This window comes from Pezoporus occidentalis, unplaced genomic scaffold (genome assembly GCF_034315485.1).
Source record: "Pezoporus occidentalis ecotype Australia unplaced genomic scaffold, CSIRO_AGI_Poc_V1 ctg172, whole genome shotgun sequence".
NCBI lineage: Eukaryota > Metazoa > Chordata > Aves > Psittaciformes > Psittacidae > Pezoporus > Pezoporus occidentalis.
Window position 1 is genome coordinate 1,102,906 of NW_026913554.1, and position 63,325 is coordinate 1,166,230.

The 63,325-nt window shown below is 44.6% G+C and overlaps 3 protein-coding genes and 2 long non-coding RNA genes across 9 annotated transcripts; 3 read left to right on the forward strand and 2 right to left on the reverse strand.

Annotated features, from left to right (window-relative positions):
- The first annotated feature begins 6,306 nt into the window (after positions 1-6,306).
- On the forward strand, positions 6,307-6,709 carry LOC134161356 (uncharacterized). The gene is made up of 2 exons (XR_009963950.1): positions 6,307-6,513; positions 6,608-6,709. It is a non-coding gene; the product is annotated as an uncharacterized LOC134161356 (long non-coding RNA).
- LOC134161355 (uncharacterized) lies at positions 6,510-14,255 on the reverse strand. Of its 2 annotated transcripts, XR_009963948.1 has the most exons (4): positions 13,876-14,255; positions 12,377-12,450; positions 12,127-12,285; positions 6,510-8,075 (listed from the first exon to the last, which is right to left on the reverse strand). It is a non-coding gene; the product is annotated as an uncharacterized LOC134161355 (long non-coding RNA). The 2 variants fall into 2 exon arrangements; XR_009963949.1 differs by lacking the exon at positions 12,377-12,450.
- A 5,937-nt stretch (positions 14,256-20,192) lies between these two features.
- FOXJ2 (forkhead box J2) lies at positions 20,193-47,656 on the forward strand. 3 transcript variants are annotated; one of them, XM_062614082.1, is made up of 12 exons: positions 20,193-21,166; positions 21,646-21,766; positions 36,407-36,759; positions 37,287-37,361; positions 39,045-39,113; positions 39,475-39,615; positions 40,049-40,247; positions 41,667-41,993; positions 42,395-42,496; positions 42,955-43,155; positions 44,008-44,106; positions 45,192-47,656. In XM_062614082.1, the coding sequence occupies exons 3-12, from the start codon at positions 36,427-36,429 to the stop codon at positions 45,278-45,280; spliced, it is 1,635 nt and encodes a 544-aa protein (XP_062470066.1). In that variant the 5' UTR covers positions 20,193-21,166; positions 21,646-21,766; positions 36,407-36,426; the 3' UTR covers positions 45,281-47,656. The 3 variants fall into 3 exon arrangements, with proteins under 3 accessions (XP_062470066.1, XP_062470065.1, XP_062470067.1); XM_062614081.1 differs by having other exon boundaries at positions 20,193-21,766; XM_062614083.1 differs by having other exon boundaries at positions 20,193-21,766; positions 40,052-40,247.
- Positions 47,657-48,595: 939 nt separating this feature from the next.
- On the reverse strand, positions 48,596-56,316 carry C3AR1 (complement C3a receptor 1). 2 transcript variants are annotated; one of them, XM_062614092.1, is made up of 3 exons: positions 54,981-56,316; positions 51,680-51,744; positions 48,596-50,113 (listed from the first exon to the last, which is right to left on the reverse strand). In XM_062614092.1, exon 3 carries the CDS (start codon positions 50,104-50,106, stop codon positions 48,988-48,990), a length of 1,119 nt encoding a protein of 372 aa, XP_062470076.1. In that variant the 5' UTR covers positions 50,107-50,113; positions 51,680-51,744; positions 54,981-56,316; the 3' UTR covers positions 48,596-48,987. The 2 variants fall into 2 exon arrangements, with proteins under 2 accessions (XP_062470076.1, XP_062470075.1); XM_062614091.1 differs by having other exon boundaries at positions 51,680-56,316.
- Positions 56,317-56,509: 193 nt separating this feature from the next.
- NECAP1 (NECAP endocytosis associated 1) lies at positions 56,510-60,560 on the forward strand. The gene is made up of 8 exons (XM_062614080.1): positions 56,510-56,858; positions 58,114-58,214; positions 58,365-58,469; positions 58,866-58,947; positions 59,331-59,439; positions 59,522-59,708; positions 60,153-60,246; positions 60,367-60,560. Exons 1-8 carry the CDS (start codon positions 56,761-56,763, stop codon positions 60,413-60,415), a joined length of 825 nt encoding a protein of 274 aa, XP_062470064.1. The 5' UTR covers positions 56,510-56,760; the 3' UTR covers positions 60,416-60,560.
- Positions 60,561-63,325: the final 2,765 nt, after the last annotated feature.

Genomic DNA, 63,325 nt, shown 5'->3' on the forward strand with positions numbered 1-63,325 from the left:
TGAAGCAATTAGTGCAGCACTGAGCAATGGGGGCAGAACACATGCAGCATTCCTCCACTGCATGCAGAAGGATTGATTATCTTTTCAATGCAAAGCCCACTACTTCAGTGACTCACTAATTTTCAGGTCTTCAAAGTTTATCTTGGTCAAGAAACAACTCCTGCACTATCCCTGATGCTAAGTGCAGGCTCTGTGCAGCTCTTTGTGTCACAGAGGTGGAGAGGACCACAACCATTCAGCCAAACCTATGCCAAAAGTTCAGATTTCCCTGGGAATTTGGGATCCTGAGCCAAACCACCTTTAATGGGTTCGCAGATTTATCAGATAACACATTCTTCAACCTTTCAGAAGAATCACTGGATCAGAGACAGAGAAGACAATGCACTAGTCACATGAGAAACTAAATCCTGAACTGACCTAAAAATGCAGTGAAGCTCAAAACTCCATAAATAACAATTATCTGCAACTGATTCTTAATCAAGTGTTGATGCAAGATTTCTGGGAACACCTTACACTGTGGGGTGAAATGTAAAACACATGTCTGACCACTGCTGCCATTATCTGATGTTCAGATATGTATGAATAGATGTTCATACAGCAGACCCAAGCCTCCCTGAATCCTAACCGATTCTGTGCCAGGCTCAGTGTAGGATCTGGAATCACCTCCCCATGGCAGCCACTCCCCCAGTTCTTCCAGAATTTACCCCACAGAGCTCAGAGTACTGCAGAAACCTACAAATGAAACTACTGATGACATGATCTTCAGAGCCTGGAGCCAGCTCTCTGAATCCATATAATAATATGGATTATTAATAGGAATAATTAGTCCTCTTAAAGGGTCCATCTTAAATCAGGATGACACTGTATGTATATAAACAATAAGGGATACCCCTGTCCTGAAGATCTATCTCAAGACCTACATACATAAGGGAAAAGAATCAGTAGTAACTGTTTTGCTGATATGGGAACCAGGACATGTAGTGATTACATGGCTTGGCCCAAGAGAAAATCTGTCATGAAGCGTAAATCAAACCATAATATCCAGCAACCCAGACCAGTACTTCACCAGCTAGGCAATCCATAGTCTTCCTCTGGACTCAAAGCAGACACCATGACACAGGCAGCTGTTGGGTCTTCTAAACAGAGCCACTGCAGATGCTGTAAATTCAGTGTGGTTCATGTTCATCCTAGATTTTATGCTCCTTTACTTGAAGCCTCTGGCACCAAAGAATAATTTGCTAGGAAGCAATAAAATGTCGTTATGAATCATAAACCCTTGCTTGCCTGCTGGGAATGTGCACAGCCGATGCTATCAGGGGAACCTATACATGGCAGACTCTGTCCATCTAGCCCAGGCCAGAAACAACAAAATCACCTTTAGAGTCGCACTCCAACTTTCTGTGCTTAGATGACTGGGAAACTGATGTTCCAGCGGGACACTCTTCCTAAACTCAGGAGAAAACCAAAGGCACCCACTGGTTGGTGTTATGCACCAAAAGAAACTGGGGTACAGCCCTGGGGATATTCCGGCGCAGAACATGAAAGCATTGTCGTGGCTGCTTGTGTTAATTTTCACCAAGAGGAATAAGAGTTCCTCAATACTGTGACATTCATTGCTCCTAAGCTGTTGTAGACAGGAGACAATTTGATTAAAGAGAGGAGCACTGAAGAATACATACCAAAAACGTAACCTACCCTTTCAGCCCTATAGCCTGTTCTCCACACTGGAGTATTCAAAAGGCTAACCCAACCCATGGTGGCTTGCAGTGCAGTAAAGGACCTGCCTAGACTGCAGTCACACAGGATCCACATGGCATGGTCAAATACCACACATCTTTTCCCGTCTCTAATTTTGGCTCCCTAATCACCTCATATCTGGACACGCTGCAAACTGCTGTGGTGCAGCAGGTTTATACATGCTCAGCATGCTCTGCCAAGCAGCGGGTGCAGATGTTGAATCTGCCCAGCCCCTTCCGCTGGTCAGTTTTCAAGGTGCCCAGAAGAGAACAGGGAGGCCAGTTTGTGTTGGCTGACAAACACACCCGGCTCTCGGGCAATAAACCAAGCAGATACCAGCCTTTCCGGTTCCACTCTGCTTTCCTTCCCCTACCACAGGCTCAGCTCGTGGGCAGTCGTGTTTCAACTTCCAATGAACCAGTGAGGTTCTGAGATACCTCAGTGGGGAACTCTACAAGAAGAGTCCCTGATATGGGGACATATTCTCTTCCAAATTCCCATTTAAGGCTGGCTTGTAAGGCAGATAAGCTATTCCTGCTGCTCCACGGCAAGTTACCCTCCTCTTCTGTTGCCTCTCTACCCTTTTCTGTCATCCTTTAAGCAGAGAGGCATAACAAGAATAGGAGCAAGTGCACACATACACGGGAGTTGGGCATTTGTGGCAGTGGCAGTAGGACACATGGAGCAGATATGGATTTTATCCACGCAGGGAGGACCTTACAATTGCCCTGACTTCACTCTGGCTCTTCCGCAGCAGGAAAGATGCTGCAAATTCTGGCAACAATCAATGGCATTCATGTATCATGTTCCCCCCACTCTGTGCTCCCTGTATCCCCACCTTGCCTATAGCTTTGGAACCCCACCAGGGATGCCCCACTTTGTGACCCCCCACTGGCAATCTGTCAGCCTCCACCAATGTGAAATTAAGATGGACCCACAGCATTTTAAGTGATAATAAATCTAACTCCCTTTCAAAGAGAACTGGAGAATGTATGTCACCTATCCTACCCACTGCACGAGTCGCATGAACACAAGCTATTACAGCCTGAAAAATTGGATACAGCTTAAACACAGCAATCCAACACAGACAAGCCTGTGTATGCTCGCCCGGTATGTTAATCCCTACTTTACAACAGCTCTTCCACAAGCTTCTTTCCTTTGGGGCTCCCTCTGCCTGCAGCATCCCTCGGTTACACACCCAGGTAATCCTTGCAGAGGACTTCTGCTACCATTTGAAATCTTTGCCCTCACCCCGTGCCCTATGACACTTTCTTCAGCTGCCTCCCTAATTCTCTGACATGTAATTACCCTCCCACTTTCCTCAGGGCAACACCTCCTGCTCTGGAGACTCTGATACTGGTGTCCCCTGCAAGGCTTCCAGCCTCAGCTGACCTGGCTTGATCTCCATCCTCCACACAGCCTACCAGTCTCACCTGCCTTCACTGAGGAACACAGGCAGGTGAAAGGCAGCACAGCAAAAGGAGGAGCCACATCTGGATCAGAATGTTAGCTGTGCTGTCTGCAGGACTCTGCAACCCTCTGCTTCCAGATTTTCTTTCATTCTAAAGAACAGAGGGGCTGATGTCTTTATACTTGCCCCCTATGAAAGCCATTGGCTGCCCAGCCACAAATACCGCAATCAGACCTTCAGGGTGTCCCCTCCTTTCCCCTTTCACTTGTTCTTTACTTCCTTTACCCTCACCTATGCTCTCCTTCTTCCCCTCTCAACTCCAAAAGGCTGGAATAAAAGTGTTGCCAAGAGGATATCACTGTCACAGCAAGAGCCAGCATGCCAGCACCCACCCAGGACCAGTGATCCTGGACAGATGTGGGTTTGCAGCATCTGCAAGGTCCTTGGCTTTGTCCTTTCCTTGCACCCCACAGGGGCTGGAGGGACAAAGACACAAACTGCAGGGCCAGGCTGGCTCCATGAGCAGGCTGCAGCAGTTCCCTGGTGCCTCTGGGCTTGCCACAGGGCACAATGCAATCCCCCTCACCTCACCAGCTCATCTGTTTCTAGGAATCTTGGAAATGACACAAGGCACTTCCTCCCCTTTAAACCTTGATGGCTGTCTTCCATTCACAGGTGTCCTCACTTGCTCCATCTGGGACAAGGGTTCTGCCTTCAGGTATATAACAACTTTAGAACAACTTTAGGTGTACAGCAATTTGAAGGGCTACTCTGGCTCATGATTTTGGTAAAAGGCTGACATTTTTTCTTCTTTCAGACAAGGAGTGTCTGTGTCTGTGACCATGCTAAAACATCCTGAGCTCTCCCAGTGTTGCTTCCTTTGACTCCGTCATGGGCCACATAAGCACAGAAACTGTTTGTCATTCTTCTGCTGTGCATTGGATCATTTTAGGCTTTTTATCTGCATTTGATAAAAGTGTAGGCCACAAATGGGCAGCTTTTCAGAAGTGTAAACAAATTCATCTTGTAGTTTTTCATGTGAGTCATCTCGTCTTAGATCTGTTACAAAAAATCTCTTATCAGCCTATTTCACAAAGAACGCTTATTTTGATAGCTACATGACCCGTTTCTGGTGTGTGTTGTTTCAAAGCTCTGTGCTTCTCTTCCTGACTAAAAACGGATTTGGAAGCAGGGTTCTTATTACTGATTGAGGTAATTTTTATCTTCTATAAAAACAGATACATAGACAGCCATGGCAGAATAATGATCCCACTGAGATGAACACTGGTTTATTTCCTCTTGTAAATAAGTATGGTTACATTCAATGACAACATAAGCCATTGTAGCCAGTAAGGCCTTAGAACAAGGGAATCTTCTTGGGCATCTTAGCATCTCTCCAGACAAAGCCAGCCTTCATACATCATTAACTCTTTACTCAGGACACCATGTTAAGGACTGCACAGAGAAACTGTAACAGCAGTGGCAACTGATATTCCCAATAGTTTACAAAGATCAGAGCTATTTAACACCCATGCCCTGTGATGAGGGTCAGTCATGCCAGACCTGGAAATAGACTTCAAGCTTTCTCATTCTGTAATCCCATTATCACCTGTTCCCCACCTCCACAGCAGCAGGAATCCCTGCCCCTTCTTAGGTTCTCTCCTACATCAGCATCCCTGCTGCCAAAGCTCCGAGACAGGTAACGTGATGGGAATGTGCAACAGGATCCCCCAGCCTTCCTTTCTCACACATCTGCCCTGTACTTGCTGTCCTGCAACAAGTCCCCTTTCTCACCCAAGCTTTTGTGCTATGCTCTTTACCCAGCATTGCCCATTTCCTGCACATCCTCTCTTGCACATTACACATCCCCCTTGCCTTTGCAACACTGACCTTCTGCATCATTTCCTCTCCATCATCTGTCTTCTCTCCAGACTCATTTTTTCCAACATCTACCCCCTCCTCTCTTTTTTGGGCTTAATCAAGACTGAGTTGATGGTGTGATGTTAGCCACAAAGGATAATCTGGTCATTTAATCAATTTAATATGGACACAGCAGACTGGCTTTAAGTCATGTTAACTGGATCAAGTTAGAATCTAAGAGGTGTACACTAACTCCTAATTGAAGCCAGAAATCTGTGTTTCTTTGTGTGTCTCTCAGTTTTTATCAGTTTCTGACATGCTTTCCAGAAGTCTCTCGGGGTTTTTTCTGGCCATCATCTTTTGGAACCTGTCTCTTTTTCCTCCCTTTCTGCCCCAAAGAGGATCCTTTACACAATGTTTTCATCACCCTAAACAGGACACAAGTCTTGCTTTTCCCTTCAGACTCAACTACTCACAAGGTATTTTTTAACCCACTCTCAGGTGAATCACATGGCTTTTCTCATTTAGCTGCTTCCGCTTTGCATGTGTTTAATATGTACTTGTTTCTCACTACAAGTTTATTGTTCCTGCCTCTAATTCAAAGACAATATTTTTTTAATAGAAGAACAAAGAACTTATTTTCCATCTTAGATATGGATGAGGTGAGGCCAGGATCCAGGAGGACCGCTGCTCATCATACAGGGAAGCAGAGAGGGCACAAAGGAGAGACTAGAATACAAGGCTGGAATGAAAGCATGAAGGCAAAAGGTTACAGATAGGGCTGAATAACAGCTAACATCAGGAACAACGAGGAGGCCTGATCCCACCTTCCCAGGGGTGCCTTTGGTATCCAGGACAAGGCAAGTGGTGGCAAAATCCGGATTGCATAATGGGAGCCAACCTATTACAGCACTCCCCTCCGTCGGCCAGAGCCCGGGGACACGGAACAGGGAGAGCTGTGGTGGGGACAGGGCGCGCCCTCCTGCCCTGTGAGACAAGGGAACCACTATGATAGACAAACCTGTCTCTATTAGCTGACACAGCATTCTCATTTGAGGTTGAGGATGGGTGAAATATTGAATCACAGACTCACAGAATGGTTTGGGGTGGAAAGGACATTAAAACTCATCCAGTTCCAACCCCCTGCCATGGGCAGGGACACCTTCCACTAGACCAGGTTGCTCCAAGCCCTGTCCAACCTGGCCTTGAGCACTGCCAGGGGTGGGGTGGCCACATATTGGGGAACGTTAGCTAAAGTCTAGATACTTATTTTGTGTTACTCATTCAACTTTAAGATCAATTAGTCTTTCACATCTTTAAATGCACACTAATACACTGCAACACTCTTGTCTCCTTATGACACCTAACCATTTCCTCCTCTGGACTGGCTTTTCTTTCCTTGCTGCTGTTAAAAAGAGAATACAAGCTACAAGAAAATGATAAACAGGAAGCCTTAAAAGGCCAGACCATTTACAAAACAACACGTAGGCACACATATCCATAATGTAGTGTGGATAACGCAAAATAGCATGACAAAGTTTATTCAGCTGTATCCTTTTGCACTTAAAGAAATACTGATGTATGATCTTGTTTTAACAGGCATGAAGAGCTTGGCCTGCTCTCCAGATGTACACAGATCTGTAAAATTTCCTAGAGCTTTTCTGTTGACAATACAATATAGAAAATACTATTATTTGGCTACAGCAGGGCTCTCGCTGTTTTGTTGCAGGGGATCTGCAATGAACATCATGTCTGTGGCATGTGTATTGAAGAGTTTCCTGATCTCCTTCCTGTGCCCTAGGACTGCTGGCTTACAGCCAAGTCTCATTTTTCCTAAGGTTCTCCAGCTCTAGATCTTTTTGCAATTTAAAATTCCCTTTGTCTTGCTTTTAGTTTCAAGTTTTAGACAGGTTTCCTGGGGTACTTAAATCCTGGGAAGCATTCCTTCCAACACACGTTCACTCCCCAAACCTCCCATCTGCACCCCACTCTCTGATGCTCATCATGGAGCTTCCCAGCTGCCCTCCCAGTCATTCCACGCACTGCCTCTCCTCACTCCAGCTCTCCCACCCACTCCCTGTTTTCCTTTATCCGTTTCCCTTACCAGTCTCCCTTCCTTTCTTTTCCTTTCTTCCTTCATCTTGCTTTTCGTGTTCCCTGAATGACTCTAAGGCTGCCAGGACTAGGCAGATGAGCCACCCCGTCTCTTGAATTAGCTTATTTAGCCAAATTAGCTTTATTAGCTACATCAGCTGTGTGCGTTACAGGGAAGCCCTCTTTCCAAGCTCACCTCTGCCATTCCTGGAAAAAAAGGGCCACTTTTAGGGATTCAGTTTCCAGCTGTCTGATGCTGTGAGCCCAGCCAGAGCAGACGGGAGGTGTTCGGGAGCACCCGAACAGTTATTTATGATGTAAAAATGCTCCTGTTGCCCCTGGAAACCGGCTCTCCCGCTCGTCTCAGGCAGGGGTTGCTAAGCGATGCGCCTGTGCCTGGGGGCAGGGGGCTAAAGATGTGGCAGCACTTCTTTTAGGAGGGACCTGTTGCAAAATAGAAGGGCAGGACTGCTGCCGCTTCGTGACAGAGGCTACGGAGGAGATGGCTGACTTCCCGCAATGTTTAACTGACAGCTATGCAGCCCTGCACCCCCCCGCCTCCTCGGGGCTCTCCCGAAGCCTGCTCGTCTACCTCAACGCCTGTCCTGAGTTCACCCTTAGCTATTTTCGTTTCTGGGTCACCGAGAACACATCTGCAATAGTCAGCAGCAGCTGACTGCAGAGCGGGTTGGCACATCCATGCTCCTCTTCATCAGGAACACACGCCACATCACACAGCAGCGCTCCGCCGCTGCCCCGAGCTGCACAAACCCCACCATCTGCGTGCCTGGTGACGAGAAAATCACGCCGGCTTGTTTTGTTCTCTCTTTCCTTTCCTTTTTGGTAGGCAGGCTGTGCAAAACGCCCCTGCAAACCTTCCAGGCAGGAAAGCAGCAGGAATTGAGCAGTCGCTGCAGAATCCTGCCGCGCTTAGACGGATTTCTGTTGCCATCTGGTGGCAACCGAAGACCACCTAGAAATGGAGAAGAAGTGTCAAGACCTGCGCCTCCGCTACTAAGTCGGGCTGGTTTTCCTCCATTTATTCCACAGGCGTTTACTCTGGCCACATCACAATTCCGTCACTGTAGAAGGGAGCGAGGGAGATCGTTAATGATATTTGATTATTTAATTATTTAATCCAGTCTAGATTCCAGATCATTCCTTGCATTGCAAGCTTCCTCCATGGTTTTCAAGTCAACACGGCCAGTTTCCTTGACTCTTCCATGTGCTGTAGTCAAGACTCTGTCCTAGCCTCTGAAGCCTGCAGTTTTGCTCACCCTAAATTAGAGATCCTCACTCTAGCCCCAAGAGCTGCTGAATGAATCATCCACAGTGGGTCAGTTAATGAGCATAAAATTACCAACCTCGCCTGCCTGTTGCAGAAATCACCTTATAGGATTGCACCCCTGTTTACCAATGCACATACACACCACCAGCCAGCCTCATTCCCTCTCTAGCCAAGGGACCCGTCACTGGTTTAGGGGCAGAGGCCTCATGGAAGACAGAGATCTCGTATCAGATAGTATGCCCTGACATGTTCTTTTCATGGGCACTATTGCAGCTTCTGCTGAAGCCCGGCTTAAACTGCAGCGCAAGAGTTTCTGCAGGTAGCCACAAATTCACCCTCTTGTCATCACTTTATCCTCTGGCAGAGAATTATTCCCTTCCCATTTAAGAAGGGCACCAAACCCAAAGACTGCATGAACAATTCAGAAGCAGGGCATCCTGATGGCATTTGACTGTAGTCCTCTGGGTTTTGTTCTCATTTATGCTTAGCTCCTTTTTGGAGCCCTAACTTTGTCTTCCCTCATGCCACCCTTGCTCTTGCCCCTGTTCCCTGCGCCAGCCTGCTGGAACTACCCAACCTCCTTCATGACCATCTTGCACAAACTCCAGCGAACTGCCTTTACCAGTCAGGCACGCAGTCCCCTGTGAATTTCCAAGTCTGGTGTTCCCAGAGGCAGGGATGACTCATGACATTTTGTCACACCCAGTAACGCAGATGATGAAATCCCAGGAGCAGCCGGCCACACTCCAGCTCCATGTGGATGTTGGTGCTCCTGACTCCTGCCTCTTAGGCCAGGAGCAGGTCTTCATTCACTCCAAACTATTTTGTGACAGTGATTATTTGGTTACACAACCACACTAGTAAATGAAACAGTGGCTGGAAGTGCTCCCCAGCACTGAAATATAATATTTGAAGTTCTATTGGCAGCCAGCTAGCAATCTTCCAAACAGTTCTGTGCACGGTTTAGGAGTCAGCACATGGCAAGGAATGGTCCAGAAGTCAGTCTGCATGCAGCCAGCCTGTGCTGGTGGGCAAGAGAGTTTAACAGCATGGCTACTCCATGTCCATTAGCCTCAGAACCAGGGAAGAGTTCTGTTTGATTTAGTAACACAGTCAGCCTTTCTCTCTGAGCGGGCACTGAGCCAATTTATAGACACTTTGTTCACTTTTCATACTTCCCAATTACTTTAGGCTCTCTGCATGGTACCAAAATAATCCGGAGCAGGGACTAATGCAGTTTAGGTCGTAAATTATGTTTCATTAGCATGTCATGTAATGCTTGATTCACCATGATGGCAGAGACAAGTTTATTGATTTCTTTTGTCTCCCTGGGTTTTTGTTTGGTTGGTTTGGTTTTGGTTTTAAGTTGCATTGCCTTTTTGCATTGCTATACCACAGAGCTGTGCTTTACCACATGACTCCCACTGATTTGATTCCAGTCACAAAGACTCCAATCAGAGCCAAAGCCAATGCTGGCTTGAAACAAAGCCAGGTTACTCTGAACACTAACATAGGATTCATGTATTCCCAGAGCTTCATCTTCAGACCCCCATGTTCTTTCTGAGCTGGAAAGGAGCGCTCACTTAAATCTTGTGCTGCCTATCAAGAACTGAAGAGGAGTACTGGGAAATACAAGTACCTCTTTCATTGTATTCCTGAGCTACTGGCTTGCATGTGTCAGATATCACTATAATGCCACAGTTGGGGAAGCGCAGACTTTCTAAATCCTATAGGAAACAAATGTTTTCCAGGCCAGAACTGGTCATTTTGAGTATATGGCTCCTCATCTTGCTGAGAGTAATTCTTCCAGGGTCTCAGGCTAACTGAGCTCTGAATATTTTGCATCATCACCAAGTACATGTCATAACTGCAGCAGTGCCATTTTAAGCAACTCAGAGCAGAACTGCTGGCTCATACTATCCTTAAGAAGGGCTAAGGACAATTCACATTAAGATTTCAAAGCTTACAGATTGAACCAAGCCTACTGGTGTTCAGGGACTCTGCAAACTTTTACTTCTAATTTGTTACCAAGTTACCAAGTAATGTCTCTCCCTCACACAGACTCCTTAAACAGAAGACACTATTTCAGGAGAGCAGCCATTCAAAAATCCTTTGAAAACCTTACACGAGCCTTTGAAATACTTCTTTTTCCCTTCTATTCATCCTTTGTCTCCTCAGATATTTGAGGCAAAGATATTTTGATTATGCACAGGAATGCAGTTATCCCAGTTCCTTCCCTGGACAGGTCACTGATGCTGTCTGTTCCTATAAACCACCAACTTCAAAACACAATTAGCAACACTGTCACAAAATCCTGCAAATAATTAGGACCATGTCTGGCCAGTGGTAACATTACATGAAGGACTATGTTGTGCTTTTCAGGATGAACTGATCAAAAAACTTTGACAGTTCAGGGAAGAAACTGAATTAAGTTTGGTGGCTGTTTCCTTTTCCTGTTTCCACTCTATCACCTTAGGCTGAGTGGAAGTATTAGACAGCAAATGGCTATGAAAGGAAACTTAGGTCAACCCCCTTCTTCAGCTCTGTACCTTCATTTTAAATTGAGTTACGTTTCAGTGTGACTCATACACCTTTGAGACATCCTTCACTACAGCCTCTCCTAGTCATCAGTCACCGACCAGATAATTTGGTGTCCTCAGCTAGGATGTTCCGCCTCACAACATCTCAACAGCTTCTGGAAGCATAACCCTAAGAAATACCCCTGTCCCAACTGTACTGTCATTGAGAACAGCACAAGATACTTGTGGGAGCTTTCTGAAAGCTAGTGAAGTATTTGGCTCTATCACTTCCTTCGGCAATGAATTTACCAGCGTAATCTCATGATCTGGAAAAGCGTTTCCCCATTTTCACTCCCCAGTTTCTTTGAATGGTCCCTTGCTCTAAGATTGTGATACAGGAAGAACAGAAGCTCCAAGTCTACTTTTCCTACTCCAGCAACTATTTTGCAAATTATCTGTCCACTTTCATATCTCTCCTTTCCAAAATAGCAACCTCAGTTTTTCCAATACCTCTCCCTGAGTCCTTACATGGATTAATAGCTTGTGTCACCATTTCCTGAAGTCTCCTCTTTAAGGGCAGACGTCCATGTCCTCCCCAGAACATTCAGGTAAGATTGTCCACACAATGGACATCACACAATGTGTGATGAAATCTCATGTCTGTGATTGATGTAGAGTTAATTTAAACCCCAGAAGGAGTAACATCAGCCCTTGCCATTGCACTGTTGATACAGAATTTCAATTACTGTGTGCTGTCCAGATGCCTTCCCTGTTTAGGTCTGACCAAAGTATTCCAGAAACCTCTCTAACACAGTTACTCTGAGTAACTTTATCTTCTGTAGAGGTTGCTGCTTCGCTGTTCACTTTTTTCCTCTTAGCAGATGAACAATAAAGAAACACAACACAGGACACAGGATAAATCCTTAAGAGATTCTGCTTTTAACCTTTTGCCATGAAAATTAATTGCTCAATTCTACCCTTTGCTTATAGGCCAGTTCTTGTTTAAAAAACAGTTCTTTTCATCTTACACTGTGATGCTTAATGCTTGAAATTCTTACACATTTTTTGTTTGCACAGTTTAGGGGAGGCCAATTTTGAAAGTCCATACTTAGTTCTGATTTTTTTTTTTCCCTACTGTTCAGCCTGACTTGGGCCACCTTATACATATTCAGTCTTAAACTAGCAGCATCCTTCCAGTTAAAAGCTCCTTTCCCTACCTGTTGCTTACCACCAGGTGTGTTTCTGGACAGATTCCTTCCCAGTCTCCATTTTCCTCAGCAAAGTTTTTAAGACCAAATTTCTGGTGATAGTATCTTTATTCTCCAGAAAATCCTAGAGGCCATTCTTACACCTGTTTCCATTTGAATTAATTATTACTGAGAATGAATTATCAGAATTATTAACAATATTCTATAGAAGATTTTTAAAATAGAAAATGCTCTTTATATTTTCCTGGATCCCATTTACCTTTTAGCAGTTCATTGTGTGTGACCAGCTAATACTCAAAGATCCTTTTCCTCCTTCTCTTTCATTTCCAGGAACTGAGTTCCCAGGGGGAATAAATAAATAAATAAATGTATGTTAGTCCCTATATTCATGGCACTAAATTTTGCATACCTGAATCTCATCCAAGATTTCATTTCATCCAAATCTCAGAGGTCTTTCAGTATTCATCTATAATATCCTATCATTCTGTCCTTGTGCCATGAGCAAATTTCATCCAAATGCTCTTTTTATTTATGCCAAGGCCATGAATTCAAATATGAAGCAAGATACAGCCCCAAAGTGACCTACATTAGTAATCACTTTTCCCTGTCAGGATTCTGCCTTTGTGGAGCAGCCTCATATGCCTTTTAAAAATCTAAACATATCAGATTAAATGTTCCTCTTTTATTAACTTCTTTATTGACATATCCAGAAAACTGAGGAGGTGATTTATGAGATACTCTCTGCTTAAATAATTCATCTTGGTTATCATAGTCTTCCAGGTGCTTTGACACATTTTTAATTACCGTTCTGACCAGCTTTCAAGAAACAGATAAAAACTTCAGTATTGTATTTCCCTGCTTCATCCCTAGCACCTTTTATTTAATTGCAGTTACAGTCCGTATTGTCTCTCTTGATGCTCCAGTACCATGGCATCTTTCTCTGAGAAAACACATATTTCCAAACCCAAGAATCCCAGGTGCCCAACTACTTCTCACTTGAAGCTCTCTGGAATTCTTGGAGGTATGCCATATTATGGTTTAAAATTATTAGTTTGGTCCACCATTTCTCCTTACAAGAGCTCAATCTCAAAAAGCTGCTTCATTGTAAAAACCAAACTGTTCACAGGATAAGAATATAAAAGCCTCCTACATCCTCAAACCTGAAGGTAGCTATGAAAAAGCAAACTCTTTCTTAATTGTTCCCTTAACCTCCCTTGATTCCAACACATCCAGTAATTCTTTCACAGCCTTCCCGGTCCTCACAGCCTGGAAGACTTTCATTTATACTTTTCATTAATTTCATTGTTTGCTCTGTGACTTCCCATTCTAGCTTCCCTCCTAATTATTACATGCTGCAAATTCAAGATTCTGCCTACTGTAAATTTTGAACAACCTCTTGCCTGACTCCCAGCTTCTCAGAAATTATAACTGAAGTCACATGGGTATCCTAGTTTTCTTTTGATCCTCAGGAATGCTTGTCATCTGAGACTATTATTGCTGATATCATAGGTATCCACAGCACTTCTAACGATTTTAATATTTTACTATTAACTCTGATGTCTACTTCTCAGTCAGAATGCAACAGCATGAACTGCTCATTAGTTTGAGCTACTGCGATCAAACCTTACATCCTGTCTACACTTTCATAGCATCAGCTTTTGAAGTGGTAGACAGCCTGCTAATCAGACTTTCTGTGTGTCAGTGTCTGCCAAGTGCAGTGGCTCTTTGAAAAGCGAGCTGAGATGGTTCTACATTTACCGTTTCACAGCAACTTCTGTCCTCCCTTAAGGAAGGCAGAGCTTTCCTTGCTGTCAGTCCTGGGATGTGACCACAGCTTTCCTTTCCTGGCACCACTGCCTAATATGAAGACCCAAACTCTGAAGCACAACCCAGGGGTTTCCTTTAAGGACAGTTACTAATTGATCCTGTGGTTTGTTCACTATGACTATCTGAAACTTAGAATACAATTTTGTCAATTCAGTACAGAAAGGACCAATATCCAGCTTCCTCTCTTACAGCTATTCTTTTAATTCTGCAGGGTTAACAGGCAAGAAAAGCAGTAAAAATTATCTCAGCCCGCCAAGCCAGAAGGTTAGTCAGAATGCACCTAAGCATCTTAACTGCTGAGTAAGAAGGTACCTTTTACCAGAGAATCGCTAAAAGAAGAAGCTTTTTACCAGAGAATTGCTAAAAACTCTGCTGCATTGTTTTTTGTATTCATTGAACCTGTCTAACATAACGTGTAAGAGTACCTCTGAGCTTTTGGGCCTTAGAATCTGATACTGATTATAATTTTGTCTAACTACTGAAACGTCTTATTTGTAAGTACTTCATAATCTTTAAGATAGGAATACTACATAAACCTCCTGAGTTAGGAAAGTTCAGTTATCACAAAAATAATTTTCTCATGGAAAAATTTGTAGATGTTTTACACTGAAAGAAAACCAGCATGAACTGAAAATGCACACAGAACAAATTCACTTCTTTCACTAACATCCCCTTCTCTGTCCAAGAAAGCTCCTTTGTTTCATCCAAGTCTGCTAGAACAAAGCACAGCAGAACAGGCCACTGGTAACACTTCAGAAGACCTCAAAGCACTGGTAGCCAGGAAGCCCATCCCCAGTTGTCCCCTGCTCTCTAGCCTTATGAGCACCAAAATCATGCAGAAGTCTGCATTTAAGTATGAATTCCGTCACCTCTGACTTCACACTCCAAGCTTTTGAGCTTGAATGGAAGCTCCAGAACAAGATTCCTGTGTCCGATTTCCCCCCACTAGTCTAGAAGATATCACTCATGGAGGCCCATTCAGAGCACATCTCCGTCACAAGGAACCCATAGGAAGGGATGGGCAGATCAAGCGTGTCATGGTTAAAACATTTCCCCCAGCTTGAGGGAGATGTGGATCCCAAATCCTGCCTCCCCACATTGCTTTCTATCAGAGATACCCAGTCCAAACATGCACTTAAGTATTTTGCTGTAAGCATTTGACATTTTGCATCGCCCTGGTATCTCACATATACTGATTGAATGTCCTGAAGACCGGAGTTTATAATCCATCTATTTTTGTCTCCATTAATATTTAATCATTCACACAAACAGGAAGAGCTTCAAGTAAAAAAGGCTTAAAGAAGCAACTGCCTCCAACTATCCAAAGCTGGTAACAAGCATTTACCTAAGATATGCTAGCACTTCTCTTTCAAATACGGCATTCAACCTTGGGCAGGCCCAGAAGGAGCAGTTTCCTTCTGGTCATGATCCTTGGGAATGAGCCCCACTCTGCTCCGGTACTTATCTACAGTCACTACACCTGTCTGAAAGACTGAGGGTGAAGCAGGTGCCAGGTTTAAACATTTGCTATAGAACTACAATAAGAATGAAAGTCCATTGCAGACATCTAAAAAAAACAAGAACTCCTGTAGAGTTCATGAAAATAAGAGACCAAACACAGGAGAAAGACTATTTTGTCCTTGCAGAGAGAAGGTCACGGTACACACTAGATTTAAAAGGCATAAGAGAACCAGAATGAAAAGAGACATTACCAATTAGGGGAAAAGCATCGGTTAGAACTTATGCTTTATCAGTTGTCAAAGAATCCAATTGTGAGACCAAAACTGATAAGCAACCAAGCTTTGTTAGTCCTGCAATTCACACAACTACCTGCTTCAAAGCACATTAAAGTGCAGCTATAGTCTGAAAAATTACTATCACAGCCAAGCCGATGGCTTGGAGCCTACACAGTCAGGCCTGGAAGGAACAAAGACCAAACCGTCAGTCACTGAGAAATGGAGACTAGGTCTTCCCTCCTTTTGCAAAAGACTTCCTGTATGGAAATTACTACTAACGTCCTGCCTTAGGCTTCTGCAGGCTTCAGGGAAAGCCCCCTATAGTCGCAGGTCCTTCTGGAAAGGAGGGTTGGGCCCACAGCAGAGACAGGGTAGTCCATGTGAAACTGCTTCAGTGGGTGGTGACAAGACAGAAGGGCTTCTGTCTACCTGAAGTATTCCATTATCTTTCCCAGCGACTGACACCTCTGAAGCAGGGGTGACTTTATTTTTTAATGTAAGCTGGCACAGGTACGCTGGCACACTCCTTTAGCAGTCACAGTTGTAACAGACAGAACACACTCTGAGCTCGAGTGGAGCCTAGGTGGGGAAAGGATACAGTTCACCCTGTGAATTCAGTCACAGCTGCTGCGCAAATGACTCAATCAAATGTAATGGCTCCTTTTACTCCCATTTACAGGGGCGCGACCGCCAAGTATGACAGCAAGGGGGATACTGAGCTCCCCCTCGTCATCACCATCACACACCCAACCGCTGCACGCTATGCTCGAACCGAGCACCCCAACGCCCGGCACTGAGCACAGCACCGCTCCACCCGCAAACGCAACGGACGCTGCGGGAAACTGCGGGAGACAGCACGCAGACGCCGCCTGCCATTTTACACGCGCGCTCCCCACACGCAGGGAGGCACCGACTACACGGCGACACCGAGGCGAAGCCGCCCTGCGCCGCTGCGCCATGACATGCGCGGCTGCAGGCGCACGGCCCCACACCGCCATCCCGGCCGCGCATGCGCTGGCCGCCAGCCGAAGGACACGGACACGGCCACCCGTCGTGGGCCGCGGCGCTCTCCGGAAGCCGTCGGCCCCGGACAGGAAGTGAGTGGAGCGCACAGTGACAAACAGCCCCGCCGCGGGGGCCCGCGCTCCGCTCCCGCCGGCCGCGCGGCCCTTTATGACTCATCTGACTGACACGCTGGGGGTGACCAATGGGAGCTGCTCCTCCCTTCCCTCTGGCCCGCCTTCCCTAGGACAGAGGCCAATCAGAAGGATGAATTCGCCCCCGCCGCCGTCGCCCTTTGATGGACATTTGCAGGAGCCAACCAGGCAGCGGGCTGCGGGATACCCCCGCCCCCTCTTCCCGCCAATGAGTGCCGTGGAACGAAGGAGCTGGTGGGAGCGCGCCAGGCGCCCCCGCCCCAGCACACCAGCCGCCGCTCTCGCCCCTCTGGCCGCGGGAGCCGTGCCCCCTGTCTCGTGGGCCGGGACAGTCCCTGCGGCGCGTCCCCGCCGCGGCTGGGCTCCCCGCCACACGTTCCCAGGCTGGATGCGACACGGGGCGGGGAGGAGCCGCCCGGGCGCTGCGTGCGGGGGCTCCTCGCGCTCTTAAGGTGGCCCCATACCCTTCCTGGCGGCCCGGCCGCGGCGGGACGGGGGGAGCAGCTTGTGTGGTGCCCGTTAGGCGGGGAGGAAACGAATCCCCGCACGGTAGTGGCGGCCACCTGGAGCGAGGGCGGCGCAGGGGGTGCTCGGCGGCTTTACTGTCCCAGCAGGCTTCCCGGCGCAGGGGGTGGCCCGGGGAGAACGACCCGCTTTGCCGTCCGCTTGAGGGGCCTGGGAGGAAGAGGAGGTCTGTGCTGGTTTAATGTTCCGGGAGATAAGAGCCTGTCACATGAGCCTGACTGCTGTGGAGACGGGGCGCAATCACACCGAGGAAAAGGCAGCTGGAGAACAAGTGTCTGCCGTCACAGGTGTCCGAGGCCGGGCCACCAAGCACGTCGTGCCCGGACTCCCGTCCCGAGCAGGCCCGGTTGGTGTGGTAGAGATGAAGGGTACACATGCTTTCTTGTAGTTAGTTTAAACGTGTGTTCTGAGGGCCCGGTTTTAACCACGAGTTTCAGCCTCTTGATCATTGCATGGGGCTACCCTGAAAAGGGGACAGATAGGTCAGTTCCTTGTATTACGCTGATAAATGATTCAGGGAACATAACATGAGCAACTAAATTTTTATATGAACATTTACACACAAATATATAAAGGAAATATTTTGCTGGTTAAAAAGAGGTCTTGGAAAAAAAGCCACAAACTAACCACCAAACCCTACTCAAGGAGAAAAATACATTAGAATACCTATATGTTACTGAGATTACTGTGATGCCTGTTTACTACTAATTACAAATGGAACAGTCCTTCAGCTAGGAAGTGGAAGAGAATTCCTTCCCAAATACCATCAGTTTCATTGTCAAATAGACAAGTATTAAGAATTCAGTCATGCACAGATCCAATGGCGTCCCGAGAAACTGTGAGAATAAAAAAATGCATTGAAACTAATGTAAAAAATTATGTGGTGACATTTACTTTTTTCCCCATGTCTCCATCTGCTATTCTCTATGTTCTGCTTAGCTTGCAAAGGCTTTGGGATTAGGTTCTCTGAATGCTAAATATGATAATGGATTGTGAGCCATCCACGTGTGTATTTCTGCAATACTGATTCTTTGACTTGCCTCTCTGTGTCTTTTTGTGGTTGTTGGATGGCATTTTTGTATTTACATTCTTTCAAGTAGTGGAATAAATTAGTTATATATTCATTTGGGAGAGGATCCTGAAAACCAAAAGGAAAAATAAATAGGGAACACACATTGGATGCCTGGCACATGCCAAATCCAACCACAGTTTTCTAACACCTCTGCAGTTGGCTATAGATCAAAGAAGTTGCAGATACCACCCATCAGTGCCTTCCAGCACAATGATTCTTCTGTCTTGTCTGTCAGTAGAGTTAAGAGAAACCTGTGCACAGTATGGACACAAATCCTACCTAGAGAGGAACTGGAGAGCTTGGTGTGTGAATAGCAGGGAGGCCCAAAGACCACCTAGCCCAAACAGAAGTCAAAGGAGAGGTGGAAGGCCAAGAGAACTGGAGCTAAGATGTTTATTCAGGACTGGAAGGAGGCTCGAAGAAAGGACAGAATAGCACACAGCTCTGATGTGAATGTGTGAGGGAATGAGATGGTTGTTGGCCCTTGGTAATGATTAGGAACACTGTAATGGGATCTGCAACGAGATAATATGGGGAAAGGGGCAGAAACCCCTCTTTGACAGACCAGGTAGTAGCATAAGGACAGGGTAGTAGCTATGGACAGAGCTGCTAGCATAGAAGTGGAAAAAGGTTTGGTGTAGAGGAAGAGGACACAGCATTCAGAGAGACTGGAGATTGAGGTGCATTCTTGTGACTTCTTGAAATAAATGCATGGGACACTGGCACAGCTTTTGACCTGTTGAAGGAATGCAAATATAAAACTATCCATGGAAAGAAGAGATTAGGGTGTCTTTGAGATAGCTTGGGGTAGGACCCCCACGAGAGGGTGTTTCATGGTAATGCGTTTTGAATTACCATGTAAAAGTGGCCTGCCTATAACACTGGCCTCATGTAGGGGGATCTCTGGCAGCGCCTGTTCCTTCTTACACACACATTTTGGAGTATTCGATCTATTTAGTTTACTTCACTGGAGAGAACCCTTTAATGTTGTAAAATAATGGATGGTTGCCTTGGTCTGGCCCTAAGACCAGCCTTGAAACATACCAAGAAGAGACTCCCAGTTTTCAGCCAACTGGGTAACAGTGGAACAATCAATGTGGGTTTTGGTATGGTTTTACCTGGTTGTAACACATCTGAGAGGTAGCAATGGGTTGTGATGGAAACACCTCCCAAGATCCGGGATGTTACTGCAGTAGTTTATGGGCAAATACAAAGAGTGAACAAAGAATACCAGGGACAGACTGTGGAATTTTCTGGGGAGCGAGAGGAGCCTCTCCGAGGGCTGGTCTGGAGCAGGGTACAACCACTCTCTGCCTTACGTGAGCAGAGATCACCCTAGGTGGCCAGCCCGATCCTGCCGCGCCCGGTCCTAGGCCCAGACCCAAGCAGCCATTCGGGAGCTATACCGGGCCGGAGGAGATGACGGGGTGAGCGGCTGCTGCAGGGGTAGCCCAGCAGCTGCCGCTGCCAACTGGGGGGCGGCAAGAGGCTGCTGCTGGCAGCGTCCAAGGCGCAAGGGTCCCCCGGCCGGCGGCCATCTTCGGGGTGATTCGAAACCCCGGGCCGAGGTAGGAGCAAGGGAGGCCGGGGGAGGCCGCGGTCCCAGCTGGTGCCCACGAGCTGCCAGGCCCTCCGAGCAGAGCCTGGCTCTCACTTCCAGCGGGTAGAAGGGCCCAGCTTCCTGGGCAGCCGCAGGGCCCCCGACCGGCGCCTCCTTAACCCGGGGAGGCGGGGGCGGCCGCGGCCGGGGGGGAGCCGGGGGAGGCGGGGCGGAGGCCGGGGAGGAGCTGGGGCCTGCAGTGGAGCCGCAGCCAGGAGCGGGAGCGGCGGGGCCTGGAGAGATTCAACGCCGCTCGGCCGGGTTCCCTCTCACCGGAACCCGGGGAGCTCCCCGGGGACGAAGCCGAGGCCCGGCGGAAGGCGGCGGAGGCGGCCGCTCATCTCCGCGAGCTGCCGCGGCCTCCCGTGGTAGCCGGGCCCGGGCAAGAGGAGCTAGGGCCTGGGGGGAAGCCAGGGACAACCTCCGGGCAGCTGGGGTGGGGGGACACCCCCGTAGCCTGCAGGGGTGGGGGAGAGACTCTGCCCGCCGCCCCCCGCCCCATCCGCAGCCGTGAAGGGACACCCCGTTAGGCAGCCCAGCTCACGGCGGCGGGGGACACCCCAGCGGCCCCTCGCCGGCCCCGCCTCGCTGGCAGGCCGGGGCTCACCCGCCTGCCAGCCCCCTTCCCTGCAGCTGGTGGGGGAGCTTAACACTTGCCCCCATCCCCACTAACGAGCCAAGGGTGGGCAGAGGTCCCCGGCACTAAGCCCTCGTAACTGTCTAGAATCGGATCTGCTCTTCCTCTCTGTGGAATAGAGTCTGCTGGAGCTCCCTCAGTACCTGTTTTGTGGAGAGGTGTTCTCGGACCCCAGCTTCCGAGGGTTTTGAGAACAACCCTTGCCACCTACTCCCTCCTGCTACTGAGGAAATTCTTCCCCCAAGCAGTGGATGAGACAGTCCTTCCCCAGACCAGCTAGTAACAGGGCAGTCTTCACCGAAGAAACCCCTTATGCCCAAGAGAGGCAGTCCCCAAGACAGAAATAAGCAGGAGCTCCTGATACTACCTAGTAATTTTGATTATTTATATCTGCTTAGCAGGCAACAGAGAAAGCAAATCAGGGGAGAGAAAGCAGAGGCAGATTTAGATACTCTTCTTCCCTTTTCCAGTTGCTGTTAACCACTGGAGATAAAGGTAATTTCCAGTACTGACCTCATCCTCCTCCATCCCAAGGAAGATCCCTCATCCTCTAATCCCAAGAGGGTTTTTTTCAGATATCCTGTGCAAGGAGAGAAAACGCACCTCCCAGTTCCAGGGAAAGAAAAAGGCAGATTTTGCTAATAATATTCACGGAGATAGCAAGATTTAATTTTTTTTTCCAGAGAAACAGATCTGTCCACACTTAAGGACAAGGTGCACCTAGAGGAAGGAGAAGAGAGGTTTACAGGTAGGGACATTGGAGAAACTGATCTCTCAGATAATCTGAAAAGCAGTGAAAAGGCTGTCTTCCAGGGAACACCGCTTTAGTAGTTAGCTGCCAGAGGGGAGAGAGGATCTCCATCCTGGGATAAGACCATCAGGTTTAGGGGACTGACAATCCCAAATAAATTGTTTTAATACTGAAGATCCTGATTTCATCCACAATCCCTTCGCCCTCAAAGTATTTCTTGAAGAAGCTCCTGGAATAGCTGACAGCAACGCTCTGAGGATGGGTCTCAGAGAAGGAGTGTGAAGGGCAGCACCGCAGAAACCAACACTGAAGATAATCCACCTCCCACCAGAAAATCTTCCAGAGTGAGTGACCACATTATATCACCTCTATTCCTAGCAGTCCTTGTATTTTTGCCTTCTCTTCTTGTTTTCCGTATCTCTTCTCACTGTATCTGCTTTCCTTTTAATCTTTTCTCTCTCTTGTTTCTGAACCTCTCCCCAGGCTTCTTTTTTTCTGTGTGCATTTCTTCATCTCTCTCATTTAGCTCCCTTATATGCTATATGGAATTGACCTGATTCTTTCCCTCACTGTTTAGCTTACATGAGACCTTAGCCCTATTTAATTGTAAGAAACCTCTCTGCTCTTTCCATTTTACTTTCACTGGTGTATTCATACTAGACTCAGCCGTTACCATCACCAATGTGAAATTAGTTTCTGTCATTTAGGGGTCATTGAGAAGGATAATCCTAGCCAAAAGGCTTTGAGGAGGCAGAAGCAGTGATTTCTAGTGCTACTGTCAAAGGATGCACTCGTGGGGTTGGAGTGTCAGTTTTCTCCATGTGGGTCCTACTATGCTGTGGGAATAAAATTCTTGTGTGATGCAGACCTCGCTGTGCTTGGGGGCTGAACATTTGGATTCCAGTGCTAGTACTCTGAGATGTGTGCCTTAATATACCTAAGGGTTGTGGGATGAATTCTGGAAAGAGTGCCCTTGAGACTGGGTTCTGTGGTGTCCAGGGGCCTGGGAATGAAAATCATTAAATCTGCTCTTAAAGCCAGAAGAAGCCATTCCATTGCCATTAGTCTTCATCTGTGTTTTATGTTGTGTTCAGGGGCTAGAAATATAAATTCTAATGCTAGTGAGCCAAGCTGGCTGCTTTTTGTAAATGAGGCAGTTAATTTCCAATCACAAATGAGTATTCTCACATTAATGTAATGATTTCTTGAGAAATCAAGTCCGAGAGGGACTTCATCTCAGATGAAGCCAAAGCAGATTCCTGTAGCTGAAGAATCATGCCTAAGGATATCTCACCTGACATATTCCTGTTTCTGTTCTCCAGTGATACAGCAGTGAGGAAGATCAAAGGGTCCTTGGCCCCGACAGGAACCCTTCTGGAATCCGTTTGGGAGCACAGTGGTTAACAGGGAGTCCCTGAATAAGGAACTCCTTGGTGTAATTTGCTAGCAAGATCAGACAAAAGATGCCAAAGTGATTCCCCGTTTTGGCAGAGAATTTTGACAGTTATCCATAGCTTCAGAAGGTGCCTTTCTCTAAGGGTAGGCTGAACCATGAAGTGTACATATGTTCTGGGGGTACTGTTAGATGCCCTCCTACCTGTTGCCCTATAGTTATGCAATCAGCCTGTTTTTGAGTACAGCTGTGTTATCTAGCACAAGGGAAGAGATAACTGAGGCATATTGGCCTTTGTACATTCAAGGGGGGGACTGACTTTTTATACTTCTGAGGTTAATTTACCTTGTTCTGTCCCCCTTCCTCACAGTAATGACTTGACATTTTTCAAGTGCTTTTGGCTCTGGTGGATGCCAGGACACTTCACAGAATATTTATGCCAGCCTTACAGAATTCTGCTCTCTCACAACAAGTATCTTTCTGTATATTAAATGGGTTGGTTTTGTTTTTTTTTTCTTCATTATTCATGATAAAGAGTAAGTTTTTTTGTATTAGCTGCCTGATCTTTATGTGCTCATGACAGACATGTAAGGCTGGAAGTCATGTGCTGTAGAGTGATTGTTATTTATTTGTTAATTGCTGACAGGGCAGTTGGTGCTGACTCGGACCACAAAATTAAGATGATCTCTGTTCTGATGATCTCATAGTCTAAAACGCAGCAATACAAAAGCTAGGACAAACTGATAAATTTAAGGAGGTGAATAATTTTTAGACAGCATAGGTCTTTAGTGTGATCATGATATTTCCGTCAAATGTTTATCACAGGTGAAAATGCAGTTTCCTGTGAAGTGGAATACTGCAGCTGTTCTGCACCATTTATTTTATACAAAAGTATCCATACAAGAAAAAGGAAGAGTATCATTTGTCTTCATAAAAGTGCAAGGTACTCCATAGACACATTTAAATGAAAGTGTTATATCTTTAAGTGTTTAAATTAAGCATATTAAACGTGAAAACCTAAAATTAGACTTTAATAACCACATTTGGGTACCTCAGTAAATAGTAAATTCTCCTAAATGCCCATGAACATAGAGTTGACTTCAACAGAAGCAATGAAGCCTTCAACATTGAAGAGACAGTGACACGTATATGGGTTTTGTAAATTTTAATTTGGACATGCATGCTTCCAAAAGTTGACTTTTTAAGTTGAAGCACTCTCATCCTGTCCTATGGGCACTCTGCTCCCAACTGAGAACTGTGAGTGTGGCATTTTTCAGGTCAAGCAATTAAGTGAAAAGAAATGAGAAGGTCTGGAGAGTTATGGGAAAAGGATTACGTTACTGCAAGATCATGAGGTTATATGAATGTTTAAGTATGCATTCTGTAAGTTCTTGGATTTTTTTCTTGGAATCTGGTTCTTTAGGCAAGTTTCTAGGATAGAATAAGGATTCACAAAAGTTGGAGTTAAATACAGTAAACAGTTTGAGGTCGGATATAATTCCCCAGTCTGAGACAGGATTGTGACTACTGTAGTTTTTTGAAGGGTTTTCTTTGGGTTGTATTATTATGTTTTATTTTATTATGTTTCCCCTACAAAAATGGAGCCAAATGCTGGTGTGTGAAGAAGTTTTTTCTTACTGCAGAGGTCGAGGTATCTTCGCTTGCTACCTCCTCCCCTAAACTTCAGCTGACTTTCTTATAGTGGATGACTCAGTCTGTATCACAGTTTGGATATTTGGCCCTTTCCTTCCAGTATCAGAAAGGAGGTATGGTTAATGGCAACTGTGATATGGACAGCTGTCCCTCAAGAGCAGGACTGAGCTGATTATCTCGTTTCACACAGCTGTCAGGAATTACATCTCAGTCATTAGCAACCAAAAGATGAAATATGTTTGGACTCATTTTTCCATTTGCTTCTCCCAACCTTGGGTAGAATTGTAACCAGCAACTTTCACAAAGAACCCTCTGTGTTTTGTAGTACTCCATTTACAGAATCTGTTACTGAGTGGTGCTGCTTCAGAATTGAAACTTTAAAATACATTGGTTCTAGCATTTTTAGTCTGGAAGACAAGTTTGAAAAGATGAGTAGTGCCTAGATTAATGAACAGCCAAAAATAGTATCTCTGAAGTTTTTGAACTCCCCAGTGGTGTTAACCCTGAGGCCTGAAGAAAAGCATTTAAATCTCTGTATTGCTGGCTCTTGCACATTGTGTTACTTTAGCAAAAATATCCAGTTGATATGTTCAACCCCCAAATGTTTATCATCTTGGTAGGAGTCGGTATTGCTGCTTGCTATGTATTCTGCTGGTTTTGTTTTCTTATTCCTTCTAAGGAATGTATGAGCTTAAAAACCTGTAACGCATTTCTGTCCGCTCATCTTTTCACTTTTAAAGGAAATCTGTGTATGTGTGTTACGGCGAGCAAGCATGCTGCAGTATGTTTTCACAATTAAAGCAAATTTTCATTTTAAGCTTGAAATGAAAATGCAGAATATTGGGAATGTTTCAGTTTTCAGAGACCTCACAGCATTTAACGTTGTGTCTGTGGTGCTTTGCAAAGATTTGGTCTAGACTGTTGTTTTATCGTTCTGTCTTTGACCTGCCCCGTCCTCTACTCAGTTCTGTTATGACCTTTGGAGTTGGTGTCACAGATTTTGCAGGTTCCTGTCCTTTATGAGCCCTTTCCTGAACCCTGTCCTGGGCTTCCTAGCATCGTATCACATCCAAGTTCCTCTCCTGCACCTTTAAGGCCTAGCATATTTCCACCCCGCCTACTTCTTCACTCTCATTTCCTCCTACATCCCACTCCTCCTCCCAGCTCTCTCTGTACTGCTGTTTGCATCTCATTTTCCGTGGTGTCCCTTTGGCATGCTGTCCTGTGGTCCTATAAGCCTAAAATGCTGCTTCTCTCTTCGTCAAGCATACATCCCTCATTTCCTGTCTAGGATTCTTCACTGACATGAATCGTTTTTTACTAAACCTTACAGGCCCTACTTTTACTTTCACACCTGCATTTTGACCTGTTCCTGGTTTGGCTTTCATTAGATTATGTGCTTGTGGACACACAGAGGATTTTTTGTCTGAGGTTGTGTCAAAAAACCTGTTCTTTTTTCCACTTTATAATAAATAGAGTTTTGTTCCTCTGAAATATCCGGTTCTGCTGGGCTGGGGAATGGCAGGCACTTTTGTCATTCATTCTCTCACCATCCTTTTTCCCCTGCCCTCTTCCCTTCCTCAGGAACAGCTGGATTTTAGTTGGTTAGAACGAAAATCCCTTGTGTGACATTCTCTAGTCCTTCCAGCACTTCACGATCTTGGTTTTGAGAATTGGGGTGAACAACTAGTGCAAGGCCCAGTGCCTCATTCCTCATCTTTCTGGGCTGGTCAATTTACTTGATGTGAAGTCAAGAAATCAGGGAATGTGTGGGGTTTTTTTATGTGTAAGAGAGGCTGAGTAATGAGGGAGAGATGACGAGTGACAGCTTTTATACCTCGAGGAAAAAAATATTTACTTTTTTGGTTTTTACAATTAGCAATTCAAATTTTGTTTATGCTCTCTGCTATATAAAGACTGTGGCTGGTTATAGCAGAAATATGTAATTACTGTTAAAAGTTCAAAAGTTCAAATCTGAATAATTGGGGAGGGATCTGAACTCTTTGTGGTCACAAATTAAATGAGTAAAGTTTCTGAATTCTTATTTTCCCCAAAAAAAACTTTGTTGAGTGAAACTAAAGCAATTCTCCCTCCCCATCAGAAATTTGCAGAGAAAAATAAGCCGCTAAAATAGTTACCTCTGAAATTCTCTCTATCTGAAGAAAGCAGACAAGCTTTGAAAGTAGAGAATGGGTCTGGGATTTGAGACCTGTGTTCTCTGCATGGTTCCGCTACCCTTTGCTGTCTGACCTTGGGCTTCGTGCTTCTCCATGCATGGCTTCCCATTTATCCTGAAACAGGGTATTGATCCTTTTTAAGGGCTACAAAGTATAAGGATGAAAACCCTTTGTAAAGGCTGGCTGTTCTTTTTGTTGTTGATTACCTTAATTACAGTGCGATACTGAACTAAAAACCTCTGTATGCCGCTTCTTGTGGCATTAAGAAACAGTAAAAGCATGATGCCTGGATTAATTTTTGTTTCATTGAAGGACCTGTGACTCTAAAACTGAAAGATCCTGTACCTGTCTGCAGCGTAGAACTGTTTTTTAAGCTGACTTAAGTATAGATATTCTAACTCCCTTGAAGCTTCTCCTAAGTTCTCTAATGACCTTTTCTTGGCCAGGTCTCAGGGTCTCTATTCCATCTTCATCCTTCTTGGCTTCCCTGCTGTTTTTGACACTTGATCATGCCCAGTCTTGTCCTCCTTTGACTTATGTGTCAGTATTTTCCTGGTTTCCCTCCTACTGTTCTAGTAATTCAGTAGCTCCTGCACTAATTTATTTACCTCCCTCCATATTTTTTTTTTCTTTTTAAATTAGATACAAAGCCCCACCTCTGGTATTTTCTTGTTTCTTTTCTTTACCTCCTTCATGCCAGTGACATTCAATTATGCAACTTGGCATACTACCTTAACAGCTTTTTTGAATGATTTGCTGCAAGACTGCTGAGACCAAGCTGGAACTCCAGAAAGCTCCTTTGAGATTTCCCTTTGTTTCCTGCTTTCCTCTGTGAGCATCCACAGTTGGGCCTATAACATGGGGTTTCTTGCACTCTTCTTGCTCTTGTATACAGGGTAGGGATGACTCACAGATTCATGGCCTGAATCTCCAGTTTCTTTCTTAGTCTCTTTGGGTAACCCTTATGCTTTCTCCTTCATTTACCATCTTGTTTACTGATAGCTGTTCTTGCTGGTCTCTCACAACTGTGTTACCTTCTTGTCTTCTTAAAAACACAGTTACTGAAGCTGTGCTCCTGGCATGTTTTGTCAACATGTTGCTGCCTCCTCCTTGACAAGCCTATTCTTCAGCTATCATCCACCACATAAGCTTTCAGCTTCTTGTACTCACTCTAAGGGGTCTTCACATGTGTATTTCTGCCCTGTTTGTTGCTGTGTCTTATTGTTTTGTCCTTTGCTTTGGCAGCAACAGAAGCACGACATCGTGCTTTTCCATTTCTTGCATGAGCATCTCTTCACGTTCATCTTCAGCTGACTCATACCTTGATACATATAGAAAAATTGCCAGCCAGTAGAGGCCAGACATACTGAAAACCACTTATTTTCATGTTTTAAAATCATTTGAAAGGTCTAACTAACTCAGAGATAGTTGTCATATTACATGTACCTTCCTCCCCCTGGCTTCTGTTGTAAAGAAGGATGATTACTAAAGTAACTAAAAATTATCATAAGCGAAGACACAACATCTCAAAGACTAGAAAGATAAGGGTTAAAGCTGAATAATATTTACTTGCAGTTGCAAGTTGGCAAGTAAGTGGTGTGGAAGAAAGCATCTTCTTTCAGTATCTTTAAGGAAATGAACAGAAGATTTCGTTTCAGGATGATACACAACATGGAGAATTTTAGGAGTAGGATGCAGAAAGCCAAGTAGTAGTGTTTTAAGACAGAAGAAACTCTTAATGGGGGTGTCTTCCTTGCTATTGTGGTTCTGAATCCTCTTGACTTTCAAGCTTGGTACAGACATTTACGAGCCTGGCTAGGGATTGTCAGGTGTTTGTCTCCTGAAAGACAGTTCATTCTGTTTAGTTCACAATAACAACTAACAGAATAGTGAAAAGGAATTGTGTTAAAACAGTGGTTGAGAACAAATTTATGAACTTCACGCAGTATTACTTAAGTCTTCTGATCATTATCCAACTTCAGTTTCAGCTGTGTGTTGCTTCCAGACTCCTCTTTAACAAGCTTTTCTGCAGTGCTTTGGTAATTTTAACTCTGGCAGTATGTGCTGTATGTACGTTTTGGCCACATGGGGCTAATCTGCACTTGATACAAATCTCCGTATTTTCTATGAATACAGTACATAGTTTTTGTTGGTGCTTGATACCTATTTCCACAAGTGGGACAGAATGGGTTGTGGCTCCTCTCAGCAACTATTGCAGAGTTGATATTGACTAATCTGTTTTCAGTGGTTCAGCCTTTGTTGAACAGGTTTTGACCACTTGCAGTCAGATTTTCATTTTCACTATGCCTGGCTGGCATTCATTTAGCCTGGGGAGCTCTCTTACATAGAAGCTTTGTGGTATTACTGTTATTAAACTGCAAGGTTAGCTGTCATTTTCCCCTGATAAACCCATCTTTTAAATAGGAAAAATAATACAGTTTTTATGTGTAAGTGCATACATGTATTCTTTTAACCTGGGTTTCTGTACCAATCTTTGCAATGATGTGAAGATCTTCTGAGCAAGATATTCTACATGCTGATCTACTTCTGATGTTTAATTTCAGAGACAGCCTGGGTATAGTATCAGTGTTTGCATATTCTATACTGAAGGCTTACCTACTGGATGTGATTCTGACAGGCTATTAAAATTGCAATCCTTCTGTTGAACCTGGGTGCTCCCAAAGAGCTGGGGGAAATACCTTCTCTTGGATACAGTTTCTGTCCTGCAGACTTCCTGGTTTCCATGGGAGAATCTTGTTCCAGATATGTGCTCATAAACTTGAATTATTCCAAAGCCAGTACCTGATACCTTTCTCAGTGTAAGAGTGATTGTTCTGTTAATGTTCTTAAAGAATATGCTGAAGATTTCTCTTGCCTGCCTTGGCATAAGTTTAAAATTGCAATTCCTACTTCCAATGGTAAAATACTACATAGTGGTACTGAGGATGGAGGAATGCTGTAGAGACGTTTCTGCTGTAGTGATGTATTTTCATTGTGCTTCTTTAAAGTGCTTGGTTTACTTCTTATTTCAAATCTGTTATTGGGAGGGTTGTCATAGGACATTTGGTTTATTATTACAATAAATCTTTTATAGTAGTCTTATTATAAAGAAAATAACGCTCAAAAGTATTTTAGGCATACCAGTATTCTGAGTATCATTTGCTGTTTCTTTTGACAGGTGTTATGTATTCCCCACTTCCACTTACACCATTAATAAGCAAACTAATCTTAACTTTGAACACATATTTTCAGACTGTCTGTGGGGTCTTTGCAATGTTTGTGTAGGATTTCTCACTGCATTTTTGCTGCATCCTTATATAGCAGACAAGAAGAATACTCGATTAGTTGGTCTTATTAAAATCTGGCGAGGGACTAGCTGTGCTTAATCATAGCCTTTTATGTCTGTAAAGATACTGTCTCCCTTGACATGAGCATATTTTAGACTTTGGCTGTAATGCTATCTGTTAATAAGTTTAAATAAGCAGGTCAGGTTTTGTAAACTATACCGTTTCGCCAGTAGTTTCATACAAACCTAGGACATAATTGCTTTTTAAATTGGTTCCTGACACGCTTCCAACGTGGAGGTTTTGGTGACTTTTTAGGCCCTGCAAGACTTCGTCCTTGGTTAGTACCAAGTATGCGTGCATAGTCAGTGCTCTTCATTCATGAAATTCAGACAAATTATATGCTGCTCATGCACCTTTCACAAAATGGAAGGAATCAAAAGCTCCTAAGTTAAAATATGCTGCTGTGATATTTATGTTATTAATAAGTATTACGGAAACAAATTTGTTTTTTCCTTGAGACTTACGTGATCCTTGTTGCTGAGATTTGTTTGAGGAAAACCATAGCTGTATAACAACTATAATAAAAGAAATGGTCCAGTGATTTATATTAAGCTGTGCATGGTCTAAAAGTTTTCATCTTCCTCTGTTTTTTTTTCAGTACCATCTTAGTGAGTTATGGTGTAACTTGTAACAAATTTCCATTTCAGAGTGCCCTAATTGAAGTACCACTTGTGTTGTTTTACACAACATAGCATTGACCATTCAAAGACATTGTCTTGCGCACCAGGTAATTTTGAGCAGGGGTATAGTCAGACCAGTGTGACATAGACAGGCACAGATTGTGACAGTTTGTATTCATATAGGTGATACCACATCGTGTGCTCTTAGGTGACAGTAACTTCCTTTTGTTGAATTCTTTTTTTCCTTTGTGGCTCGTGACTAGCAAGAGCTGTGTGCCCCCTGTTGCCACATCTGCAAGCCTATAGTGTACTGGGGAAAGGTTTTTCAGCTTGCTCCCAAAGAAGGGAACGGTGCCTGTAGGGTATGATTTCTCTTACATCTTTGCCCCAGGGGCTGTTTTCCTTCCTTTCATGTGGCACTGCAGACAGAAGTGTACTTTCAAACTGCAGTGCTTTTCTTTTGGTTTGCTGATACACTGATGTGACACCTACCACTCCTTCCAGGTTAAGTTTCATTTTATGAACAATACCCAGCAGCTTCTGTCTCCCTTCTGTGTTTGATTCCAGAAACAAACATTTCCTGAAGGCTTCTCACAAGTAGCTTTCAAAGTGATGCACAACTATTTCAGACTATGCAGGTAATCAGTATCCTTTTTTTCTGTTTTCTTACATGAAACTAATATCTCTCAGAATATTTGCTTGGAGAAGATATGAGTGTTTTGTTCCTGCCCTCTTAGTTCCCATCTCCTTATTTTTGAGGTAAAGCACATGACTTAAAATGGCAAATGTCTCTTCCTGCCAGAGTTAGCAAAATTGATTCTTTCCCTCTCTCTGCATTGGTATAAGAATACAGGTTTCTTGCATGTGTAATTTACACATGTATGTCAACATTACCTTTTTCCATCAAAGTAGAAGCTGTCCATTTCTCCGTGCATGTGGTATTCTTATGTTTCACTTCCTTACTCTTTGAGGCATTTTCTTCTAATTGGCATCATGTTCACCTTTCTCCTTCTGGAAGGTTACAGTCAGATGGTGGGTTTTTGCCAGTTTGGGCTTGAGGTGTTTTGTTTGTTAAATACTGCAGAAGCTAGGTGTATCTCTGAGTGTATTGGTTCTGTATTGTTAGATCCCTGGATTCAGGCACCTAAATAGAAGTGGCCTTATTTTTACAGTGTTCTGCAGCAATGCCTCTCACTGCTTGGTAGCCTGTTGCGTACTTCTTCCTTCTCAAAGTTTGAGTCTCCTTTGAATGTTTGCCAGTAGTGTTTCATTGGGTTGGAGTAGGAGCAAATAAAGCAACAGTGAAAGTAAATATAGAAAAGTAAATGTACAGATTTATTCTAGAACAGGCATCTTCTGTAGGTTGTGCACAGCGTTATTTCATTCATTGTATGACTCTCTACTTTAGTCATAACTGATTATAACTGGCCAGCCTTTGAGTTCAGGTTTAGAGAATGTTTCAAGCTATGAATGTTTATTAACTGCATTCAGAATGACCCTTAGAGTGCCGTTTCCCACATTTCATACATTTTTCAGTCTTGATACGTAAGTAGCAGTGACCTTGGATAAGATTTGACTGGCTTAGAGCAAGCATTTGCAGAATAGTAGGGCAGGCAAAGTACAGATTTCTTCAGTCCTGCTGCAGGGATAGTACTAGCTCATAGACACAAGGCTGGCTTGTATTTTCAGCCTGAGGTTTGATTTGCTACTTGCAGATATTCAAAGTAAGGCAGTAGCTTTCCTGGAACACTGTAGTGAAGTATTACTAGTCCCAAGTGAATTGGTGGTTATTAGAAGGTGTTCAATGCTAGGATTTTATTTTATATATTTTTCTTATGAATCAGATTGTCATCCAATTGTAGTTTTGGGGTGATGCTTGGCTGTCATTTTTGCATCTCTCTGACCTGTCTTGACTTGGGGTTGCGCTGGTACTAGTTAGTGCTTGAGAAGACTCTGCAGTCAATTTCCAGCTGTTGATGGTGGTTATGACTTGGCTACCTTACCCTTGGCTTGTAAAGTCAGCAAAATACAAATACCACTTACCATGTAAAGTGGGAGGTTATGAATTCTGGTCTTTGACTTTCTTTTACTTCTTCAAAGTTAATTCTGGCTTGCTAATGTGGTAGGATTTTTCTTAAACACCCTTGATTTCATTTCAGTGTGTTTGGTAGTCATTAGTGGTTTGGGGTTATTTTTTTCCCTTTGTTGAGTAGGATCATAAGAGAAGAGTTTGAAAGAAGATTTGCCAGGCAATAAACTGGGAAGGGAAAGCTGGAAGACTCATGAGTTGTTCTGGTTTGGCTGTGGTCTCATTTTATCATACCATTAAGTAGTGTCAAGTGTGCTGCTTGGATCAGGTGAATGAGATATGCAGCACGAAGTCTAGCAAGCATTACTGTTAGAGTAGGTATTATTTCAAATAATTTAACAGCTAATTACACCAAATCATTTTTGTACTGAGAAGTGGTGAATGCTCCATCCCTGGCAATGTTCAAAGCCAGGTTGGACAGAGCCTTGGGCAACATGGTCTGGTGTGAGGTGCCCCTGCCCATGGCAAAGGGGTTGAAACTACGTGATACTAAGGTCCTTTCTGACCCAAACCATTCTGTTGATAGTGTTCTGCAAGTGCTACCTTACCTAAGGTTTAACTGTGCCTGATTATTACAAGATCACATATTGCCAGGATACAGACTTAGAAATCCAGTATCATGATCAAGTACAAACTTGGAAAAAAAAGCCTTATTCCACTGCTTTGAAATTTCCCATATGATTCCTGTTAGGTCCAAGTCTTCACTTTCTGTCCTAGATTACTGTCTAGCTTATATGTTCTTAAAGAGCTGATGTATTTTACTGAAAAGTAGTTGTTTCAGTACTGGGTGATCAGTGCATGTGTATAAACAGGATTTTTTATTTAAGATTTTGGAGTTTTGTCATTGAAGATTTTTACAAAGCAGGGAATGAGAATGCTTAGCTGCTTAATATGGGTGTAATATGACCCAATTCTAGCCTTGCTTCCCTCCCTGACAAGTGTATTTTACACAAATACACAGAATCTTGGTTATTTGACAGTGGGAGTGTTGCTTATTGACCTTACATTTCACTGCATAGCCAATCATCCCAAAAGCTCTAGTGACATAACCTGGGCAAATCTGAAGCTCTGTGCAAACTGCAGTGCTTTCTTCTGCTGCTTGAATTTTTCTGGTGTTTCAAATTGGTATCTTAATCTGACATAGGCTTTTATAACCTATTGTCTTGATTTCTGTGTTTGTATTAAAGGGGGGGGGGGAATTTGTATTTAGTTTACTTTGGATTTGTATTGTTAGTGCAGTGATATTTCATTATGGTTTCAACATGCATATGATAAGCAGCAGTAATTTGTTCTCTGATTGCACTGTGGAAATTAAAATTTATATGAGGCACATTCACAAAATTAAGTGTTCAACTGATATTTAGTTCGTGTTTGTTTTCTCCCAAACTGAGTATTACTTTCAGTGAGGACTGTACCTGTAGACTTACCATGCAAATGTAACTGTGTTCCAATGACATGGATACCTCGGTGGTCTGTCCATCCTGCACTAGATAAAAATACATTGGTGCTTTTCCCTTGTATAATTCAAGAAGGAATAGTGCTGCTTGCTTTTTTCTTTTTTAATTTAAAATGTTTGAGACTAGATCAGCCAGAAAGAGCAATTATATTCAATAAGCACCAACTTGAGGAGGGTGGATAATGGAAAGCCTTTTTCAGCTCTGATGGTCTAGTTAGCTGTGTAGCAAGTAGTCATTGCTATCATATGTGATAAGTGTGGCAGATGAGTAGATAGGTAAGTTAGTAGCAGTTGGGCTTTTCCTGGGCTGAACCCAGGACACCTTTCCTCCACAGACAGAAAAATGTTTCCACTCAATATAGATACTGTAGTGCTGCAATTTTACTTCTCAGTCTGTGCGTGCACATGAGTGTGAGTGATAATGTTAGCTATGCAGCTAAGAGGTGTTTTCTGAGCCCAGGGCTTTGAAGCCACTGCTTGTGGCAGTTGAGGGATGGATTTTGTTGTGGTTTGAGCTCTTAAGAGGTGTGATTAGCATGTGCATGGAAATTAAAGGTTTAGTGCAGACAAACGTGTTGGAGTGTAGATTCTTGTGTGCTTTTGTTTTGCAAGAGCACTTAAGTGCAGAAGTGCGAGGTATAATGCATATGGTTGCGGGGGAAGAACAGGGAGCTTCTGTGTCAAAATGCTGGGCGCATCTGTCTCTGGATCTGTGCATCCACACTGTGTTATTGTCAAATACCTATTTTTAGAATGAGTACCTAATTGGTATTCATGCAGATGAGTGTCTCCCTGTCTCATCTGATCCACTCCTCTGAGTGATGCACTTGGTGGGAGGTGTCTGCTGATGAATCTTTCCTAAGCAGAGTGTGTTCATGCCTGTCAGTTCTCTCTTACTGTGTTTCTCATTTGTTACATGAGTGTGTATGTAAGTAAGTGTGTTTGTGCATTTACCTTTTGTATGCACTAGCATGGTCAAAGTATTGCCTAATCCTCTACAAAGATTAATTTCAAAATAAAAGATGCAGAACTTGCAGTCTTTCAAGACATGATTCTTCTTGTTATGCAAAGAATAAATGCAGAGGAGTGCAGGTTGTGGCCATGGAAACTTAGCTACCTCGGTCCAGACTTCAAGGGATTGCTCCTGGTATAGTGATGAGTAAGAGTGATGATCTTTCTCCTGCCTTGACTACTACAAAAGACAGCATACAAGTTTGTGTGCTAAGTGTGCAAGTTCATACAAGTTCATGCTGCTAAATATTTTCTTCATACAAAATAATTAGTAAGTAGAAAACCCTGAGTGCAAGTGCTAGCCATGTTGGACAGGTGTGTTTTATAAGGGGAAATATATAATATTTATGAGAGGAAAGATCCAGAGTCTGTTTATACCCTGGGCAAACTTGTGTGACTTTGGACAAGTAAGTTTTTATTGTGTCTCAGACAGGGAAAGATACTTGCTTGTTATATTGTGAATTAAGTGAGACGTAATAAAATTATATGTATATTTAGGAAAAATAGGTTATGGTAGGCAAAGCTTTAACTGTTATGAGCTTAATATAGTCTGTTCCACCTCAACATGGTAGATGGAATCATCTATATATAGTATTATGCATGATCTTGGTGTTTTAAAATGATACGTAATCCTAGCTCTAAGGAGTAGGATTCATTATGTCACCTAAGGCAAAAAGAGAGTCTGGGCCTTAGATAGCAATTAATTTATCTCCAAATTAAGGTAGTCACAATCCTGAGTTTCCAGATGATCTAATTAAATTGTGGTTTTGTATATGGCATGAAGGAGTATTACCTTTTAGCTATGATTTTCCTCTTACCTGACACCGTAAACCTACTGGATTATAGGTAATCCTTGTGATGAAGAGTCCTAAGGTTGTATCACTTACGTGGTAAAAGAGTGAATGTGATACAGCTGCTGAAAAGGCTCCATGTCTTTTGAGGAGATCTTAGGGGGAATAGTTGGGATGCTCCGGCTAAGACTGTTCTAGCAGTGTTAACCATCAGTGCTGTCCCAGCTGCTGAGAACAAGGATGGTCCTCCCAGAGACACGGTCATAGTTAGTTTTGGATGATTCTTTCAGGCTGAGAATAAGGTATATGAAGTAGGATGATCTTCACACCAGTATTTGTGACAGGGGGAGAAGCAGAGGAGGAATGCAAACGGATGTTTCTGTTTTAAGGTTCACCTTGTTTATATCTCAGGGGTTCCTTTCTCTTTTCTTTCTTTTCTCCTTACAGATACTCCTGCTTCCAGCATCATGGCCTCTGACCTGGAAAGCAGCCTCACTTCTATAGACTGGCTCCCACAGCTTACTTTAAGGGCTACTATTGAAAAATTAGGGGGTTCTTCACAAGCAGGACCTCCAGGGACTGCCCGAAAGTGTCCCCCAGGCTCACCAACTGATCCCAATGCCACCCTGAGTAAGGATGAGGCTGCAGTGCACCAAGATGGGAAGCCACGTTACAGCTATGCCACTTTGATTACATATGCCATCAACTCATCACCTGCCAAGAAGATGACACTTAGTGAGATCTACCGTTGGATCTGTGACAACTTTCCCTATTACAAAAATGCTGGTATTGGTTGGAAGGTGAGGGCTTGCATTGCTGAGGTACCCTTTTTGTCTAATTCCAATAATTATTTTCTTAATTCTGTGCAAACTAGCCTCATTGAGCAAAATACAAAGACGGATGTGAAACTAAGTTGACCAACTGGAGAAAATGCAGAGCCAGAAGTTCTTGTTTTCTCCAAGAATTTTGTTGTATGTATGTCATGGCCTCTAAGAAGGAGTTTGCAAAACCCTGCCACCAACAACCAAGAAAAACAAAACCACCACTGCCCTCCCCCACAACCTACATCACTACCAACCTCTGCATCACATTGATACTATTTTCACTGCACCTTCTGTAGATGTATGCATGGTTCAGCCCCATATTCATCCTAATCCATCCCTTTCCTTTACACAGATTCTGTTGTGCTCTGTTCTGGGCATATGTAGTGAGCTTTGGCTTTTGAGCCTGCAGCATCCTTCTTTTTTCTGTACCTGCTCCCAGTCATACTCGGAAGGCTGTATGTTTTTGTTATAGCACCTACCTGTATCTCTTACTGTCTCCTCAGAACTCTATTCGTCACAACCTCTCTCTGAATAAATGTTTCCGGAAGGTGCCTCGACCAAGAGATGATCCTGGGAAGGTAAGAAATCTGCATGCTCCTAGGCAAGCAGTTTAAAACTGCAGGGAATAAGCTGGGCTTGCCCTTTCTAACTCATGCTTGGAATTTGAAACCTAAAGTGTAGGCAGAAATGGAAGCAGTAGTAAGATTTACTGCAGTGCTTTGGCATTCACTTAAAGGGAACTTGTAAAGGGGCCTTATCAGTTTTAGCCAAGTATTTCTCTTACGTGTTATCTTCAATTGAATAGATACTGGAAGAAGGGAAAAATGGGGTTGAATGTACTTTATTAGTTTTGTTTCTTTTTCTTCTTGATCTTTATGTGTAAAATGTGGGTCTAGTCTACCCTGTTCTATTACGAAAGTCTGTAGTGGCTGCTGGTGAATGGCAGGACTGTGATGTGACATCATGGGTTTAATGGAGACAAGATCCATGGAAGTGAAAGCAGAACTACTACCTATTTAGGCTGCAAAATGTTTTGTGTTGTGGGAAAAAATTCACCATAAGATAGTTCAAATCCGTAGAAATGATTTACAAGTAAAACTCAAGAATTTAGGAATTTGATGGCTAAGTAAGAACTAATAACACTCTGTTAGTATATATAGATTGTAAAGGGGAATTGCTAGCAAAACCAAGACTTGGCATCTTGGCATGCAGATACTACTGTCAAGAAAAAAAACAAACCAACCCCAAACCCAGACAAGCAGAAGGTGGGGACAAGAAGCTGTGTATTTAGAGAGAAAGTTTTTTCTTTTTTTTCTTTTCCTTCCCCACCATCCTAAAGTTGCCCGAAAGGGCCACTTTCTCAGGCCTTTTATTTCAGGTTATATTTAAAGGACAAAGTGGTGTTCAGTTGGCATCTGTAAATGGAAGTAGTACATCTTTGAAGATCACTGCTCAAAAATACCATTGACCATACGACTTATTCTGGGAAATCCTAACTGACTTCAGTGTACATGTCTGCAGGTGTTCATTGGCATGTTGGGCTGGGTTTGTAATGAAAACCTGTTCTGTGCTTGTCACTGATTCTTCAGATTTCAATTAGAGGCCAAAGTGAGCTAAATAACACTCTAGAGTTCTCTTTACAGTTATTCAGAAAACAACAGACATAATTATAAACCGTTTTATGTTGAAAGGGACCTCTGGAGGTCAACACACATCCCCATCCCACAAAGGAGCAATTAAATTGGGTTATTGAGGTCCCCACTGAGTATTTAATATCTCCAGAGATGGGGATACCACAGCTGGGCACTTGTTCCAGTGCTGCACCACACCATTGTGAAGAAATTTTTCTTTATACCTGACTGTAATTTCCCTTGCTGTAACCTGTGTTTGTTGCCTTTTATTCTTGTGCTGTGCATTTTTGAGAAGAGTTTGATTCTGTGTTCTTTATAATCTACTTACACAGTTGAAGACAGTGATTAGATCCCCTTAGCCTTCTTTGTCTTCTTGAGGTCCTGTCTCAGAGCGATGGAAGTGTAGAGCATTCTGCCTTCCACCAGTAGCATCATATCTCACTGTTCAGTACAAACCAGTGCAAGAAATGAATCTCTTTCCAACATGCAAGTCTCTGTTTTCTGATGTTGTGTAGGGTGGGCCTTGTGGTCCTAATGTTTAGTCATTGCTACATTCTTTAAGTCAGTAACCTTCTGCTTCAGGATGCTTTCTCGTTTAATTATACATTCACCAATGGGTTTTCTTTCCAGGGCTCTTACTGGACAATAGATACGTGTCCAGATATATCTCGCAAGAGGCGGCATCCTCCAGATGATGATGTGAGTGTTGTTCTTTACAGAGAGCGTGAAGCAGGAAGGAATTCCTTTCTTGTTCTTAGTAGTCCTTTTAGCACTGAACTATGTTATCATTTTGGGGCAGGGTGTACAGAAGGGGACACAGAGCCTAGGACAGAATGAACTAGCATGTGTGTCCTTCTGATTGGCTGTTGTTACTGCTGTTCAGTAAAGTTTAAGCTTGTTTAAAGTCTTTTATCCTGACTCTTCAGTGATTAAAGCCCAGTCCTATTTTCTAAGCCATGAACTTCTGCAGTGGGGGAGCTGGCTTCCCATCTGCAGTTTCACTTCTCCATCTGTTTTTGATTTCTGCTTCTTTCCTTTTCTCTTCCTTCCCCATCTACAGATCCCACAAGACTCCCCAGAGCAAGAGGCGAGTAAAAGCCCCCGAGGGGCTGTTCCAGTCAGCACAGAAGCCTCTTTGCCACCTGAGGCCACCCCTCAGCTGTCACTCCAGAGCAACACCTCCATTGCCAACTATAGTCAGGTGAGCAGCACAAAGGATAGAAGCCTTGCAGGGGTGGGAAGAGAGGGAGAGAGTAACATGAATAGAAAAGCAGAATGGTGAGAATAGAGGGAATCATGTAAATTGTGATACAGAGGCAAAAACAAGGGAAGAAGCTGAAATTACAGAGACAGAAAATTAAGGAGGAAGTAAATTTTAACAAAGGGCTGGATGGGGATAAGGGTAAAGGCATAATGGTATGAGATAGCTGAAGGAAAGGCTGAAGCCAGTGTGCTGCAGAGGGAGGGAGATGGTTGATTTTTCTCTAGGCAAATGGCATTTGGGAAGATTCATTGGGAGGTGAGCTAAGTGATCTGGGATATCAGTGCGTGTTCACGTGTATCTAGTCTCCAGATCCCTGTCTCAACTTACAAACCCTAGTACATTCTAAAGGCCTTCCTTCTACCTTCCTTAGCAGGGTGCAGGGCCTGTGGATGTTGCCTCTACTGTAGCAGGGGGGCAGGGCCGTGAAGGGGCTGATGTGCCGCCCCCACTGTACAGTGCCAACCATGACTTCAAGTTCTCCTACTCTGAGATCAACTTCCAGGATCTTAGCTGGTCCTTCCGAAACCTCTACAAATCTATGCTGGAGAAATCATCTTCCTCTCAGCATGGTGAGTAACTATATGCGTCATGTGGGGTGGGCAGGTATCTGCCCACACAGTCTTGTCCACCGATCTATCCTTGGTATCTCTCAGATCTTTCCCCATTTTTAGGAGCCTGTGCAAACAGACTTTCCTTGTTTGGCATGCTGTAATTAGTTCTGCCAGGAGCACATAAGAAATCTGCATGTCTTTTATCTATTGCTACCTCTAATTCTCTCAGAATAAAGAGGATAATGATTTAAAAATGCCTTGTATTGATACAAAAGCGAATACTAAAATGGCAGAAGCTTAGAGAAAAGCGTGTTGGAGAAGTACTCGCTATGTCAGGCTAGAAACCATGAGAGGAAGGGGATTGTTCCATGTGGAGTTTCTCTAAAAGGAGAGTGAAAAGTTGTCAGTGCTCAGATGTGTTAAAGCTAGTATTGTTCAAAGCCTTGGAGAATTGAGCTTTGTGGATTGAGAGTGCAGAAGAGATCCTACAGCTCCATTCATAGCCTGCATTTCTGGGATTGGGGAAGCAGCCACAAGAGGGCAGTATGACAGTAGGAATATGATCAGACGTCCATGGGAAACAAGAACAATCTACAGTTGCTGTTCCCCCCTTTAAACACTCTTATAGTGTGGTGTAAAAAGGAATACATTATTACCTATGCTGTCAGACATCATACAGTGCAGGCAGTTTTGTACTTTAGGAGGAGCCTCTTGACTTGTAGCTTCAGTGAAATAAAAGTATATGACTTTCACTGCTTTTATCATGCTGGCCCTCCTGTTGTGTGAGGTACTGTAGAATGGACAAGCTACAAAAATGTAGAGAAGAACCTCACCTCAGTGCGTGCCTCTGTTTGTAAAACTTAGCAGCAGTCAGGTTTTTTGTCCTCAAGTCTTGCTGTAAGGTAGCCTAGGAAAATTTGAGTTTTGAGGGAATTTTTAGTCAGGGTGGCAGTATTCATCCTTTTGCCACATCACAGTAGTAGTAAGTTCTAAGGGTTGATTTTGAATCTAGTAAAAACTGATGTTTGCTTGTGAATGGTCAAGTAAGGGCACTCAAAGTAGGAAATGGGTAGCTCAGGTTAGTGCACGTAATGCCCTTTACTGTGATTTTCTCCCCCAGCCCAGTTCCACAATATAAGGGGAGAAGCATGAGTTCAAGAGAACACAGGTTACTTTGGTAAATACAGGAAAAATCCAGTGAGGAATTTAAGTTCCTAACTTTGTACTAGAACATTAAATTTTGCTGGGACTTCGTTGTAGAGCCTTTTGTTTTGAAGAGAACCTGGAGCAACCGTGCAAGCTGATAGTTGTTAGCAGCCTGTAGAGGGCACTCCGAAAGCTTCATAAATAGCAGGATGAACAGTGTGAAATTGGAGATGCATAATTTAAGCAGAGGTTTAATCCAGGAGGCTCTTAAAGTTCCCTTTTACTTGGCAGGTTTCTCTTCTCTCCTTGGTGACATGCAGCCTTCCAACCACAACTACTACATGTACCAGCAGCAGCAGCAGCAGCAAGGCCCCTCATCAGTAGGTGCTGCTCCCCCACTCCACACTCCAACCCCAGAGGGTTGCCCATCCCAAGGGGCAAAACAGCAGGGTGGTGAAGGTTATGGCCCTCCACCAGTGATGTCCATGCACCCACCCCCAATGCAGCATGGAGGCTACCACCAGCATCAGCAACATCACCCACACTCCCACCCACAGCAGCAGCCACATCAGCACCAGCAGCAGCAGTCACAGGCTTCAATCAACAATGCTGGCTTTGGTGAGTCAGGGGCAATGGAAAGAACATTCAGGGAAAAGGGAACAGTGAAACAATGAAGAGCCCCCAGACAGAAATTCCACAAGTGAGCTTTCCCTAAATAGTGCCTAAACTGTGTGTGGGAAAAGGGTGAAAGCAAATTATGATTGAAATCTGAGAGGGAAAATGCTTTCTTACTGATTGGAAGGAGAATACATCTACACTGGGTTTGGGATTCTGTTCAGGGATGCAGAATAAAGTTAGGGGCTAAATGAAAGGCACCATCCCTGGTCTTCTGAGTAAAAAAGGACTGCCAGTGACTGTAGCATCAGGCTCTTTGGTGAAGGAAGGTCAATCGTTTTTATTAAGGGGTGGAGGGAAGGGGCAGTCTGTATTGGAATAATCTTTTCCCCATTTCATTCCAGCATTTCCCTCTGATTGGTGCTCTAACATTGACTCCCTGAAGGAAAGCTTCAAGATGGTAAACCGGCTGAACTGGTCTAGCATTGAGCATTCCCAATTCTCAGGTCAGTGTTGACTTACTGACTGGGTCTAGTGATTCAGTGACTAGGGCTATAGTACAGAATGTGAGTGCTGGGCCCACATCTTTGGTTTTTTTCCAATGTAACAGTGTCAAGTCCATGGGTTTCTTAGGGACTCAACAATTCTGTGTGTAAAATGAGGTGTCCTTCTTCATGGATTTTGTTAAAGACCCTGAAACTCTTGAACCCTGCAGGAATTTGGGGCAGAGACAATTAATTCATACAAGAACATTAGAAAGCTCAGATTTTTCCCTTCCCATCCCTACCTGAGTCAGTGAGACACTGTCCTAGATATGGAGCTCTCCAGGCGTTTGGTGACAGATTCAGATCAGTGAAGTTGGGCTTGTGGGGAGAAGGTAGGACTTAGGGGTAGAAGACAGAAACTCTGCACGGAAGGCCACATTTTGAGTGCTGTCTTTGACATTGTCCTTTGTCCCCTGCAGAGCTGATGGAGAGTCTGCGCCAGGCTGAGCGGAAGAACTGGACGCTGGATCAACATCATATTGCTAACCTCTGTGACTCTCTTAATCACTTCCTTACCCAGACTGGCCAGCTCCCTCATCTGGTTGGCCCACAGCAGCCCCCCCGAATCTCTGATTCTTGTGCCCTGAACAGTGGCAAACAGGAGCAGTCCATGAACCAAGGTAATCAGGAGGGAGACTAAAATGACATTTAATTCAGGGCCAGTTCTGTGAGTGTCCTGAACTACTTGCAGCTTTGCCAGGCAAAGTAGCAGCGAGCAACTTGGGGCTAAGCTGTTAGAGCTGTTCATAGCGACTCAGCTTCTCTGGCTTTAAAGAATTAGTATGTCCTATGGCTGTGGCCTAGGCAGGCCATTACTATGTGATGCTTATGACTGACATGCAACCTCTCCAGGCAGAAATACATTTGAAAGGTAAACCCATAAAAGAAGGAGGTGGGATGGCTTTTGTAGGGGACTAACAGAAAGGAATGGCAAGGTAAAGAGATGACTGTTCCAGATGGCAAGAGCTGTAGGAGCTGTTAAGAAGAAAGCTCTTGCATCATTGTTGGGGAAATACTGGCTGGACAAGAAGTAGGAGGATTCACTCTTGAATTCTGAGGAGAGCACAGAGGATATTATGGTCTTGATAGAGCTGTGATGGTGTGCGTTGTCTAATACAGAGTTAAATGGATGATACTGAGCCAGCTTGTGCTTCTGGATGAAAATGTTCTTCTTTTACAATAGTAGAGGAACTCCTGCTGGCTCCAAAGAACAAGATCTCTGACCAAGCTATAGCTTGCAGTTAGGACCCAAGAGCTGAACATCTCCCGCAGTATCCTGTGGGTCTGAGTGAGTTGCTCTGTGGCTGAGCCGCCACCCAGTCAGGGCCAAGACAGCTGACCAGAACATTGACACTTTGGTTTATTTTGGTTTTGTTTTTTTTTGGGGGGTTAGGTTTTTTGGTTGGTTTTCTTTGTTTTTTGTTTTTGTTTTGTTGATTTGGTTTTGGGGTTTTTTTTTACTCCTTTCACAGTGAGCTCCTATGGCCAGCCCCAGCCCCCCCATCTCTTCTCCGGGCCATCACCTATGTACCAGATTTCCACCCAGGACTCTCCAGGATATAATCGCCCAGGTAAGGGGTGACATTACAGGTAAGGGGTATGTAGTTCTGGTGTCTTCAATATAAGAAGGACATGGAGCTGTTGGAGCAAGTTCAGAGGAAGCCATGAGGATGATCAGGGGCTGGAGCACCTCCCATACAAAAACAGGCTGAGAAAGCTGGGGCTATTCAAACTGGAGAAGAGAAGAATGTGTGGAAACCTCACAGCAGCCTTCCAGTATCTGAAGAGGACTTAACAGAGGATGCTGGAGAGGGACTCTTCATCAGGGACTGTAGTGATAGGTCAAGGGGTAATGGGTCCAAAAATAAACAGGGGAAGTTCAGGTTAGATATAATGAAGAAGTTCTTTACTGTGAGGCTGCCCAAAGAAGTTGTGAATGCTTCATCCCTGGCAGTGTTCTAGGCCAGGTTGGACGGAGCCTTGGGTGACATGGTCTCCTGTGGGGTGTCCCTGCGCATGGCAAGGGGGGTTGGAACTAGGTGGTCTTAAGGTCCTTTCCAACCCTAACCAGTCTATTGATTCTGTGATTAAGGTGTATTATACCAGGGAACATCAAAGAGCTGGTTCCCAAGCCCTTTGTGCATTTCTCCCAAAGCACTTGTTAATCAAATGGAGCACTGAGGGTAGAGAAGGAGATTGGATTACAAGGGACCCTCCATTTAGGTCTGTGCCATAGCTCTGGCAAGGTTTAGGATTTCAGTGGCCTGATTTCTTTCACTTCACACAAATAGTCTTCTAGCTCAGCCTTGTCCTCATTTGCTTGAAGGCAGCTTTACACAAGAAGCTTCTGTTGATGAAGTCCTTTGTGGTCCATCAGCAGTAAGCTGTAAGGAAGGTTAAGGAGACTCAAACTTAACCTCTGTAGAAGCTGCTGCAGAGAATTTTATAGCAGACAACCTACAGACATTGGTAGGTGCTGTCTGACAGAGAAAATCATGCCACTACTGTTCTTGCTTGTTCAACTGTTGGAAAGGAGAAGGCCCAAATCTCTTTATGCTTTCTTTTGCCCAAGGGCCCACTGTGAAAAAAGTGTGACATTTTTAATTCTAACTGTTCTCTTTCCTTTCTGTTCTATTTTTCTGTTGGTTTTGGGCAGCTCACCATCTGGTTCCTCGGCCTCCAGGGCCTCCTCCAGGCGCCACTGAGGAAATCCCCGATGATTTTGACTGGGACTTGATCACCTAACGAGTTACAGACTTGATAGCCCGTCCTTTGTGAAGGACGCGGGAGGGGAGGGAGACATGGGGTCACTGGTGCCAGCACCACCCTCCCCAGCCTCCCTGCCTTGCCTGTATATAGATATATATTCTCTATCTCCGCCAGAGAAGCCACCGCAAGATGCTGCCGAAGATAATCCTTCCTTGCGTCCTGTTTTATCTTCTTTTTCTTCTTTTGTTTATTATTATTATTATTGTTATTATTATTACCAATAATTGAGCACAGCCCCCCCCCCCCCCCCCGGTGGCCTTGGACGCATCAGATTGGCTCTTAGTGTTGCGTGGTGCCCTGTGGAGGGTGGAAAGATGTGTCCTTGGTGCCATGAAAAGACCTTGGAAGGCTGAATCCTTGAGTGCATCTTTCTCTGCCTCTGTCATTTTGCGTTTAACAATCCCTCTTTCCCTTCAAGGTGGCCAGTGAAGTTGTTGTATTGGCTACTGGAGTGGGAGAACCTAGCAGACCCTGGGAGCCTGTAGTTCTGTTGTTTCGTAAATGTTGTAAAGGTCCGGGGGCTAAAGGGACACTGGGGAAGTGATCTTAGCTCTGTGAACTTTCTTGCACCAGCAGGAAAAGGAGTTCCCAAGTACAAAAAGAGGGTAATCCCTGAGGCAGGGAGAGCTGAGGTGAGCTGGGAGGGTTGACCTGAGTTTTGGAGGAAGGAGAATGTAGCAGAGAAGTTGGGTTTTGGAATGCAGTGCCATCTGTGACAACGGAGGGAGATTTTAAGGGAATCCCAGCCTATTTTCTACACTGCCTTTTATGGTCTCCGGGTGAAGCCTACATGCCCATCAGGTAAAAGAAGCAGTCAGGGGTGTCGCATGTGATTCAGCAAATTCTATTCCCCAGAGCTTTTAACTTCACCCCCCATCCCTTCAAGCCCTTCTTCAAAATAGTATTGAGGCTCTTACTTGCATATGCAAATTTGGAGGTTTTCTCCCATCGGTATTTGTTCAGTTGTTGTTTGATCCTCCAGCCTTCGGATTTCTTTGGAGACTGCTCTTGCCTGTGGTTCAAGAGTACCGGCAGCAACAGGGCTCTTGTTGGCGGTTCCCACTGTGTGAATGGGCTGTGGTGGGAAGAGTAAGCTGCTGCTCAGAGTGGAGGTGAATGACAGGATGATGGGCAAGGGGCTGGACCCTCTGGTCTAGTAACTGGGAGGCCCTCACGAGTGTTTTTTCTACGAGGTGCATTAGAAGAGAGGATGAAGTGGAGCAGATTATTAAAATGAACAGCCAAAGTGTAGTATAGAATAGAGGAGGGTGGGTCAGACCCCTTTGCAATTCAGCTGGGGAGATTGTGGAATCTAGTGTAAATCCCAAAGGATAGGTTTTGTCAGCACTTGTGAATCAGGAAGGTGGAAAAGGTGCAGGAGCAGGAGTGAGTGTTGAGATGCCTCCCCAAAGCTGTGTCCCCTGTTCCCCTTTTTGCTGGTATTGGCTCCGTTCTGTCAAACCTCTTGTTTCTTCTTAATATTTTGTAAAGCCTCCCCCCAGCCTTTATTCCCTGTTCACCAGTGAAGGGAACCAGGATAGAAATAAAACATTAGGACTACTTGACAGATTTGGGGCAGGGGAGCAATAACCTCTACTCTGACTGCAGGAATGTGGGGAACTAGCATTGCTTTTTAAATTTGCTGTAGGAATAAAGTAATTGGATCTTTGTCAGGGAGGTGGACAGAGTCTCCCTGGATTGGGAGGGTGGACATTTTTCTTTTTTTTTTTTTTTCCTCCCTTTTAAGTGTGTTTTTTTTGGGGGGGAGTTCATCATTGAGTGTTTCCAAGAGAAATGAGGAATCCCAGACAACTGCAGCGTGGAGTCAGCTATTCTCTCTGCTGCCTCAGGATGGGAATGATACAGCTCGGAGGCATGTGTGTTAGGTTTCTGTGGAAAGTGGCACCAGAGACAACCAGGAGAGATGACCTCCAGTGGGTGCCAGTTAGTGCTTTGCAGAGGGTATTACTGAGAGCCAGCCCTGTGGAAGTCTGAAAACACCACCAGAAGAGAAACCAACTGTGATGGCTCCTTCTGCCTATAAAGTGCTCCTCATTTTCATATTTGCCTCATTTGCATATTAAGTTGTGCCTCATTTGCATATGTAAATACATGCCGGTCAGTGTGCAAATCAGCCTCGTTCCTCTGCCCTGAGATAAATGTGTGTTGTTGGTGCGTGGTTTGGCCCTGGGCAGGCGTGTGGAGGTCCGCAGGGTGCGCGGTGCCAGTCCCCCTCTGCAGGCCCCCCCCCGTGCTTTGTGTCAGGGGCCAGGAGAGAGGAGCGTGGTCTCACGAGTTTATTTTTGTGCATGCTTTCTTAATAAAAACAAAAAGTGAATGTTTATGGTTTAACCCTCTTGGTGCCAGTATTGACTTCTTTGCCAGCGGCGCCCGGCTGGTGGGCATGGTTCCCACCTACTTACATCAGAACCAGAATTTAGGGGCTAAATGAACAGCCCCCACTGCTGTGTACTTCAAGACCAAGACTTTTTAAGATGTCTAAAGTTCTCAGGGCACAGACATCAGTGAGTCTCTCAACTTGTGCTTGCCAGAAAGGCAAAGAAAAATTATGCCAGTGCTTAGGGACTGTTTGTCAGACCATGTATTTAGTTTACTCCCTTAGGGAAGGACTAACACACAAAGGTGGTTTTTAAACCACTTCAGAGTTCCTTGGAAATGTGCTTGTGCTTTTCAGGAGCAGAGAGTATCCAGACTTGGAAAACGCCCCCAACTAGCCTGACGGGGCACAATTTTCTCCTCTTCCACCAGCAAGACATGAGAGCAGGTTATGACTGTACTGCAACAGGCTTATTCCCCACCTTCTTGGGGTCAGAGTGGAGGTTATTACTTCTCAATTCCAAGGCTTTACGAAGTGCCTGACAGTCCAGCAGCCACCTAATCTGGTTCAGCAATGAGTGCAGTTGCTCAAATTCTGCTGGTGTGTCATTTTAAAATGCAGTAGGTACATTTGCATGTACCTCCTAAAAGGAAGATTTGGGACTCCAGGGGTAGAGGGAGTGAATATAGCCATAGCATGTGCATTTGACCAGTTACTGCCATACAGTGGTGTATTTGCCAGGACAAAGAAACATCTTGGGCATCATCTACCAGGGCATGGAAGTCAGCTCAATGAAGCTTACTAGGGCAAGTGCTCTGCTAATGCACTGCTGTAAGAAGATGTAGCACTACCCTCTAGGAAAATGTTCAGAGGAAAAAAGCCAACCCTCAGACCCCAGGTACATTCAAAGGAGAGGGAAAACAAGATGACAGATTCCAAGGAGACATCAAAAGTTGCTTTCATCTGCCGTTTATCAGAGACAGGAGATGTAGAATGTAGACATGCAAATAACTCTAATGATGTTCTCCTCTAGCAATTCAGAGGTTAAACTACATGATCCCACCACAAATCATCCTGCCAGCCTGCTTTCATCTTTAAAGGTTGAAGTACTACTCTTGTCTCCTTCACCACTATTTTCCCTGACATTATTACTCTTGGTACTTCAACTTCCCATCTCTGTAGTATCTAAAGGGGGTTTGCTGTTGTGAGCTGAACCATTTCAGTGCTTTGTATGTGGAGCTGCAGATTAATCAAATGTGCTGGAGAAAAAAAAAAAGCTGTTAAGTGGAGAGGGATGTGTGGGGCCATAGCTCCTATTTCTACAGTGGTGATCAGAAGTCTTGCATTACACTGTGCTGCTCGTGTTCTTCTCTGCTGAAGTCTTGCCTCTGTGAAGAGAGCAGGGGATGGAACGTGTTGACTCCTCAGTAAAGACACCTTCCAAGATTCCTTGCAGTGAGTGTCTTGCCTTTGCCCTGAAGTCCCGCCCCACAAAAACATAGACCAGGGGATTGATGCAGCTGTTGGCATATGCAAGTGCTGTAGAGAGGTAATCCCAGAGGATCAATGACTGCCCCAGTCGTGTTCCCAGAGTAGGTATAAGGTACAGAATCCCAACTATGTGGTATGGAGCCCAGCAAATGAAGAATGCAGCTACCACAAGCACAACTGTTTTCAGCATTCTGTTGTGTGGCTTGTGAAGCTGTTTTGCATGTGTTCGGAAAACAATGAGGGCATAGCAAACTGCCATTGTGCCAAAGGGGAGCATGAAGCCAAAGACAGCCCTAGTGATGTTTATTGCCACTAAGGCAAGTGACACAGGATAATCACCTTCATAGACGTTAACCAAGGAGTCATTACGACTGTAGTCTAACAGTGAGTATTCTTCCTGTAACTCATTTACAGGACTATCCACATAATCTGGCACTATGTGATCTCCAAAATTGTACCCACACTCAGTTTTGCCATCATGACTGCTAGTCTCACGGTAGTGGAAGACAGGACAGCAAAAAACGAAGGCCAGGATCCAAATGCCACTGCATATTAGTAATACAGGTTTCACTGTTCGATGATTTTGACACCAGATAGGTTTCATCACAAGAAGGCACCGGTCAATGCTGATGGCTGTCAGTAGGAAGACGCTAGCAAACATGGTGAAGATTATGACTGATGGGATGACTTTGCAGAGGAACCAACCATACAGCCAGTGTTCATGGAGGGCCAGGTGAACAACGGAAAATGGCAAGGATAGGCAGCAAATGAAGTCAGCCACAGCAAGGTTTAGGAACCAGACAATATTCACAGACCTTTTCATTTTCAGACCAGCTACCCATATCACCAGTCCATTGCCTGGGATACCTATGATGAAAATGATGATGAAGATAGCAATGGAGACAATGGATTCTGATGCATAATGTTCAGCAGCCTGTTCATGTGAACTGCTGTTACCCAGGAGCGGAGGCATTCTGTAGCTATAAAACAGAAAGCAAATTAGTTGGCAATTCATGTCCTCCTTCCCAATTCTTCTCTGTATTTGTATGGAAGCATCTCTGAGCCAGGTGACAGTACAGAGCTGTCAGGGTACAAAGACAGTTTGTAAAGGCTTAACTAATCTGGGCATTATACAGATTTTTCATTCTCATGGTGGCTAAGCTACATAAGCCTCACTGTTCAAACAGGAGGGTTGTATACTCTTAAGTCCTCCTGTCACTGTCAGTGACAGAACCAACTGCAGTCTGGTTCCTTTTAGTCTCCAAAGTGGAGCTCTCTGTTCACATGCCTACACTGTCACCAGGTGTCTTTTCTGATCAACTTCCAGCTTTGTATATACTTCTTCAGAAAGGTAAGCCAGCATTTAGTTCCTTTTCCCTTTAAAACAAGTGATTTTTTGGCATAACCAGTGTAATAGGTTTAGGTTAAGAAAGCAATGCTTGTCTTCAAGAAATAACCCTGCTCCACTTTCTGGGCATTATAAATAGAACAGACAGGACAGCAATCCTGTTTGCTAAGGGGTATTTTTAGGGAAGTTTCAGTAAGCACTTCCTTCTCCCTGCTTTTGTTCTGAGCTCTCAGCTGGTTCCTTGGAAAGCTAGTCTTGATGAAGAGAAACACAAGAAATTAATGGTTTACGAAGAACAGAGATTTGGTTGTAGAAAGAAGAAATACTGAGCAATAGCAGCAATGTTCTTGAGCATTTCAGATACAAGAAAAGGTGTCTTATTGCAAGACAAACTGAGTCACAGAATACTTCAGTAACATTTTAGAACTGTGAGAATAGTACTGGAAAAACTTTAATTGCTCATTTATTCTTGGACTCAGTAAACTTAGAAATGAAAGAAAATCTAGCAAAGTCAAGATAGAACTGAGAAAGAGTCTGATCTTCATCCTTTAGGCATTAATACAATTGTTTATAAAATCCCTGTTAACCTTTTCCATGTGAATGAAGACAGTTGGGTTGCTGAAAGGTCCCTGAAAGCATTACCAGAATGCAAGGGAGCTGCATAGGTAAGAGCTGAATACAGCCTGCAGAACCAACTGAGGAGACATGAACAACCCAGACTGACTATTTTAACCTCTATTATGCCAGTACTTAAATGCCAGTCAGGGTCTGTTGTGTACAAAACTAAGTATCAATTTAATTAAAAAAAATAAAATCCAAATCAGCAACTGGGGCTTAACTTAAAATCCTAACAAGTCTTGCTGATATATGAAGAAGCAACTTTTACAGGGAAAACTAGAGAACAAGAACTGGATTTTGCTGTCTCCCCATATTGGCTACAGAAGATTCTATGAAGGGGAGAGAGAGTCAAGGAACGCTGTGAAGATAGATAGGAATACACATCCTACTCCTTAGCAAACTGAGGGATGAATCAATAAGATGATCATGACCACGCTATGTTTTTAAAAGTGCTAACAGGGCTGCTATGTGGTTCTGAAAGTGGAAGGGGGTAATTGGAGGGGAGAGAGAGGTTTTGAGGAGTGAAGAATAAGAAACTGAAAGGTAAAGAGGAAAGGAGAATTCAGTTTATTATACCTACCTGAGTGAAGGAGGGTATGCCAGTGTGTCAGGGAGCAAGTACCATCAGTCCTGCTTCTGAAGTGACTGAAAACAGAAACTCATAACATTTTAGGAACCGCTTTTTTCCTGTATGTGCATGTGTGTGCTAAGTATGTTCTTTCACCATGATGGAAAGGTTTAGAATGACTCGTATTTGAAGTTTTAGATTAGATCTGCTGATAACAAAACCAAAGAACCTGTCTCAACACCATCAAAATAATTAGTGCCCTGAGTCAAAGAAGCATACAAAGCAAGGGAATGTGAGGCACATATACTTCACTGCAGTCTCCGTATGACAACCAGATCACATCTTGCCTGTTGGCATAACACTGACCTTTGCTTGATGTAATTCATAATTCCAAATCCTGCCATCAGGTGGCTGATCTGTTATCTTGTAGTCATTTCCATGTTTTATCAGATCAGCACATTCACATAGACAATACCGTTGCTGGGATTCCTATCAATCCAGATCAGCTTCTGTCAAAGCTTGAGACAGCTTAGTTTACCAAACACGTAACAGTGTACTTGGCAAAACCTGGTCACATCACAGGGATTTAAATCTGATTTCTGCCTTTCAGGGTATTTCAAGTCTTATTGTTAGCTGGGGTTTTTTGTTGTTGTTTTTAAGAAGGAACTTGACAGATGAAAAGTTAGAAGTGGTTTAACTGAAATGCTGATAGCGCAAAATGTGACACGACTATAAAAAGAAAAGGCATGTAGGGCAAGGCATTTCAAATGTGCAACAGTAGGGTTCCCCCTCACCCCTCCAATCTAGGAAATCAAAACAGCTAACAGAAGTGACAAAGCTCAGACATACAGGAATCAGTCTTGCTATTTTGTTTTTAGTCTGGAAAATGAACCAGGATGGAGCAGAGTTCCATGCCTGAGCGTGTCTCTGTGAAACACAGGAATGCTGCCTCCAACACAAACAAAATCTGAAAGCAGAAATAGGAAGGCAGGCTAGGGCTGGGCTGTACCCCAGAGATGGACAGGCTGGCAGCAGCCTGCCACAAAAATTCCTCTAGCTGCATCCTATTCGCAGCTGACATCTTTCCTGGGGACTTCTCAGACCCAGGCAGAAAGCGTACGCAGGAGGATACTCCTATTGGCTCCTGTTCGCAAAGGGACACACGGCCTTTTCCCCACCATGTGCTGGTTCTACTCAAACTCTTCTTTGCAAGAGGCCAGCTCTGATCCAGTTAAACCCTCTCCCCTGCAGCCAACACTGACACAGCCAGCACTTTACCTTTAGTCCAGCCAGCTCACTCTGGACAGTGGTGAGATGATGTAGCACCTCTCTGTACAGCTTTCCAGATCAATGAGCTCTTTAAGCTGTTTGACTCGTGAAGCATTTTGCACCTCAGCAAAAAGGGCCAAACAACAAAGACACTCAAAGAAGATAGTGCCAGGAGGAAAAAAGGCATTTTGTTAACTTCCATAAAATGGTTAATTAGAGCAGACCAGACCTTTGACTTGCAGTTTTGATGGCAATCCCAGATCACTATGCTGGATTCTTTTTTCTCTCTTCTGGATCTGTTTTCTCTTCTGAAGTGTGCTTTTTTGTGCATTGCAGAGTACGATCAGGTAAGCACAAGCTTTGGATACCAAGCAGGGAACCATGCTTGGCAAAATTTGCACATTTATAGATCATGCATAATTAAAATGTAGCTCTTCATAATAACAGGTTCTCAGTACTGGCTGAGTGTTCAGGTCCAGCGTTTTGCCAGAGCACTTTCTGGGAAGGAAACACCATTTGTAATAGTAGTTGGACTGTTTTGTAAAAATAATCTTGAGATTAACCTTTAAGTTATCTCATGAGTTGTTCTGTGAGACTGGTTCCCCTGTACCTTCTGGAGAGAGAAGGAAAATTCCAAATATATGGTCTATCCATTCTTGGACAATGCCTTTTTTTCCTTACATAAGCAAAACAAATGCAAAACAAAAGCCCAAATAATTCTTCTGCATGGTTTATTATGAGGCTACCTATGGATTGGCATGGACATTTTACTCTGCTTTTGCAGGCCTTTTTATTTGCACACCTTGTATGATTGAACATTGTGGAGTCCCAGCTAAGATTTCTGCTACTGCTTGGTTTTCAATCATTGAAGATTTCTCTGAGGGAAGAATATGAATCCTCCATTGCTTTCATAGTCCGAGTTTAAATATGTTCTCCTTCAAGATTTCAACCTCACTACTTAATCCTTTAAAAAACAAACAAAACAAACCCCAAAACTTTAGCTATTTTTGGCAATGCTTTGTATTTTCTAGGTCCAGAGATGCTTGTTTATAAAAGAAAATGTTATGTTCTCTGCTAGTTAAATCTTAGTGGAATTGAATGGCAGATGTATTCCCAGTGCCCTAGTGCTGCTTGTGCATCTGTCCTCATATGCCTTACAGAAGTTGGCCCTTGGCCACTCTCATCTGAGATTTTCTCCTTCTAGAACTGTGGGAAGATGGTGTCACACTGAATGACACTACAATAAAGAAGCAGGTGAAATTTAATATTGCCAATTGTGAATTACTGAATTTGGAAAAGCAACCATAACTATAGAGTGATATAAATAAGTTATTACTATTCAAAGAAAAAACTTAGCAGTTACTGCAGAAAGATCTGTGAAAAACAGTACTAATCAAAAGGTTAAATATAACAAGCATTCAGTTGCTTCTTGAATATTGAATGCTGCAATGGTCCTCAATCTTAAAAACAGTTAGAGAATCACAAATGATACAGAAAATTATGACATAACTCAGAATGGCTTCTTTTGGTGGACAAGCTAAATAGATGAGAATGATTCACCTTGGGAAAGAAACATCTAGGTAGCAGTATGAGAGACACATGAAGGTGACATAAATTCTTACAGCACTAGAACTAGGACACACAGAATTATCAGGTAGAAGTTTGAAAACAAAAATATTACACTTTTTCATGTTGCACAATTAGATTCATGGCTCCAGGGATGATATGGATAACCGGAAGTATAAATAAATTAAAGAAAAACCCAAGTAGATGAATCTACACAGAACAAAACCCTATAAAATACTACTAACAAATGCACACAAGCTCCTGGCCCACACAAAGCTCTTGTATTACACTGTGAAGCTAGTATAGTAGGAAAGTAATTCTGTACTGTTTCATAGGCTTTCTTTAAGCAGCTCTGTTCTCCAAGGTTTGTCTCTCATTTGGCTTCTTTGCCTTAATTCTGGCAGTCTGGCAAGCAACGTAACAGTGACATATTGCAAAAGCTGGGAGGCAGAGCCTTCTTTTACACTGTGGCACGTACCTGCATTGAGTATTGGTGCTGTGTATTCCTACGAGTTCTTGTGCAGGGTGCATGAAATGGTTCAAATCTGTCTGCCCACCCCAGCATGCAGCTTGGCAAGGCACCCTGTCAGCTGGCAGAAGGGAAGGGGAAAAGGAAGCTGCACATCATGTCATTCCATATCTGTTCATGTGCTTAGCTCACGCCACTCACAAGGCTTTCCTATGTATCTGCTCAAACAGCTGTCAGTATCATTTCTGGGGAAATCTAGGCCTGTGGCACTTAGATATGCTTGTTAAATTGCATGTATCCTACTTTGCTAGTCTCAGCAACTCAATACTATTCCTGTCGTCCCCAAAACAGTACTTACCACATCCATGGAATCAGTGGGCTCCCTTTCTTTGTTTCAAAGTTTTTCTGCACTGGGCAGCATCAGAGATACAGTGCTGGGCTAGTTGGATGTTTGGCCTGACAGAAGGACAGCTTGTTTGACTGCTATGATTGAGGTTTGTTACCATCCTGTTCTACTTCTCTTTGGAAACAGCAGGAAACAAAACTCCAGATATGGTTTCAGCTCTTGCTGCATCAACTAATGCGATCCATAGCAGGGGAAAAAAATAAAGGAATTCCTTAAACTTAGCTGTTTAATTCGTTGTTTGCTTTACACTCACCAATAATCTGTGCTCAGCCAGTCTTCCATGGAGAGCTTAAATGACTGCCTAGCACAATTAGCCCATGTTATGCCCATCCCTGGCTACATAGATATAGAACTTTGTAGCTTTTCTTATGCCTTTTCTTCCTGTTTTCAGAGTAAACTTTAGTTCTTTTACATACTCAGCCACAGGCTACTGCACAGCATGAACTTCAACACCAGTCTTCCGTGAGAAGTCACGATTAAAAAAACTAGTTTAAGTGCTATTTGCCTTATCATATTTGTTAAATAAACTAGTAACTATACACTTATCTTGGCCACATTTCCGGAAAGTCACACTCCTGAAATTAACCTTTGTGTAACAACAGTCACCACTTCCAGTTGCAAAACTTGTAATGGTTTATGCCACATTTTCTCTTTGGTTTGTGATTTTACCAAAGGCTGCAAAAGCACTACAGGCTACACAAAAACCCATTTTCACTTAAAACACAAGCTTTAACCCGAGTCGGCAGGAAAGAAAGCCACGCTGGGGAGAAGGCACTGAGGGCACGCAGGGATCTACAAGCCCCCAGCAGGTATTCACGCGGCAGCACAAACCCCAGCCCCGTGTTTCGGCACGTCCCAGACGTGGCTTCCCAGCTCCCGGCGCGACACCAGCGCCTTTCGCTTGGTGACACCGGTGCTCCAACAACAGCAGCCGGCGGACATCCCCCCCCAACACCCGCGCACTGGGCTGGCGAGAGGCCCCGCTCCGCGCCCTTCAGGGCCTTCCCAACACCCAGGGCGGGAACCTCGGCTTCCCAGGGCGCCTTAGCCCGCCCACTCCGCCCAGCTCCAGCATGGCGCCCGGCACCACTTCATCAGCCCGAACCAAACATGGCTGCCGTAGGGGAATTGCCAGGGTCCAAGATGGTGCCAGTCCCCGCTGCTGTGTCAGAATCGGCTTCAAGATGGTCGCCTCCCCACCCCGCTCTTTGCTGCCAGGATCTAAGATGCCTTCCTCCGCCAGTCTGACGTGCCTCGCTTCCTGCCCGGCGCCCCAGCGGCCCCAGGCGGCGTTTGCCCTCATCTAAGATGGCGGTCGGAAGCACCCCTGGTTATTAGCCTCCCACCTCGCTCCTCGCCTGGTCGTTGGGGTTCGCGGGCGAGATGGCGGCGGCTGAGCTGGAGTACGAGTCCGTCCTCTGCGTGAAGCCCGATGTCAACGTCTACCGCATCCCGCCGCGAACTTCCAACCGCGGGTACAGGTGAGGGAGCGTGTGGCAGCTAGAATCTCCCTGCCTCGGCTCGGCACTGCACGGTCCATCCAGCCCTGCCCGTGGGGATGGGGCCTCAGGCCGGAGAGCAGGGCAGCCGCGGGTTGGGCCTGGGCCCCCGGGCAAAGCTGTCCTCGCCCCGAGTGGGGCCTTGGGAAGCCGTGGCCTGCGGCCGCGAGCAAACCAGGCCTGTGCCTTGCGGCTTTACTTGGTGCCCTGCGGCCGCCGCTTTGGGGACATACCGGCTTGAGTTGCCAGTTGTGGGTTGTCCGCTCCTAACAGCAGGAGCCTTTGTTCCGTGCTGTGGAAGAGCAAGGGCTGCTCGTGTGGAGGAGGTGAGGGTACCTGAGCAGCTTGCTCCTCCTAGCTCCTAATATGCCCGGTTCCCTGGAATGTAATATGATGTAATGGCACATTGAATTTGGCCTGTTGGCTCTCACAGCAGCAGGGAGGAAGCCAAGTGTTAAGCATGATTTTTTTCAGAAGAAATTGCAGGACCAGGAGTTAGAAATACTTTCTGTCATGGACCGAAACCAGTGCAGTGTGCACCAAGCTGTGCCCACAGACTTCCTGGAGAACGGACAGGGCTTGTGCTCTGAGGAGCTGATGGATGTTGGTGGTACTCAAGACTTTGGCAGGCTGTTGCTGCTAACAAACATAGATGTTTGTTTTCAGTTGTAAAATCCTGTAGGTTGGGGATTTTATCTCTTTTTCCCTTTTTTTTTCCCCATCACAACAGTCTGTAGCAAAGACTTTGATGGGATAATCAAGATGATTGTGTGTATGATGTTTTACCTAATGTAAGCTAGCTGCCTCTAGGTTCAAGTACTTGATACTATTTTACAACAATAGGATAGAATAATGGAGTGGGTTTTCAGCATGCTATTAATTAATTTTTGTGGTCTTCCTGATGCTCACAAGTCACATATTAGTTGCTTTTGGCTTTACTGTTCTAAGTGAATGTCTGAGTTTGTCTTGCCTCTTCTGCAAGTTTATAAAGGTAAAGACAGAGTTGTTCTCTGGACTGTATCTATTTCCATTTACTTAGAGGAAAGAGGGGCCAGTCAGAGCCAAGTGTGTCAGTTGGCAGCAACAGAGAGGAGCTGAGACCCTCTGTATTGTTTGGGGACAGAAGTGGAATAAAGCAGCTGCGCATGTTAAAGGTTTGGGAGCAGAGGCTTTTGATAAGATGGTTGGGCAGAAGTGAAGGGGTTGATGGTCAGTGAACAGTTGCTTTTCTTTTCAGGGCATCTGACTGGAAACTGGACCATCCAGACTGGACAGGACGGCTTCGTGTCACTTCCAAAGGCAAAACTGCATACATAAAACTGGAGGATAAGGTTTCAGGTAAGGGAAAAGCTGTGGCTTGGCAAGACTGCGACCGTGATTGCTGCTTATGAGCCTGTGCTTCTAAGCCTGCTCAGAGCTGTGCATGGCAGCCCTGGCCATGGTTTACCACAGGGTTGCTCTTCTTAACACCTAGTTCTTTATGTGCAGGAGAACTCTTCGCCCAGGCTCCTATAGATCAATACCCTGGCATTGCAGTAGAGACTGTGACAGATTCCAGCCGCTATTTTGTCATTCGAATTCAGGATGGGACTGGTGAGTTGGGGGATTATGTATGTGCGAGGTGTTAGGGGTGAAGGAGACTTCAACCGTATGGAGCTGGATGTCTGTCAGGTGGATTAAAATGGTGTTGGGAGTGCTGAAAAGCCTGGGTAGTGTGCCTGGAGGGGTAGGAAGGTAAGGTTAACAGAGGAGGGTTCTCAGATTGTACAGATTGCAGGGCCTGGGAAGGGATGTTCAGTTTCTGAGACTACCATTGGGAAGAAGGGTGCATCCTGAAGGCTAGGAACAGTGAACTGCTGTGAGCTGCTGGTGTCAGAGGGAGGTAGCATAGGGTGGTTTAGGAGAAGCAGAGGGATTATGGAGTGAATGAACACAAGAGCGCAGTTGCAGGCAGGGCACCTCCAATGACGACTCCTGTCTCCTTGCTAGGACGAAGTGCTTTTATAGGCATTGGCTTCACGGATCGTGGTGATGCCTTTGACTTCAACGTCTCTTTGCAAGATCACTTCAAGTGAGTTGTGCTTTTCTGGAATGCTGTTTTTCCTCTGGCCTGTAGAACGCGGCGGGTGGTGGTGTATGTTAATTTAGCACAGGCTTCCTTGGGATGATCATGAAGCCCTACTATGGCTCTATCATGCAGGCTGAGTCCTGCAAGGTCAGATCTGTAAGTTCTAAGCTTAGGTCCTGTGATGCTACAGGTGCAGTGGTAGACAGTCTCTTAGGTTTGCGGTGGTCCCAACTTTCTGCTGAGCTACGCTGGGAGTAGGGAGGTAGCTGGTTTGACAGCACGAGGTAGATCTTTGGCAGGATGGGGAGAGGAACCAGGTATGTGTTTATCTGAAACCCTGTTCTGCTTTGCTGCAGGATCTTATGTCTTTCTCTTGTGTTTTTTAGGTGGGTGAAACAGGAGTCTGAGATCTCCAAGGAGTCCCAGGAAGCTGAAACACGTCCCAAATTAGACTTGGGGTTTAAGGAAGGGCAGACCATCAAATTGAACATTGGGGTAAGCAGCCCAGTTTACCCTGCTTCTTTCTTTGGATATGCCAGTGGAGACTTTTCCTCACTTGTCCTTTCTTTTTATACAGAACATGACAACAAAGAAGGGAGGAGCAGCCAAGCCCCGTGTCTCTGGATCAGGGGGCCTAAGCCTGCTGCCGCCTCCACCAGGAGGCAAAATTGCTGTCCCTCCTATACCTCCACCTTCTTCCACAGCCATTGCTAACCACGTCACACCTCCACCTGTGCTGAAATCCAGTAACATGAGCAGTGCAGGTAAACACTAGCATAGAGCCAACAGTTTGTCAGACACTAGTAGGTGCATAGAGAGGACTTCCAGTATCTGAAGGGGGCCTACAAGAATGCTGGAGAGGGACTCTTCATTGGGGACTGTAACAACAGGACAAGGGGTGATGGACTGAAGAGTTCTTGAAAATGATGTACCCCCGTAGTGTGAGCGGGAGTCTCTGTGCACGTTCAGCAAAAGGAGCTGTTACAACAAAAACCTTAAAAAGCCTAACTTCCTTATTCCAGGGGGCGGGCTGGAGTCTCTTTTCTGTCCCTGTATCCGGCAGTTTGTATATATCAGTTTGAGCAGTTGTGATAGTTTAAATGCCTGTGGGTTTTCTACCTCATTAGCTTGATTTGGCTTGTTTTGGTTTGTTTTTTTTTGTTTTGGTTTGTTTGTTGTTTTTTTTTTTTTTGTTTAATTTGCTTCAGATATTCTACTAGACTTAGATGCTCCTGCATCTGCATCCAAGGCACCAGCATCAGCTACCACAGACCTCTGGGGAGACTTCAGCACTGCATCCAGGTAAACTGTGGTGAAGAGAGCTGAAGACAAGAAGGGTAGTGTCCAGATGGGCACTGGAAGAGCTGTAAGCTGAGAAGTCTTATTAGATCTGCTCCTTTGATTCTTCTCTCTTTATTTCAGTGCTGTTCCAAATCAGGCTCCTCAACAGTCCAACTGGGTCCAGTTCTGAATGGTTAAAGTGGAATGGGACAAACTGATGACCAAGAGGCTCTAGAGGCACCAAATGGGATTAGAAGGGGCACAAACCAATATAGTCTTCAATCAAAAACAAGTTGGGACAATCCTTCCTTTTTAAAACAGATCTTCAGTCAAAACTGATCCCACAGTGAAATCACTGAACTTAAAGAGAACATACTCACTCCTTACAAGATGGGCAAGGAGGAGAGAGGTAGTCTCATCTCTTCCACCCGCTCGGCTGTTACATGGTACACCCTAGCTCTTTTTGCCCATTTTTTTCATACAGGGAAAGGGAAAATCCTGAAGAAGGTGGGTACGGGAGGAGGCTGGGCAGGTGCCGCTGGGTTCCTTGTCCTTTAAATTTTCTCTGGTTAGACTGCTGCTTTTTGTGGCTGCTTTCAGTAGTGACTCAAGTCTGCAGCTTTGCCTGCAGTGCTGAGGACAGCCACATTTGGCTGCAGCATGTAAATGGAAGCTGTAAGGAGGACAGGTCTTGTCTCAACACAAAACCCTTTCTGATTAATTTTATCTGTGGTGAGGAGTGAGCTACTCCACGCACACACTACTTTTCTTCTCTTCAGTGCAATTCTTGATAGTGCTGGATGTTCCCGTGCTCTTGTGGGAGGAGTCAGACAAGTCCTTGAGTAGACCTGCTACCATTGTGCTGTAGCTCCAGGTGGGCACCTCATCTTGAGGCTCCTTGTTTGACTTGCAGGTTTACTGAAGGAAATTCTCTTATTTTCACTCATATCCTGCTCATGCAAAGGCCTCATTGTCATTGAGCTGTTTTAGACCACCAGGTAATCCCACCACTGAGCATTTCATGTTCCTGCATCGCTATCCTGAGCCCTGACCTTGTGTTGTGACTTGGCACTGTGTTACAAGTATTGTATAAGCATGCCACAGTAAGAACTATGGTGGGACGGTAGGTTACTCTTACCCTTTTGAGCTCATGCTTAGAATAAGCCCAGTCTTAAGAACTGTGGCAGCAAAATTTTCCCACCTGTGTTCATGTGGCTTTTCTGAGGCTACTTTCTAGTGATGTGAGCTGGTTATTGTAACTTGGAATAATTTTTTTTTTTTTAATTATATTTTTAATGTGCCCCAAACCCCCTCTATTTCCTCTGTGGTTTAGGGGGTTAGAAAGAGATAAAAGGCCCTCGCTATCTGCTGTTCTCTTTGGGAGAGTTTCTTAAGGCCCTTTGGTCTGGACACTCTTCGATCTTCAGCAGCTATGGCTGTGATCTTGGGTGTAAGCCCAGTTTCCAGGCTGGAAACATCACAGTGCCAGCTACCCTCTGTGGCAGCTGATAAGCCAAAACACTGGCGGGGAAGGCCATCTCAGAGACTCAACTGTACCGACATACTAGAACACTAGGGTTTTGGTACTTCAAGTAGAAGGCTTCTTCCTGCTTTGATCACTCAACCAGCAGCAGCACTTTTGTAACTGGGACACACTCTGCATGCATACTTGTGCAAGTAAATTTTTCCCTTTGGGCAAAGTCTTCCTGGTGAGGCTTTTAAAAGTAGAGTAGTTAGCTGTAGACACCATATACCTGCAAAGGTGTCTTGTCCTTTTTGACTTCTTTTCTGCACTGAGGGCATTTTGGAGGTGAAGTTTCACTTAGGCCATCCCTCTGGGAAGCAAAATTCTTGAACATAGCTCTAAAGCTGCTGTAGTTCCACTTACGGAAGTGGGGACCAGACTGCTCTTGGGTGTATTTTAAGTAGTCATTTGATTTTGATCCCCTTTCTCTCTTGGTTTCCCCCTGCCGTCCCTCCCCGCCTTCATAGTCACTCCTGCAATCTTGTACTTCCTGCCTCCCCTGAATCTGTGGGTGGCTGTTAATCTGCTGGCAAAGTCATGGACTCTGCTGGTTGGTTTTGGGGTTTTTGGATTTTTTTCTTTGGTTGGTTTTGTTTTTTTTTTTGGGGGGTGGTGTTTGGGTTTTTTTGTTTTCTCTCAAGTCGTTGTGAGGTCCTGTCATTTCAACTGTGTATCAGTTTCCCACACCAAGGAAGTTCATAGCACCAATTAACAACGAAGTAGGAGCCTCTTCTGTATTGTCTTAGTATTCTGGAGATAATATATTATGTATTTGAAAAAGCTGAAGAAGCAAAAATTAAAGATATATGTATATAAAGCATAAGATGTACTGGTGCAAATGGTAATTAAACAGGTAATATTGGGGAAAAGAATGTTCTGAGTCTTCCAAGTTGTTGAATTGTTGTTGCTTTGGAAGCCCTTCAGATTGGAGGTCTTTATATCTCCAGCAAGATCCTAAGTAGCCTACTTACCCTTCTGCAAGTGTGCCTGCAGGCTGGACAGGAGCAACTTTAGGAGTGAATGGGTTCAGGCTGTCTTTGAGTGAAGAAGTAGGAGCACGGAAGGAGGGCACAAAAATAACCTATGTCTTTCCAAAAAACATAAAACCACAACAAAACAAAGCCAAACAAACAACAATATGGAAACAGCCTTGACTGTAGGGGATGGTGTGATGCTTGGTAAGAATGTGGATAAAGCCAGCAAGTGAGAAAACGTAGTTGCCCTGCAGTTTGGCATTTTGGACATTAGAGGCTTCTACACCCTGCAGGTGTTTTAGGAAGAGATTCTTGCCACACTTTTAAATGGGAAGCAGTCTCTGCTGACTGCAGAGGTGAGCAAGGGGAGCTGAGCAGGCCATTTATCGGGAGCACCAAGGGCAGGTTGCTCTGAAAGGGAGAGCAAGGTGGGAAGCTGAGTCACAGCAAGGCAAGCAGGGGCAGTGGCCTTGCTGACAGAGGAGCAGTGCCACAGTATTTCATCAGGAAGATAAGAGGAGGTCAGGAAGAGGATTTAGATCAATAGAGTACATGGCCAGGTGATGGGCATGGCTGCACTAGCTCAGGCAGGGGTTAAGGG

What these genes read in the sequence shown, in the direction of transcription:
- C3AR1 (XM_062614092.1), bottom strand. Translation starts at nt 50,106, where the DNA reads ATGCCTCCGCTCCTGGGTAACAGCAGTTCACATGAACAGGCTGCTGAA.
- FOXJ2 (XM_062614081.1), top strand. Translation starts at nt 36,427, where the DNA reads ATGGCCTCTGACCTGGAAAGCAGCCTCACTTCTATAGACTGGCTCCCA. An exon ending in GGAGCAGTCCATGAACCAAG is followed by an intron (nt 43,156 to 44,007) that starts GTAATCAGGAGG and finishes CTCCTTTCACAG; the next exon opens with TGAGCTCCTATGGCCAGCCC. An exon ending in TCCAGGATATAATCGCCCAG is followed by an intron (nt 44,107 to 45,191) that starts GTAAGGGGTGAC and finishes GGTTTTGGGCAG; the next exon opens with CTCACCATCTGGTTCCTCGG.
- NECAP1 (XM_062614080.1), top strand. Translation starts at nt 56,761, where the DNA reads ATGGCGGCGGCTGAGCTGGAGTACGAGTCCGTCCTCTGCGTGAAGCCC. An exon ending in TCTTTGCAAGATCACTTCAA is followed by an intron (nt 58,948 to 59,330) that starts GTGAGTTGTGCT and finishes TGTGTTTTTTAG; the next exon opens with GTGGGTGAAACAGGAGTCTG. An exon ending in CAGTAACATGAGCAGTGCAG is followed by an intron (nt 59,709 to 60,152) that starts GTAAACACTAGC and finishes AATTTGCTTCAG; the next exon opens with ATATTCTACTAGACTTAGAT.